Source organism: Physella acuta, unplaced genomic scaffold, assembly GCF_028476545.2.
Source record: "Physella acuta isolate Inbredline_101_S28 unplaced genomic scaffold, ASM2847654v3 ptg000114l, whole genome shotgun sequence".
NCBI lineage: Eukaryota > Metazoa > Mollusca > Gastropoda > Physidae > Physella > Physella acuta.
Window position 1 is genome coordinate 872,030 of NW_026731634.1, and position 50,471 is coordinate 922,500.

General features: G+C 34.8%; 2 pseudogenes; both read right to left on the reverse strand.

Moving 5' to 3' along the window:
• Positions 1-21,245: 21,245 nt before the first annotated feature.
• Positions 21,246-22,783, reverse strand: LOC131934617 (spliceosome RNA helicase Ddx39b-like; annotated as a pseudogene).
• A 15,128-nt stretch (positions 22,784-37,911) lies between these two features.
• Positions 37,912-39,183, reverse strand: LOC131934624 (spliceosome RNA helicase DDX39B-like; annotated as a pseudogene).
• Positions 39,184-50,471: the final 11,288 nt, after the last annotated feature.

Sequence of the window (50,471 nt, forward strand, 5' to 3'; positions counted from 1 at the left end):
CTGCAGTGCAATCAAATGATTAATTTTTTTTTTCAAAAACTCAACACTGTGGTCACCTATAAATGACGTCACACTGTTAGGTGTGTGACAAGGTTGGGGTGGGGATAAGAACGTCACACTGCTAGGTGTGTGACAAGTTGGGGGAGGGGATCAGAACGTCACACTGTTAGGCGTGTGACAAGTTGGGGGAGGGGATCAGAACGTCACACTGTTAGGCGTGTGAAAAGTTGGGGGAGTGATCAGAACGTCACACTGCTAGGTGTGTGACAAGTTGGGGGAGGGGATCAAAACGTCACACTGTTAGGCGTGTGACAAGTTGGGGGAGGGGACCAGAACGTCACACTGCTAGGTGTGTGACAAGTTGGGGGAGGGGATCAGAACGTCACACTGCTAGGTGTGTGACAAGTTGGGGGAGGGGATCAGAACGTCACACTGCTAGATGTGTGACAAGTTGGGGGAGGGGATCAGAACGTCACACTGTTAGGCGTGTGACAAGTTGGGGGAGGGGATCAGAACGTCACACTGCTAGGTGTGTGACAAGTTGGGGGTGAGGGAGGGGATCAGAACGTCACGCTGCTAGGTGTGTGACAAGTTGGGGGAGGGGATCAGAACGTCACACTGCTAGGTGTGTGACAAGTTGGGGGTGGGGGAGGGGATCAGAACGTCACACTGCTAGGTGTGTGACAAGTTGGGGGTGGGGGAGGGGATCAGAACGTCACACTGCTAGGTGTGTGACAAGTTGGGGGTGGGGGAGGGGATCAGAACGTCACACTGCTAGGTGTGTGACAAGTTGGGGGAGGGGATCAGAACGTCACACTGCTAGGTGTGTGACAAGTTGGGGGAGGGGATCAGAACGTCACACTGCTAGGTGTGTGACAAGTTGTGGGAGGGGATCAGAACGTCACGCTGCTAGGTGTGTGACAAGTTGGGGGAGGGGATCAGAACGTCACACTGCTAGGTGTGTGACAAGTTGGGGGAGGGGATCAGAACGTCACACTGCTAGGTGTGTGTCACAAGTTGGGGGTGGGGGAGGGGATAAGAACGTCACACTGCTAGGTGTGTGACAAGTTGGGGGTGGTGGAGGGGATAAGAGGTCACACTGCTAGGTGTGTGACAAGTTGTGGGTGTGGATCAGAGGTCACACTGCTAATTTGGAAAATGTTCACAAAGAAAACAAAGACGAAAATTTTCATTTTAATTATCAGTCAACATTAGGATTTTATACTTTCTGACCTTTGAGGATAGTTTGAAAATGAACTCTTAACTCTTTTGTTTTTTATTCTTATCAAGTACCAACATATAAGAATGATTAGCATTACAAGATCTGGTCGGAGAAGACGAAACTGAAAGAAATTTTTGCATTGAAGAGGGATGTAAACAATGTTGGCTTGATCTACCTACAATTTTGGCTTGATCTACCTACAATTTTGGTTTGATCCACCTACAATTTTGGCTTGATCTACCTACAATTTTGGTTTGATCTACCTACAATTTTGGCTTGATCTACCTACAATTTTCGCTTGATCTACCTACAATTTTGGCTTGATCTACCTACAATTTTTGCTACCTATAATTTTGGCTACCTATGATTTTGGCTACCTATAATTTTGGCTTCATACAATTTTGGCTACATACAATTTTGGCTACCTACAAATTTGGCTACCTATAATTTTGGCTACCCATAATTTTGGCTTCATACGATTTTGGCTACATTCGATTTTGGCTACCTACCATTTTGGCTACATACAATTATGGCTACCTACAGTATCGGCTACCTTCATTTTACCTACGTACAGTTGAGGTCATGTACAATTACTATTTTCGCTACCTACGTTGTGGCTACCTGTAGTTGTTATCTTCTGTTTTGGCTACCAACAGTTTCGGCTACCTACAATTTTCGCTACCTACAGTTTGGCTATCTACAGTTGGCTACCTACAGTTGTGGCTACATAAGTAGATACCATCTAAACATGATGATGAGTTATACTAGATCTATATCCTTATTAAAATTATATTTTAAAGCATTTTAAAAAAAATCTCTTCCTAGATCTATACGCCATGAACATAGATCTAGATCAAGGTTTGAGTCAGAGCATTGATAGCGAGGCAACAGATCAGGCTTAGATATCTTACTCTTAATGTTAAAAAAAATACATTCCACAATTATATCATTGATACTTAAAATTACTGCTGTTAAATATTTAATATGTACCTCAGCCATCACGATACGCTGGTAGTTTTGTTGTGAATTAAATTAAACTAAATCGAGATCTTCATTCTAGGGTAATCTATCGTTTTAGTACTTTTAGGTACGTTAAATCGCCCGCGACTAGTAATGTGAAAAACAGGTGACTCCTTAAATTTTAATAACTATTTCACATTTTGAGGAGGATTTATGTTTTGAAAAATACAAAAATGTTTTCTTGTTTCATTTATGTACCTGTTTTTAAACAACTGAATTAAAACTTGTCAGTAATAAATGAAGACTAGCGATGTTTAAAACAGATGCAACCATGCTCATTTACTATTGCAGCCATCTTGTTTATTGTTTTTTTAAACTTACAGCGCATGATTCAGGGGAAGCCACTCTAACTTACTGATGGCCGATTTTTATATAGCAAATCCTGCTCGCAAACACTGCTGTTTAAAGTAAATTACTTGCCTATATTGATATATTTAGCCATTAATTTAGGTTTATTATTCATTTATCTATAATATTTGGCATAAATATATCACAATATACTTCTATTAAAGCCTTGACCATGAGGTAACTTTTTCGTACATTACTAACCGCGGGCGAATTTACATTACCATTAAACTAAATCGAGATCTTGATTCTAGATCTACTAGATCTAAGTAATAAGCAATACATAGATATCTTAACTAATGTTAAGTGGATTACCGTTAAGTGTACAAACCCTATCCTTTCAGTAGCATGTAGATAGCTGTCTCGATAAATGATAACTGCTTCTGTGGTATGAGTAGATCTGCTTATTGATCAACACTTTTTAAACGTCAATATTTAATTCTCAACACACACCCCGTCTGATGCAATTCTAAGGATTGTTGCATGTTTCTACATCAGCACAGCACTGATCTTGGTGACAATGGCCGGTCATAAGACTTCTAGGGTAGTATGTTATTGTTAACGTAGGTGGATTTGTAATTCTACAAGATTTCTTTCCTACAAGATTTCTTTCCTACAAGATTTCTTTCCTACAAGATTTCTTTCCTACAAGATTTCTTTCCTACAAGATTTCTTTCCTACAAGATTTCTTTCCTACAAGATTTCTTTCCTACAAGATTCCTCCCGTGTTTGAAAACCTCGAGCTCTTTATGGCTGAACAGTTATGCATTACATTTCTTACCTATTCTGTTATATTTGTTCGCAGAGTTTCTTCCACGCATCTCTGCGGAAGGGGGGGGGGGTAAGCTTAACGCCTTGCAACACACCTAGCAGTGTGACGTTCTGATCCCCTCCCCCACCCCCACCTTTTCACACGCCTAGCAGTGTGACGTTCTGATCCCCTCCCCCAACCTTGTTTCACACCCAGAAGTCTGACATTCTCTAACACGTCTATCTCTAATAGGTGTCACGACACCTTAAGATTGTGTTAAGTCGATGTGTCACGACACCTTAAGGTTGAGTTAAGTCGATGTGTCACTTTAAGGTTGTGTGAAGTTGATGTGTCAAGAAACCTTAAGGTTGTGTTAAGTCGATGTGTCACGGCACCTTAAGGTTGTGTTAAGTCGATGTGTCACGACACCTTAAGGTTGAGTTAAGTCGATGTGTCACTTTAAGGTTGTGTGAAGTTGATGTGTCACGGCACCTTAAGGTTGTGTTAAGTCGATGTGTCACGACACCTTAAGGTTGAGTTAAGTCGATGTGTCACTTTAAGGTTGTGTGAAGTTGATGTGTCACGGCACCTTAAGGTTGTGTTAAGTCGATGTGTCACGACACATTAAGGTTGTGTTAAGTCGATGTGTCACGACACCTTATGGTTGTGTTAAGTCGATGTGTCACGACACATTAAGGTTGTGTTTTTATTTGATGTGTCACGACACCTTAAGGTTGTGTTAAGTCGATGTGTCACGACACCTTAAGGTTGTGTTAAGTCGATGTGTCACGACACCTTATGGTTGTGTTAAGTCGATGTGTCACGACACATTAAGGTTGTGTTTTTATTTGATGTGTCACGACACCTTAAGGTTGTGTTAAGTCGATGTGTCACGACACCTTAAGGTTGTGTTTTTATTTGATGTGTCACGACACCTTAAGGTTGTGTTTTTTATTTGATGTGTAACGACACTTAAAGGTTGTGTTAAGTTAATTGTCACGACACATTAAGGTTGTGTTAAGTCGATTTGTCAAGACACCTTAAGGTTGTGTTAAGTTGATGGGTCTCGAGACCTTAAGGTTGTTAAGTTGATGCGTCAAGACACTTTAAGGTTGTGTTATGTTGATGGGTCTCGAGACCTTAAGGTTGTTAAGTTGATGCGTCAAGACACTTTATGGTTGTGTTTTTATTTGATGTGTCACGACACCTTAAGGTTGACGTTACAAATGACCTTAAAAATGATGACCTTAAAATGACCAGCTATAAATGGACAGTATCACAATTTTAAAATGACCTGTTAGAGATAGACGTTACACGACCTTAAAAAGGGGTACTTAAGACACATCTTAAAACGACCTGACCTACCACCTCTGACCTTCACCTAAGACACGCCCCTGAGTTCACATCATCACACGTCACAATCACAACACCAGGGTGAACTTGATCACTGAGCAGGAAGTAAACATTGCAGTTTTATCATCACAGTCCCAGCGTGAACTAGATCAATAACATCATAGATTGATCTGCTATCACCAAATCACAAGGACAGCCTCATCAATGATATGCGACGCTCAATTTGCATTGGTCAGTGACTTAAGTTTATTTTAATCAGTGACTTAGTTTTAACTTTTGTAGACATTTGGGTAATAATTCTGCTCTGTCATTGTCAAGTTTCTTTTTAATAATAAAATTATATCAACACTTAAGAAGACATTATATAAAAACTCCACTCCAATATTATTAGTTAAAACATATACTTATATAAATTCAGGTTAGCAATAACACAAACGTGTTGATGCAGTAGTAAAGTGACCCAAAACAATTTTTAGTAGCACCCATATAATACTCTTGTGACACAGCGGTAGAGCACTAGAAGCTAACCCAAAAGTCTCAAGTTCGAATCCGGGTTCAAAGTCAGCAGGGCGTCCCTGAGTCCACCCAGGTCTGATGGGTACCTAACTTATGATGTTAGGGAAAGTAAAGGCGTAGTGCGGACCACACTGTCACCTCATATGTCATGGTCACAGAAACAGGTGAACTCTACTTCACTTGCTTCATGGACCGTCAGGTTTGAAAACAAAGGAAACTTTATTTTGTAACACTCTGTAAAAACTGCTAGTGACTCGACCGTGAGGCGACCTCAACATGACATTCACAGAAGCCATGTCATTTAAATGTCAATCATCAGACATGTTGACAGACGACAGATGAGTGAAAGGTTCGGTATTAGAGTGGCCAAGGTGTATAGTATTTAGATGTCGCATTAACCCACCACTAATGAAATTAGTAATAAAAAAATAAAAAAAATATAGGACTGTCTCAATCCACTTTAGAAGCTGTTAACTTTTTTTCCCTTCTTTTACGGATATCATCGGCTCAGGGGTGTCTGCCATTAGCCAGGCAGGACTCAACAAACGCCGACTAACTGGCTTGAATATCGGTTTGATTACCGTGTATCGGTCGCTTTTGTCCTTTGGTTCTCACCAGGCTTATCTTTCACCCCACAGAGCCCAGGGTAAGCTCATACCCCACCGTCCAGTACCCGGCTCAACTCTTGGAAGCTAATACATTTAAATCTACGTCAGCCACGTCAAAGCAGAGGCGTAGCGAGGGGAGGGCGGGGGGGGGGGGCTTTAGGGGGGCGCCAAAATGGGTTGGAAAAACAAATTGAAAGTTTGAAAGTATTGTAATCGTGCAAAAATAAAAAATCGAGATTTTCACAAATCTCGACGTTTTACACTTCACTGATACGGAAAAACATAATTTTGCAATCTTGTCCGTATGTCTGTGTGTCTGTCTGTGTGTGTGTGTCTGTCTGTGTGTAAACACGATAACTTGAGTACCGTTACAGCTAGGTTGATGAAATTTCATATATAAGTATTTTATCAAAATCGTAGATCCTGATCAACTTATAAGCGATTTCCGATAACCGGAAGTGGCACTTTTTCTACTTTGAAATTTTAAAAGGCCTATAACTTAAGTACTATTTCAGATAGATAAATGAAATTTCACATGTAAGTAAAAGATCTAATTCTCTACCATCTGTCAAATTTTGAGTAATTGCCGTTGACCGGAAGTACTAATTTACGCTATTTCTGATTTCTCAAAAAAACGCATGTAAATTTAAAAAGTACTAATAATATTGCGCACTATTATGCACATTTTGTTTTGGCGTTCGCATGGTGCGCAATTCTTTTTTCTACGAGATTCTATTCTATTTTTAAAGGATCACTCCCGGTCAGGGGTCGGCAACCTGCGGCTCGCGAGCCGCATGCGGCTCTTTTGATATCAAGATGCGGCTCTCCAGCTCCTTGAACAAATACTAATAATCTAAATAAAAAAAATAAAATATTTGAAATAAAAAAATATGTTAGTGGCTCTTTAAACCCAGGGAAATTTTGAAAATTGTAACTTTTGGCTCTTCCGCTTCAAAAGGTAGCCGACCCCTGCTCCCGGTTTATTTCTGTCCCTTTTTACAAGGGATCCAAAATTTTGTATTTTTTCGTTCGACTGATCCGATTTTGTAAACTATTGGATTAAAAATGAACAAACTATTATTTACGTAATGCTAATGTGTTCGATTTTAAACTATTTTAATATTTTAATCTAATGTTTATTAAAACATAGTATTTGATTACAAATATTAATAAAGTAAATAAAAATACGTATAATCTAAATATACAGATCTTAAGTTGCGTTTTCAAAAATTGGTATAATTTTTTTTTAATTGAAACAATTGGTTGACCATTGTCTCCCCTGTTCTATTTTAAAATGCCGAAATGGGAGATAATCCTTTTCAATGCATGTGTGTACAAGTCCCTAATATTTTCTGCTTTTAACAGTTCATTTATTTTAGACATCAGCAGATGGGATTATCGTTTGTTTATTTACATTGTGATTCATGCAATTGTTAAAACGATTTAACACTGTGGTCTTGGGTTTCTGAAATAAAATTTATTCATCGTAAGATACATGCATCTGAGAGTCCTCGGTTATTCATATGGGAAAGTCTTCATCATCACACCCGCACAATCGCGCGCACGCATGCTCACACGCAAACACACACTCGCTCATGCACGAACATCGTATAGAATGACTGAAACGGCCCGAAAAAGTGAAGCCGGAAGTGAAGAGAATAAATTGTTCACTCCCCCCCCCCTCTCCGAATAATTCTCAATATTAAACTTACACTATTAATTCAACGCCCTAAAAATAGTTGAGTTGCAGACGAATTAGAAAATATCCATTTTGACTTGGATGATTTTCTGCTTATAGAAAATAGTAAAAGATATAAAATCTTAACGATACAAAGTAGCAGAAACGCTACGGGTAGTGAAGTACCCGCTTTTACTTGTATTTAGTTTGCTGTGCTGTTGATGAATGTAATAATACTGGAGGTTTGATCTGGGGTAAACGACAGGAGAGATACTGCCAAGTTAGACATTACTTTAGGAGTAAATTTGTTGGGGAGACACTTAACGAAAGCAATGGGGAACAGATGTAATGTTGAACAGAACCGACTTCTTTTACATTTATTTACATTTATTTATTGTCCCTTTTCAGGGATCCAAAATTTTAAACCGTTTATAATAAGCTGACTGACAGTGTTAAAAGTAATTTGATCTAAATGACCAGATTTTTCATTAAGTAAAGCTAATGCGTTTAAGTTTAAAATACTTCAATATTTTGAGCTTCTTATTTTAAAATAAACCGTGAGTGATCTCCCTAAATTTTTCTCGAATATTCTTATATAAAACAACAGGGAATGGGAACTCGGGATATAGTTATGATTTTTAATCCATTTTAAATACTTAAACTTTTTAAAATAGAATAGAATCTCATAGAAAAAAGAATTCCGCACCAAGCGACCGCCAAAAACAAAATGTGCATATAGTGCGAAATATTATTAGGACAACGGAAATTAATCAAAATTGGATAGAAGTTAGAGGATTAGATTTTTTACTTAAGCGAGAAATTTCATTTATCTATCTGAAATAGTACTCAAGTTATAGGCTCTTCAAAAATTCAAAGTGAAAAAAGTACCCCTTCCGGTTATAGGAAATCGCTCAAAAGTTGAAACTGATCTACGATTTTGATAAAATACTTATATATGAAATTTCATCAACCTAACTGTAACGGTACTCAAGTTATCGTGTTTACACACACACACAGACACATAGACACACAGACAGACACACAGACATACGGACATGATTGCAAAATTATGCTTTTCCGTATGAGTGAGGTGTAAAACGTCGAGATTTGTAAAAATCTCGATTTTTTTTTTGCACGATTACAATACTTTCTCCATACTTCGTATATACGAGAAAGTAAAAATAGTATTATCATGTTTTTTTTAAAATTGTAACGCTTTAGTCTAAAATTGTCTCCCTTGTTCTATTTTTAAATAGCGATTTGGAGGTAACTCATTGCCCTATCGAACGCGAGATTTAATCATCTGCATTAGTACCAAAATTTACATTTTGAAATCACTAACAAGTCATTCGTGTACATCGTTTCTGCTTTTAACAGTTCATTTATTTTCCACATCAGCAGATGGGATTATCGTTTGATTATTTACATTATCCTACATGCTATCGTTAAAGACGATTCAACATTTTGTTCTCCTTTTAAATGGTGTTATGTCTGTATCCATGTTTGGATGTGGCTTTAAAGCTTAGGAGTTGTCAGTTTCTGAAGAGTTGGGATTTGCCTTTCTTGCTTCTGACAAATTGTTTGTATTTGCTTTGACTACATGTGTTGCTGACTCAATGTTTATTTCGTTTTCTAATAGTTGCATGTTGTTGTTTATCGGGGTTGTTACTGTTGTCGTTTCTGAATTGATGATCCGTTTGCTGGTGCAGGATTCTGTTGGTGGCGTACTGCTGCTGTAACTTGTTGTAGAGGGTACTGTGACTTCGTGTGATAGTGTTGTCGGTAATTCCTGTTGTGGTGTGTCTAGCTGGCAATGGTTCGTCCAGTGTTGAGGGGAAGAACAGAGCTGATACGCAGGTTTTCTCTAGGCCAGGGGTCGGCAACCTTTTGAGACGAAAGAGCCAAAAGTTACAATTTACAACATTACCCGGTTTTTAAAGAGCCACTAACATTTTTATGTCAATAGTATATTTGTTTAGTATATATATATATATATATATATAATCCTAAACAAATATTATACTATATATATATATATATATATATATATATATATATATATATATATATATATATATAATGAGCCGGACGTTTTCCCGAAAAACACTTGCCCGAATGCTGTTTCCCCGAAGGCCGATTTCCCGAATGGACACTTGCCCGAATGCGACAAATGCCCGAATGCCATTTGTCCGAAGGCCGTTCGCCGGAAAAATGTTAATATTAGATAATAAATAATATTTCCAAATAGACATTCTTTAATCAATTTAAGTTTGATATTTTTATTAAAAACACAATTCTAAGCATAAAACAAAGTTATTTATATTTTTAAATTTAGCTTTTTTTTTTTTCAAAACTGAGAAAGTGCTGTAAGAAAAACTTTATTCTTTAATAAATGTAAGGTGATGTTGGTGGAGGTGTTCTAACATTCTTTTGATGAATGTTTTGAACACCTTGTTTAGCCGACTTGTTGCGGTGGTTATATAGCGCTTATAACATGGTGTAGGCGGCGCGGCGTCTCACAACATTGAACAGAGGCGCGTTGGTTTGATGAATGAAAATTGCATTTTTGTCTAATTTCATATATGGAAGATAAAGTATGTTTCTACACTTTTTAAATATCAGATCCAAACTAATTTAAAATGTCTGCGTGGTAATAGAGATCTATATTATTTTTTTCACTTTCTTTTTTCGTAGGTGTGTTTTGTTTACCAACATTTTAAATCAAAATTGATTACGAATGATTATTTAGTAATATATAATGTTAACATTTTTCGGGCAAACGGCCTTCGGGCAAGTGGCATTCGGGCATTTGTCGCATTCGGGCAAGTGTTCATTCCGGCATTTGTTGCATTCGGGCAAGTGTTCATTCGGGCATTTGTTGCATTCGGGCAAGTGTCCATGTGGGCGTTTGTCGCATTCGGGCAAGTGTCCATTTGGGCGTTTGTCGCATTCGGGCAAGTGTCCATTCGGGAAATCGGCCTTCGGGCAAACGGCATTCGAGCAAGTGTCTTTCGGAAATTTGTCGTAGACGCATATATATATATATATATATATATATATATATATATATATATATATATATATATATATATATATATATATATATAATTTAAAATAAATAGCTTTGAATATATGAGATACTCTCATTTGAATTTGTGTTGAGAGGATCTACTATGTAAGTCAGAGTACTTGCATTTGTTTTAAATTTCTCAAATCTCTCAGTGAAAACATCCTTCATTTGTTTATATTAATGCTGAAGTGGTTGTATAGTAGCATTGGTTTCATAACGATATTATTTTCATATTTTTCGTAATTAAGTAATTTACCGCTTGTTACGTATTCAACAAAAAAATATTTTTTTCTCGAAACAAACCATTTTTTCAATCGAGACATAGGCTAGATTTTTGTTTTAGTTTTACACTTAGCTGGTTTAGTTTCTTTGTGAAGTTGAATATTTCAATTCGGAATGGACAATGTAATAGGAAGTAAACTGAGATAGGGAGTAACTAAATATTCTAATATAATAGTGAATGTTTTTTGTTTATATCTATTGTTATACCGTTTACTACCGAGTGTTGCAGACTAATATTTTTATGAGTTTTGGACAGTGGCGGAACTAGAAAAAAAGGGCCACCCCGCAAAAGAAAATTCTACCCCCCCTATATATATATATATATATATATATATATATATATATATATATATATATATATATATATATAAAAATATATATATAAATAATTAAATAAATAAATAAATAAATATATATATATATATATATATATATATATATATATATATATATATATATATATATATATATATATATATATATATATGTATAAACACATAATACAAACATTGGATACTCATTTCTAGCCTGATCGAGTTTTGAAATTTTATTTTTCAATTTGAACTAATTACAACATGTCATGTGTGTGAGTGCATTAGTCTGTATGGAATTATTTTTTTTAAGATTTAGAATTAGTCTATTCAAAATGTTTGCTGTAATACTGCCTACACTGCCCTATACCAGGGGTCGGCAACCTGCGGCTCGCGAGCCGCATGCGGCTCTTTTGATGTCAAGTTGCGGCTCTTCAACTTTATTCTCAAATATTTACAATTATTTTATTTTATTTTTAAAACTCATAAAAATATTGTTCTGCAACACTCGGTAATGAACGATAAAATAATAAACATAAATAATAAACACTCGCTATTCTAATAGAATATTTAGTTACGCCATATTTCAATGTACTTCCTATTAACTTGTCTATCCCAAATTGCAACATTCAACTTCATGGAGATCATAAAGAAACTAAACGAGCTAAATGTAAAACTAAAAGGAAAACCCAGCCTATGCCTTGCTTGAAGAAGTGGTTTGTTTCGAAAAAAAATATTTTTTTTTTGTTAAAGACATGGAGAGCGGTAAATTACTTAATTACAAAAAAATCTGAAGAAAAAAAATATTGTGATGAAACCAATGCTACTATTAACATGAATCACTTCAGTATTACTATAAACTAACACAGAAACAAATGAGATTATTTCATACATTTAAAGCTATTTATTTAAAATTATATATATATATATATATATATATATATATATATATATATATATATACTAGGCATACTGCCTAGCTTCGCTTAGGTTTTTAAAAGGCATTTGAGAATTTGAATACTTAATTATTTAGCGATGGATTGGGTGTGGAGTGCTTTAATAAGTTTAATTTAAACAGTAATGCTAACTTTAGAAAAAATGTTTTTGTTAGTCAATTACATGCAGATGCGTAGCGAAGTTTTGGAAAGTACGCAATGTATAACTAAAATGGAATTAGAACTACACAGGTTTCATGAACAGTATATCTCATAGTTTATATTACATTGCCTTTTGAAATTAATTAATTAATTTAATTAACATACTTAACTAAATTAACAACTTAATTTTGTACTAAAACAAATGCTATACTTCGTCATTTTCTTTTTCTGTTTAAAATAGTATACAATTATTTGAAAAATAATAATTTTAAAAACGTTACCTCCCTTGAAAACTGAACGTATGACGTATGTCATTGTTTACTTATATTGTTTGCTTATATAAGAAACTAGCCGTCCCGGCCAGGCCCTGCTCTGGCTTCTGTGAAAAACCTTTCCGTTAAAGACCATTACCTGTGTGTTTAGTAATCATCATAAACCCGGCATTGCCCACCCAAACCACAACCAACCAAAACAACAAAACGCAAACATAACGCTAACACAATTAGAAATACAAACGAAAACAAAAACCTAACAACAAACCCAACCACAACCACAAACACCAATACAAACACAAAGAAAAAACAAACGAAAACAAAAACCTAACAACAAACCCAACCACAAACACCAATACCAAAAAAAAAACAACGAAAAAGCAAACGAAAACAAACCAAATCCAAACGCAAAACCAACCAAAAACACAAATACAAACCCAAACAAAAAAAAAACACAAACAAAAACGAAAAAAGAAAGAACAAAAACGAACCAAATCAAAACGCAACCACTAACGCAAACCCACCTAAACACAAAGAAAACACTAACGCGAACATAAACGCCCGGGGCAGAATCGCCTGTTTTAGCTTAATAAACGACTATAGTACCCCAACTTATTCATAGTTTTTGCACTCACTTAAACGAACGCGCCTGTTTCAATTTAATGAACAATTATAATACTCCAAGCTTATCCGTAAAATACCTAAATCATTTGCACTTGATCAATCCCCGCTAATTATGTAATTATTTTTTTCCCAACACCAAAACAAAGTAATTAAAAAGTAAATGCCTATCAACTAATGCGATGGTTTCATAAAGGGAAGTAATTGTGTTTTGCCTAATTTATCAAAGGGAAGTAAGCGCTATAGGACTAAATAAAAACATAATTAGAATTTTTGTAAAAGATGATATTTTTTTAAAACTTGTGTTTAATGAACATGCCGACAATTATTACTATAATTTGAAAAATGAAAATGATTTCCCAACACTTTTAATAGTAATTTTTTAACTCATAAATTTAGACAAACGCGCACGATAATTGATCTAACACTTAAATCCGTAAAAATGCCAACGACAAACATATGCGTTACAGAATTGAGCTTTATATATTAGATTACGTTATATGAACTTATTTAACGACTATAATGGCTGTTTCCGACGGGAATAATGTTTTTTTGTTACCCTCCATGGTCGGTCTACGACGTCACATAATATTAAGGGGATCGTTCGTCAATTTATTTATATATATATACTAGGCATACTGCCTAGCTTCGCTTAGGTTTTTAAAAAACATTTGAGAATTTGAATACTTAATTATTTAGCGTTGGATTGGGTGAGGAGTGCTTTAATTTAAACAGTAATGCTAACTTTAGAAAAAATGTTTTTGTTTGATATTTAAATTCCGTTCTCAGAGAAATAAGGAAAGTACGCAATGTATAACTAAAATGGAATTAGAACTACACAGGTTCCATGAACAGTATATCTAATAGTTTATATTACATTGTCTTTTGAAATTTATTTGATAATTTAATTAAGATACGTAACTGAATTATCAACTTAATTTTGTACTACAACAAATGCTATACTTCGTCATTTTCTGTTTCTGTTTAAAATAGTATACAATTATTTGAAAAATAATAATTTAAAAAACGTTACCTCCCTTGAAAACTGAACGTATGACGTATGTCTTTGTTTACATTTTTTTTACAAAGAGTTGCTATGCTTATATAAGAAATTATGGTATATGAACATATTTAACGACTATAATGGCTGTTTCCGACGGGAAAACATTTTTTGTTATCCTCCAGGGTTGGTCTACGACGTCATATAATATTAAGGGGATCGTTCGTCAATTTATTTATATATATATATCTCATATAAGGAGAACTTCACTCACGATCATCTTTTAGCCCTAGTCGAGGGCTTTGAGTCTGACCAACAGTTTTTCCATACGGCATAGTCATCTATAGTAGTGTATGCAGAAACTTAGCATGATGTACAGACGTTAAGTAACCTAAAAATTGTGTTAAGATTTCCCTGTTTTTGCCATAAAATACAAAGATTATATAGGGAAATACGACTGGTCAGTTTTGACCCGTTTCCCGATTTTTCCAGGACATGGCGAGTTTTTTGTGACACCCCAAAGCCTTCTTCTACCGCCTCACAAAATTTCAAGGGGGGTCGTCGGAGGGAATTTTTTTTCGTAATAGAGCTCATATAAAGAGAATTTCACTCGCGGTCACTTTTTAGCCCTCGTCGAGGGCTTTGAGTGTAACCGACAGTTTTCCCTAAAGGTCAAGCCATTGACCTAGGAGCATGCAAAAAATTAGCCAGATATACTGAGCTTAAGTACCCTAAAGTCTGCGTTGAAATGACCCTCTGTTTTTACCATAAAATACAAAGATTATATAGGGAAATACAACTGGTCAGTTTTGACCGCTTTAAGAAGTTTTCCCAGATATGCCGAGTTTTTTGTGACACCCCTAGGTGTTCTCCTACCACCTCACAAAATTTCAAGGGGGCTCGTCGGAGGAATTTTTTTTCGTAATAGAGCTCATATAAAGAGAATTTCACTCGCGGTCACTTTTTAGCCCTCGTCGAGGGCTTTGAGTGTAGCCCACAGTTTTCCCTAAAGGTCAAGCCATTTACCTATAAGCATGCCAAAACTGAGCCAGATGTAAAGAGGGTAGGTGCCATAAAATCCGTTTTGAAATGACCCTCTGTTTTCCCCATAAAATACAAAGATTATATAGGGAAATACGACTGGTCAGTTTTGACCCATTTCCCGATTTTTCCCGGACATGGCGAGTTTTTTGTGACACCCCAAGGCGTTCTCCTACCACCTCACAAAATATCAAGGGGGGTCGTCGGAGGAATTTTTTTTTCGTAATAGAGCTCATATAAAGAGAATTTCACTCGCGGTCACTTTTTAGCCCTCGTCGAGGGCTTTGAGTGTAACCGACAGTTTTCCCTAAAGGTCAAGCCATTTACCTATAAGCATGCCAAAACTGAGCCAGATGTAAAAAGGGTAGGTGCCATAAAATCCGTTTTGAAATGACCCTCTGTTTTCCCCATAAAATACAAAGATTATATAGGGAAATACGACTGGTCAGTTTTGACCCATTTCCCGATTTTTCCCGGACATGGCGAGTTTTTTGTGACACCCCAAGGCGTCCTCCTACCACCTCACAAAATATCAAGGGGGGTCGTCGGAGGAATTTTTTTTTCGTAATAGAGCTCATATAAAGAGAATTTCACTCGCGGTCAATTTTTAGCCCTCGTCAAGGGCTTTGAGTGTAACCGACAGTTTTCCCTAAAGGTCAAGCCATTGACCTAGGATCATGCAAAAAATTAGCCAGATATACTGAGCTTAAGTATCCTAAAGTCTGCGTTGAAATGACCCTCTGTTTTTCCCATAAAATACAAAGATTATATAGGGAAATACAACTGGTCAGTTTTGACCCCTTTACGAAGTTTTCCCAGATATGCCGAGTTTTTTGTGACACCCCAAGGTGTTCTTCTACCACCTCACAAAATATCAAGGGGGGTCGTCGGAGAAAATTTTTTTTCGTAATATAGCCCATATAAGGCGCCGGTCAGTCGAGGTCAGTTTTGACCCCTTCTCCGTAGACTTTTTGCCGAACCGTCACAGGCCCTCGTGTTCTATCGCCCCAAGGCACCATCGTGCCAAATTTGACGCGCCTGCGGCGCCGGGAAGTGCCCTATCGGGCACCCGACCACTTTGCTTTATATATATAGATATATCTCATATAAGGAGAATTTCACTAAAGATCATCTTTTAGCCCTCGTCGAGGGCTTTGAGTCTGACCAACAGTTTTTCCATACGGCCTAGTCATCTATAGTAGTGTATGCAAAAACTTAGCATGATGTACAGACATTAAGTAACCTAAAAATTGTGTTAAAATTTCCCTGTTTTTCCCATAAAATACAAAGATTATATAGGGAAATACAACTGGTCAGTTTTGACCGCTTTACGAAGTTTTCCCAGAATTGCCGAGTTTTTTATGAAACCCCTAGGTGTTCTTCTACCACCTCACAAAATATCAAGGGGGGTCGTCGGAGGAAATTTTTTTTCGTAATAGAGCTCATAATAAAGAGAATTTCACTCGCGGTCACTTTTTAGCCCTCGTCGAGGGCTTTGAGTCAAACCGACAGTTTTCCCTAAAGGTCAAGCCATTCAGCTAAGAGTATGCAAAAAATTAGTCAGATATACTGAGTTTAAGTACCCTTGAGTCTGCGTTGAAATGACCCTCTGTTTTTCCCATAAAATACAAAGATTATATAGGGAAATACAACTGGTCAGTTTTGACCGCTTTCCGAAGTTTTCCCAGATATGCCGAGTTTTTTGTGACACTCCTAGGTGTTCTTCTACCACCTCACAAAATATCAAGGGGGGTCGTCGGAGGAAATTTTTTTTCGTAATAGAGCTCATATAAAGAGAATTTCACTCGCGGTCACTTTTTAGCCCTCTTCGAGGGCTTTGAGTGTAACCGACAGTTTTCCCTAAAGGTCAAGCCATTGACCTAGGAGCATGCAAAAAATTAGCCAGATATACTGAGCTTAAGTACCCTAAAGTCTGCGTTGAAATGACCCTCTGTTTTTCCCATAAAATACAAAGATTATATAGGGAAATACGACTGGTCAGTTTTGACCCCTTTACGAAGTTTTCCCAGATATGCCGAGTTTTTTGTGACACCCCAAGGCGTTCTCCTACCACCTCACAAAATATCAAGGGGGGTCGTCGGAGGAAATTTTTTTTCGTAATAGAGCTCATATAAAGAGAATTTCACTCGCGGTCACTTTTTAGCCCTCGTCGAGGGCTTTGAGTAAGACCGACAGGTCTGCCCTACGGTCAAGCCATTTACCTATAAACATGCCAAAAATTAGCCAGATGTAAACAGGGTAAGTGCCCTAAAATCCGTTTTGAAATGACCCTCTGTTTTTCCCATAAAATACAAAGATTATATAGGGAAATACGACTGGTCAGTTTTGACCCATTTCCCGATTTTTCCCGGACATGGCGAGTTTTTTGTGACACCCCAAGGCGTTCTCCTACCACCTCACAAAATATCAAGGGGGGTCGTCGGAGGAAAATTTTTTTCGTAATAGAGCTCATATAAAGAGAATTTCACTCGCGGTCACTTTTTAGCCCTCGTCGAGGGCTTTGAGTAAGACCGACAGGTCTGCCCTACGGTCAAGCCATTTACCTATAAACATGCCAAAAATTAGCCAGATGTAAACAGGGTAAGTGCCCTAAAATCCGTTTTGAAATAACCCTCTGTTTTTCCCATAAAATACAAAGATTATATAGGGAAATACGACTGGTCAGTTTTGACCCATTTCCCGATTTTTCCCGGACATGGCGAGTTTTTTGTGACACCCCAAGGCGTTCTCCTACCACCTCACAAAATATCAAGGGGGGTCGTCGGAGGAAATTTTTTTTCGTAATAGAGCTCATATAAAGAGAATTTCACTCGCGGTCACTTTTTAGCCCTCGTCGAGGGCTTTGAGTAAGACCGACAGGTCTGCCCTACGGTCAAGCCATTTACCTATAAACATGCCAAAAATTAGCCAGATGTAAACAGGGTAAGTGCCCTAAAATCCGTTTTGAAATGACCCTCTGTTTTTCCCATTAAATACAAAGATTATATAGGGAAATACGACTGGTCAGTTTTGACCCATTTCCCGATTTTTCCCGGACATGGCGAGTTTTTTGTGACACCCCAAGGCGTTCTCCTACCACCTCACAAAATTTCAAGGGGGGTCGTCGGAGGAAATTTTTTTTCGTAATAGAGCTCATATAAAGAGAATTTCACTCGCGGTCACTTTTCAGCCCTCGTCGAGGGCTTTGAGTGAAACCGACAGTTTTCCCTAAAGGTCAAGCCATTAACGTAAGAGTATGCAAAAATTTAGCCAGATATACTGAGTTTAAGTACCCTAAAGCCTGCGTTGAAAAGACCCTCTGTTTTTCCAATAAAATACAAAGATTATATAGGGAAATACAACTGGTCAGTTTTGACCCACTTCCCGATTTTTCCGAGATATGCCGAGTTTTTTTTGACACCCCCAGGCGTTCTCCTACCACCTCACAAAATTTCAAGGGGGGTCGTCGGAGGAAATTTTTTTTCGTAATAGAGCTCATATAAAGAGAATTTCACTCGCGGTCACTTTTTAGCCCTCGTCGAGGGCTTTGAGTGAAACGGACATGTCTGCCCTACGGCCAAGCCATTTACCTATAAGCATGTCAAAACTTAGCCAGATGGAAAGAAGGTAAGTGCCCTAAAATCCGTTTTGAAATGACCCTCTGTTTTCCCCATAAAATACAAAGATTATATAGGGAAATACGACTGGTCAGTTTTGACCCCTTTACGAAGTTTTCCCAGATATGCCGAGTTTTTTGTGACACCCCAAGGGGTTCTCCTACCACCTCACAAAATTTCAAGGGGGGTCGTCGGAGGAATTTTTTTTTCTTAATATAGCCCATATAAGGCGCCGGTCAGTCGAGGTCAGTTTTGACCCCCTCTCCGTAGACTTTTCGGCCAACCGTCACCGGCCCTCGTGTTCTATCGCCCCAAGGCACCATCGTGCCAAATTTGACGCGCCTGCGGCGCCGGGAAGTGCCCTATCGGGCACCCGACCACTTTGCTTTATATATATAGATATATATATATATATATATATATATATATATATATATATATATATATATATATATAATCTTTAACAAAGATAATTCTATTGATATAACAATGATTGTGGCTCTTTAAAAACTGGGTGATTTTGAAAATTGTAACTTTTGGCTCTTCCGTCTCAAAAGGTTGCCGACCCCTGCCCTATACGCTAGTTTTTAGCCGGTCAAAAGAATATAAAGCGTGAAAGCTTTGTAAGTGTAATGGTTTCTCGTGTTATGTTTATTTTTATGTTTTTTTGTATTTATATTACTTGTTTCAAATATATTTCCTTTTTATGCTATGTCATTCTTTAGTATGCATTTCTTAAAAAATAATAATTAAGAGAAGTAGTTGCTTTTTAATTCGTTTAGTACAAATACATTAAAAGGAGCTTAGGATCGCCCCTATTTAACTATTTAAAAAAGGGAAATAAGTCATGGAAGTGTTTTGAACGCTTGCCTATCTTTCAAACTACAGCTCAGGCATATATATATTTTTTTTACGCAACAGCATGTGTTAGCTACTGTATTACATCACAACTGTAGCAGATCTGTTTGTTATTTACAAAAAGCTTTTACCGTCAAGTCAAAAATGCAGGAAAATTATTTTTTAACTATACTATAAAAAAATTATTATGGTCGGCTATGGGCCCCTAAATGGCGTGGCCCCCCCCCCCCCCCCCCCCCCGCATTGCGGGTTCTGGCGGCACTGTAGTTCCGCCCCTGGTTTTGGAAATAAAATAATTATTAATATTTGTGCATGGAGCTGAAGAGCCGCAACTTGACATCAAAAGAGCCGCATGCTGCTCGCGAGCCACAGGTTGCCGACCCTGCTCTAAGCGATTGCGATTAGGATGTACAGGTTCTTTAGTTATTATTTTTTCTGTCCCTTTTAAAAGGGATCCAAAATTACAATTTGTTTGGTCTATAGTCTATTGCGAGTTTAAAAATAAAATTGGATTGAAATGAGCAAATTATTATTTGCGTAAAGCTAATGTGTTTGACTTTAATCTACTTCAGTATTTCATGCTAATATTTATTAAAATACAGTATTTGATTACAAATACTAATAAAGTAAACAAAAATACGTAAAATCTAAATATGTAGATCTTAAGTTGCGTTTTGAAAAATTGCGATTGTTTTTTTTTTAATTGTAAATATTTGGTAAAAATTGTTCCCCTTGTTTAATTTTAAAATACGAAATGGGAGGTAACGTATTGCCCTGATAAACGGGAGATCAAATCATCTGCATTTGTACCCAATTTACCTTTCAAGGCATGTATGTACATGTCCCTCATATTTTCTGCTTTTAACAGTTCATTTATTTTCCACATCAACACATGGGATTATCGTTGGTTTATTTACATTAAACTACATGCTGGTTTTAGCAACATTAACTATGGAGTCGCGACCCAAATCATCAACAGAAATTGTTAAATGATCTTGAATACATTTAACAGCTTCTTTGCATGCCAGTCTGTAGCAACTTACAATGGAGGTAGGGTTAATTTTACTATTTTAAACAATTCAGCAGCAATAATCACCACACGAGTAGTTCCATCACAAACTTCTAGATTTTGCTGATCTGCAAGATCAACAAGAACCTTAGCAGCAGGGTTCTCATCTTCAAGTAGTTTTAGAATAGTGGCACCATCATTGGTAATAGTAACATCACCTACATCATCAACCAACATTTTATCTAGTCGTTTTAGAATAGTGGCACCATCATTGGTAATAGTACCATCACCTACATCATCAACCAACATTTTATCTAGTCGTTTTAGAATAGTGGCACCATCATTGGTAATAGTACCATCACCTACATCATCAACCAACATTTTATCTAGTCCAACTGGACCCAAGCTTCTTTTAATAATATTCGAAATAGACATGGCAGCCAAAACATTTTGAGTTCGGACTGATTGTCTTGAGTTCTGTTTCCCCCAAATTTAACGCTGTTTTTATGTTCGCCATGCTAGTTACAGAAATCACGATATCATAAAAACGAACGTTTTTAAAAAAAAAATTAAAATAATTTATTTACATTAAAATATTAAAACTAATGACCCAGAATTGATCCCATCAGAATCCTTTTCATTAACGACCTTCAATGTATGAGGAAATGTCTATTTCATCTGGCAGCTCTGTGATATTGACCTCAAATCGTTCTTGTACTTTATTTAATATCTTAGCATCATTTTCATCAGAAACAAATGTAATATCTAGCCCCGTATTCAAAAGCGACCAGCCTTGGCTACCCTGTGAAGATAAGTATCAGAGTTTTCAGGCAAATCATAGTTGAAAACAATGTTGACTCTTTCAATATCCATGCCTCTTCCAAACAAATCAGTTGCAAATAAGATCCTTTTTCTGGAAATCTTTAAATGACTTGTAGCGTGACAATCTTTCTTCCTGTGTCATAGGGTCGATGTATAGCTATTGCTGGAAAATTCTGTTCTTGCAGAAGTTAGGCTAAGGCCATGCAGCATTGGATGCTCTTGACACAAATTATGACCTGATTAAACTCCAACACATCAAGACGTTCAAAAAGTTTTCTGTTTTTCTCATTGTCTTTTAACTTGGCATAGTGTTGTTGCAAACCATGTGGTGTTAGCTTTGTGTCATCATCAACATATACTTCCATGGGATCTTGCATGAACTTCTTGCAAACTGGGCGGATATCCTTGCTTACAGTGGCACTGAACATCATCACTTGCTTCTCATGGGGTGTCATGCGGAATATTTCTTGAACGTCTCTGCGCACATAAATTTCTGTCAGCATCTTGTCACACTCATCAATAATGAAGTGCTTGATATGTTTTAAAGCCAAGACTTTAGACCAGGGGTCTCCAAACTACGGCCCGCAAAGTCCTCTCATTCGGCCCGCGGAGATCTTTTTGTCCAAGGAAAAAATCGTATGTCGGTGATTGCTGTGGAACTTTGCCCAGAAAAATCAAAGACATGCCTGGAAAAAACTGGCCCCCGAAGTGAAATTTGATAGTTAATGCGGCCCTCGGACTGAAAAGTTTGGAGACCCCTGCTTTAGACCGAGTTAGGGCAAGAATACGACCAGGTGTTCCAACTACAATTCTTTTTTAAATCTCTTCATCTTTCTTAATATTCATACCACCAAAGAATACTGCAATCTTTACATTATTGTTGTACTTGCTGAACCTCCCATATTCTTTACTGATCTGAAAAGCAAGCTCTCTCGTGTGTGCCAGCTCTAAAACTGAAACCTGTCTATCAACAGGCTCTAGCTGCTGCAGTGTTGCAAGTACAAACACAGCAGTTTTACCCATGCCAGATTTGGACTGACACAAGACATTCATAGATAAGATCGCTTGTGGTATGCACTCATGTTGCAGTTCGGAAGGATGCTCAAATCCACAATCAACTATGGCTCTCAGTAATTCAGGTTTCAAAAGAAAATCCCTAAATCCTGAGCTGTGAATTGAAACATAAGTTCATTTAACATGTTTCTTAACGGGAACATCGACACCTGCTGCATCTACAGTTGGTTCATTTTTTTCATCATCATAATCAAGGATTAAACTATAATCCGCCATTTTAAATTTAAATGATCCACCTCGGGGATGAAAGCGTCTTCTTAGGTCAAAAAAAAAAAAAAAAAAAAAAAAAAAAAAAAAAAAAAAAAAAAAAATTTAGATGTAATTTTATTGGAGGTTTGATCAGGAGTTAAACGACAGAAGGGTTACTGCCGAGTTAGACATAACTTTAGGAGTAACATTGTTGTGCACTAGAACAGGGGTCGGCAACCTGCGGCTCGCGAGCCGCATGCGGCTCTTTTGATGTCAAGATGCGGCTCTTCAGCTCAATGCACAAATATAAATAATTAATTTATTTTATTTTTAAAACTCATAAAAGTATTAGTCTGCAACATTCAGTAATGAACGATATAATAATAAATATAAACAGTAAACACTCGCTATTCTATTAGAATATTTAGTGACTCGATATTTCAATGTAGACCTACTTCCTTGTTTTCTAAAACTTAGTTATTTAAATATAAAGAATGCCTGTGTTTGGATCATATTTATCGGGGCACTAGCGTCCACCACCATGGCGTGCTATATAAAAGCCTTGAGTGTAAGTTAATCACTCACCGTAATAGCACCGTTAATCACTCACCGACGGTAAGTGGCGTTCTCGTGAATCCAATAACACTACCGCCGGGGCGTCGCGTAGCCCCTAGCTCGGTTTAATTATCGAATGTCGTATTGTAGGGTGTTCCTTAAAACTAAGGTAGGCGCTTAGTACTCACGGGATAGCCCTGGCCGCCAAATCGCACCCTGCAGTGACGCCGGAGGACGCGCCTAATTCAATAGTGTACAGCCTTTAAAAAAAAAACAATGTAGGTGCCATAGTGCTCGCAGGGTCGCCCAATGGAGGAGGCGCCGGCGGTTGCGTCTGTTGCAGTTTTGCCGCTGAATATAGTAGTACCCCTTACCCGCTAAGCAGAACGTCCGATTAACTGATGCCAAGTACTTACATAGCCGCTCTGGAAGTCTGGGCGCCATAACGTGTATTGACAAAAAATGCAACACCCGGGCGCCGCCCATAAGAAATTTAACAATTTTTTTCGCAGCAATCTTTTCGGGAGTATTTTTATCTACTCTCCAAAGTTTCATGGCACTCGGATAAACTGTGTCGAACCGCATACAACTTTTTATTTTTACCGTATATAGAGAAAAATCGCACCTCTACCCCCCTGGGGCGCCGCCCTTGCGAAATTTAAAAAAAAATGTGCGCAAACCTCCCTAGGATGAAAGGTGTAGTAATGCATAAAACAAAAACAGACACACACACACAAACACACATACATTGTTTAATGTATATGTATATATATATATATATATATATATATATATATATATATATATATATATATATATATATATATATACCAAATCCTAATTAAAGATCATAATATTAATAATAATAATAGTATAGAAATGTTGGCGGCTCTTTAAATACTTGGAAATTTTGTAAATTGTAACTTTTGGCTCTTCTGTCTCAAAAGGTTGCCGACCCCTGCACTAGAATATGGAACAGTGTAATTTTGTACAGATTCGACATTTTTTGCATTTATTTGTTGTCCCTTTTAAAAGGGATCCAAAATTATTTGTAAATTCGAGAACAAAATGTGGCGAAAGAATGTAATTTGATCTTAATAAGCAGACTATTCTTTACTAAACGCTAGTGTGTTTAACTTTAAACTACTCCAGTAATATAATCTACTTATTATAAAAAAAAAGTATTTGGTTACAACATATAATAAAATAAACATTATGATGTTTAGTCTTAAAATAAAAATTTTACGTAGCATTATATAATTGCGTTCATGTTTTCTTTTTAAATTGTAGCGCTTTAGTCGTAAATTGCCTCCCTTGTTTTATTTATAAATAGCGAATTTGGAGGTAACTCATTGCCCTATCGAACGCGAGATTAAATCATCTGCATTTGTACCCAAATTTACATTTCCGAAATCACAAGGCATGTGCGTACAAGTCCCTCATATTTACTGCTTTTAACAGTTCATTTATTTTCTACACTAGCAAATGGGATTATCGTTTGTTTATGTACATTTTACTACATGCTACTGTTAAAAACGGTTCAACATTTTGGTCTCCTTTTAAATGATGTTACGTCTGTATCCATGTTTGCCTGTGGTTTTATAGCTTGGGATTTGTCAGTTTCTGAAGAGTTGGGAGGTGTTGCTGAGTCAGTGTTTATTTTACTGCTGGCTTTTTCAGGTAGTGGCATGTTGTTGTTTATCGGGGTTGTTACTGTTGTCATTTCTGAATTGATGATCCGTTTGCTGGTTTGGCATTCTGTTGGTAGCTTACTGCTGCTGTAACTTGTTGTAGAGGGTACTGCGACTTCGTGTGATAGTGTTGTCGGTAATTCCTGCTGTGGTGTGTCTAGTTGGCAATGGTTCGTCCAGTGTTGAGGGGAAGGACAGAGCTGACACGCAGGTTTTCTCACGGCGATTACGATTACGATATTTAGTGTTTTGTTTTTGTAGTTTATGTTTAGGTTATGTGGGATGGTCTAGGGTTTGTCCATTTTTGTTGTTGTTAAGGCTGTTTGATTAGTGGTTTTTAATATTTTCGCACGTGTTTGCGTTGCTTTCTGTACTAATTTACACTCTAAATAAATTTGATTCTCAGTTTTCTGTATGTTTTGTTTACATGCTTGACATGTCATTTTAACATTTTGATTTGACTTTGTACTTCGTGAAACTGGAGTTGTATTAAAGACCAGTCTGTATGCTACTACCCATTCTTTTGGTGTAATGCGTTTATTATGCAGGTTTCTAAATTTATCTTCAATGTCATTATATGTGGATAAACATCGTGTAAGCATGGGTAAACACTGTGTAAGCATTTGGTAAACATTGTGTACGTATTTGATGAACATTGTGTAAGCATGGGTAAAAACTGTTTAAGCATTTGGTAAACATTGTGTCAGTATTGGTAAACATTGTGTAAACATGGGTGAACATTATGTAAACATTAGTAATCATTGCGACCATAACATTGTAACGCACCCTGTACCTCACAATAATGTTCTAAATATAGCACTGATGCCTTTGATAATTAAGCTCTAGCTGATTGGACAATACATCAGAAAGGGAACTGTGGGAAACCATTCCTGTTAATTATAAGATTGTTTATAAATGAATATTTTAAAGACATTAAATCTAAACAAGGGATATAACCAGGAACATGAATCCCATATGTTATTTTGGATAGCTTCCCTTGGTAATCTTTGGAAAATTCTTTTCATGCAACCTACAGAATGAAACCTTGATTTGTATTACAACAAGATTTTAATTGGTTAAAAGCAGTTTTTTGATGTGCCAACAAAGTCATTCGAGGTGTGAAGGAGTATAGTGTAGGACTTTATATGGGTGTATGTATTTGTGGGCTTGTGTCTGTAATCGGTGTGTGTGTGTGTATGTGTGTGTATGTGTGTGCATTGACTTTCGTGTATCGGTGTAAGTGTGGATCGGTTAGCGTGTGTTTTTGTGTGTATGCTTGTGTGTGTATGCTCGTGTGTGTGTGTGTGTGTGTGTGTGGTAATTAGAGATCATTGGTAAATTATTGGTGGATTTATAATGAAGAAATAATGAGAAGACAAAGTTTTTAAAAGTATACAGAATATTGCAATCCGGAAAATTTACACCTTATCTTTGTAAAAGAGACCTAATAGGTAAATAAAGTGACCCATTGAATTTGTGGTCCACTAGCTTCGTAAAACTGACCCTTTAAGTTTTTAAAAGTGACCTAATAGTTTTTTACAAGTGACCCACTGGCTTTTTGACCCACTAACCTTATAAAAGTGACTCACAAACTGTAAAAATGTCCCATCACATCCCCAGAATTCGTCCGACCAACAAAATCTAACTCTGGGTTTCTGTAAGTTTCCACCTCATTGCGGGATGATTTGATAGCCCGTGGACATTTCATGCAGTGCTCACCCGCTGAGTTCGTGCACTCACGCGTGGAATGACGAGACTTTAATGTAAAATAAACGCGATTTGAAAACGACGCAGCCTTCTTTTATAACCATATAGAGACGTGACTCTATGACCGAATATTGTGACTCTATGACCGAATAGTGTGACTCTATGACCGAATAGTGTGACTCTATGACCGAATAGTGTGCTTCTATGACGGAATAGTGTGACACTACCATCGAATAGTGTGACTCTTTGGCGAAAAGTGTGACTCTATGACCGAATAGTGTGACTCTATGACAAAATAGTGTGACTCTATGACCGAATAGTGTGACTCTATGACGAATAGTGTGACTCTATGACCGAATAGTGTGACTCTTTGACTGAATAGTGTGACTCTACCATCCATTAGTGTGACTCTTTGACCGAATAGTGTGACTCTACCATCGAATAGTGTGACTCTATGACCGAATAGTGTGACTCTGCCATCGAATAGTGTGACTCTATGACCGAATAGTGTGACTCTACCATCGAATAATGTGACTCTACCATCGAATAGTGTTACTCTATGACCGAATAGTGTGACTCTACCATCGAATAATGTGACTCTACCATCGAATAGTGTGACTCTATGACCGAATAGTGTGACTCTATGACGGAATAGTGTGACTCTACCATCGAATAGTGTGACTCTATGACCGAATAGTGTGACTCTATGACGGAATAGTGTGACTCTACCATCGAATAGTGTGACTCTATGACCGAATAGTGTGACTCTACCATCGAATAATGTGACTCTAACATCGAATAGTGTTACTCTATGACCGAATAGTGTGACTCTACAATCGAATAATGTGACTCTACCATCGTATAGTGTGACTCTATGACCGAATAGTGTGACCCTGCACTAGAATATGGAACAGTGTAATTTTGTACAGATTCGACATTTTTTGCATTTATTTGTTGTCCCTTTTTAAAAGGGATCCAAAATTTTCAACGATTTTGAAATTACAATGCGGCGATTGAATGTAATTTGATCTAAATAAGCAGACTATTCTTTACTTAACGCTAATGTGTTTAACTTTAAACTACTCCAGTATTATAAGCTACTTATTATAAAAAATAGTATTTGGTTACAACGTGTAATAAAATAAACATTATGATGTTTAATCTTAAAATAAAAATTTTACGTAGCATTATATAATTGCGTTCATGTTTTCTTTTTAAATTGTAGCGTTTTAGTTTAAAATTGCCTCCCTTGTTTTATTTATAAATAGCGAATTTGGAGGTAACTCATTGCCCTATCGAACGCGAGATTTAATCATCTGCATTTGTACCCAAATTTACATTTTTAAATCACAAGGCATGTGTGTACAAGTCCCTCATATTTACTGCTTTTAACAGTACATTTATTTTCTACACTAGCAAATGGGATTATCGTTTGTTTATGTACATTTTACTACATGCTACTGTAAAAAACGGTTCAACATTTTGGTCTCCTTTTAAATGATGTTACGTCTGTATCCATGTTTGCCTGTGGTTTTATAGCTTGGGATTTGTAAGTTTCTGAAGAGTTTGGAGTTGTTGGTGAGTCAGTGTTTATTTTACTGCTTGAGTTTTTGTGTAGTTGCATGCTGTTGTTTATCGGGGTTGTTACTGTTGTCATTTTTGAATTGATCGATTCGTTTGCTGGTGTAGCTTTCTAATGATAGCTAACTACTGCTGTGACTTCGTGTGATAGTGTTGTCGGGAATTCCTGCTGTGGTGTGTCTAGTTGGCAATGGTTCATCCAGTGTTGAGGGGAAGAACAGAACTGACACGCTTGTCTTCTCCTGGCGATTACGATTACGATAATTAGTGTTTTGTATTTGTAGTTTATGTTTAGGTTGTGTGGGATGGTCTAGGAATTGTCCATTTTTTTGTTGTTGTGGCTGATTGATTGGTGGTTTTTAATATTTTCGCAAGTGCTTGCGTTGCTTTATGCACTAACTTACACTCTAAATAAATGTGTTTCTCAGTTTCCAGTATGTTTTGTTTACATGTTTGACATGTTATTTTGATATTTTGATTTGACTTTTTATTTCGTGAAACTGGTGTTGTGTTAAAGATCAGTCTGCATGCTATATCCCATTGTTGTGTTGTAATGCGTTTATTGTACAGGTTTCTAAATTTATCTTTAATGTCTATTATATTGTGTGGATAAATATTATGTAAGTATGGGTAAACATTGTGTAAGCATGGGTTAACATTGTGTAAGTATTGGTAAACATTGTGTAAGTATTTGGTAAACATTGTGTTAGCATGGGTAAACAATGTATAAGTATTGGTAAACATTGTTCAAGTATTGGTAAACATTGTGTAAGCATGGGTAAACATTGTGTAAGCATGGGTGAACATTGTGTAAGCATTGGTAAACATTGTTTAAATATGGGTAAACATTGTGTAAGCATGGGTGAACATTATGTAAACATTAGTAATCATTGCGACCATAACATTGTAACGCACCCTGTACCTCACAATACTGTTCTAAATATAGCACTGATGCCTTTGATAATTAAGTTCTACCTGATTGGACAATACATCAGAAAGGGAACTGTGGGAAAACATTCCTGTTAATTATAAGATTGTTTATAAATGAATATTTTAAATACATTAAATCTAAACAAGGGATATAACCATGATCGTTCATCCCATATATTTGTTTGGATAGCTTCCCTTGGTAATCTTTGGAAGATAATTTTCATGCAACCTTTAAAATGAATCATTCTCTTAACAATTGTATTGATAATCTAACAAATATCTATTTACCTAAAGAAAAACATTATAACAAGATTTTACTTGTTTTAAAGCAGTTTTTTGTTGTGTCAACACCACCATACGAAATGTGCGGGTTAATTTGTATAGGAATTTATATGGGTGTATGTGCTTGTGGGCTCGTGTCTGTAATCGGTGTGTGTGTGTGTGTGTGTGCATGTATGTGTGTGTACTTGTTTGTGAGTGTGCATTGGATTTCGTGTATCGGTGTAAGTGTGGATCGGTGTGTGTGTCTGTGTGTGTGTGTATGCATGCATATGTGTGTGCTTGTATGTGTGTGTGAATTGGATTTCGTGTATCGGTGTAAGTGTGGATCGGTTAGTGTGTGTGTGTGTTTGTGTGTATGCTTGTGTGTGTGTGTGTTTGATTATTTGTGTGGTAAATTAGAGATAATTAGTAAATTATTGGTGAATTTATAATAAAGAAATAATAAGATAACCTAGTTTTTAATAGTTAACAGAGTTTTGCAATCAAGTGGAGTTTACCAGTACTAGCTTTGTGAAATGTACACACTATCTTTGTAAATGTGACCAACTAGGTGTGTAGAAGTGACACACTGGCTTTCTAAAAGTTTACCCAGTATCTTTGTAGAAGCGACTCCTTTAAGTTTTTAAAAGGGAGGTAATACGGACAGTTTTGGGGAACCAATTGTTTTGTAAACGTGACTCACAAATTCTGTAAAAGTGACCCTTTAAGTTTTTAAAAGTAATTTACTATCTTTTCTTTTGTGACCCACTGGCATTATAGAAGTGACCCACCAGTTCTGTAAAAGTGACCCGTCATATCCCCAGAATTGGTCCGACCAACGAACGCTAACTCTGGGTTTCTATAAGTTTCCACCTCATTGCGGGATCATTTGATAGCTCGTTGCTCGTGCACATTTCATGCAGTGCTCACCCGCTCAGTTCGTGCACTCACGCGTTGGATGACGTGACTTTAATGTAAAAAAAAACGCGATTTGAAAACGACGTAGCCTTCTTCTTCTACAACCAAACAGAGACGTGAATAGTGTGACTCTATCATTGAACAGATCGTGAATCTACCATCGAATAGAGGCTGACTCTACGTCGTAATCGAGACGTAATTCTACGACCGGAGAGAGTATGGTGACTTTTCGACCTCCCCCTCCCCTCCGTCACACATCGTCACAAAAAGCTAGAATCCCCTAAAATGACGTCAGACTTCAGTCTACAACCCCCCCCCCCCCACCCCCCCTGCACCCTCAAAATTGTGATTCCATTTATTTAAACATTTTTTTTTTCTAAAATATTGACTCTGCTTGGTTAACTCACAATATTTTCATCCATTTTTTTTACACTTTAATAAAAAGAGTTTTGTACAACTAGAAGTGACGTCTACAATTCAATTTCTAACATAACTTTTTTTAACATGCTAAAGTGCGAATTCACTATATCCGACCACCTCCCTCTCATCACACATCGTCACAAAAAATTACGAGTTTTTGCAGGTGAGGGATTGATTTTGTAGCATAATGTTGCTGTATCTTGTTGTAGTGTGTACTGTGACTTCGTGTGATAGTGTTGTCGGTAATTCCTGTTGTGGTGTGTCTAGCTGGCAATGGTTCGTCCAGTGTTGAGGGGAGGAACAGGGCTGATATGCTTTTTTTCTCCTGGCGATTGCAATTAGGTGTTTAGTTTTAGTTTTAAAAAGGATAGGCACCACGGATAAAATTTTTTTTTTTATTTAACACATTTCTGGTTGTTTAATAAGTTCATATAATTATAGTTGTTAAACTATAGACAAAAATAATATATAGCCGTCAATAGCAGTACTGGTTGCCATGGAAACCGCGAAAAGGTGTGAAAACTAACACCTTTTCAAATCGCTAAGGCTTTGTTCCCATAAGAGATTTTAAAAAGCGGATGAAAGATTTAGATTTCTCACACCAAACTATACATTTCTACGTTTACTCATTGCGATGGCTTGTACTCAATTTTTAATAGAAATTTTTACGTAAATTTATGTGCAAAAATTAGGGGGTGGTGTTACATAAATATCAATATTTCCTAAAGTATTGTAGTAAACTTAATGTACAAACGTAGTTTTGTAGATGGTATAATGCTGAATGCACGTGGAATATTTTATTCTTGTATGACAAAGGGTTCCAAAGCCTTAGCGATTTGAATGTTGAATTTTGAGTAAAAATGCAAAGTTGAGAAAACGTGAAAAGAAGAGCGGGAAAAGGCACGGTGCGTTTTCTCTTATAGAAAACAGAAAAAAACGTCTTGTTATATGTGGAAGAACCATTTGTCTAATAAAATACGCTTTGATTTATGTTGTAAGTTTTAGACAGATTTTTTCTATGTAAGCAGAAAATATGTATACAACAGGTAATGAATGTATGACTATTAAGTATTACACATCCTATCAATCGAGCGGTATTCTCAGAACAGCTATCATCCAACCAGATCAAGTGTTGTTTGTTAGCCGGTCTTCTCACTTCAATACAATGTCTTTCTCCACTCAAATTGTAGCTTACACAAGTTTATTGCCTTATGATAATAGCCTACAACACTACACTGGGTACAACGCTTGAGGCTAGACACGCCCCTCCACCCCACCCCTCCGCTGGATAGTGCGTGAGGAACCGATGAGCCATAGATTACCAATGTTCATTCAACCGTGAATAACACATCTGTGTAGATTGGGTCAAGTACAGGCCCTAAGTGAATGCTTCTCTGCTATCCTATCTAGTATTTACATTCGTTGCTAGCAAACCCTATACGGTGAGATGGGCATACACATTAACACATGTGTCGTATACAGTCCGGTGTAAAGCCTGATGAACGCGTTCAAGCCTATCACAGCATGCCGTAACAAGATTATAAACCGGCCGTTGGTTGAATTGTGAGAAGGGAATGAGGGGGGTAAAGGGGATGGACAGCACATTCTTCATCAAACTGATAGTCATGTCCATGACGAATTGTTTCAGCTTAGTATAAAGCGTTCGAAACAGTGTTTGATATTCTTTCAGTGATAATCAACAGTACATTTCTAGGCAAAGTTTCAATTATTAAACTTAATGTTGTTGTATACCTTTAAAACAACAAAAAGAAGAGTATATGCAAATAAAGTAAACAAACTAAGACAGGCGATTGTTTTGTTTATCTAGAAACAAGATGGCTGCCTAGCACACGTGGCTAGTTGCAACCAATCGTGAATTATTTTTATTTTAAGTACTATAATATGATTGGTCAAGCGTATCAATGAATCTCTTCCCATTCATAATTTTTACGCGCATGCCCTTATATGGAGTTTGATATAAAATTTTACTTTGTAGAAAACAACTTCTATCCCACTTATTTTTAGAACAAAAGAAAAGGTCACTACATCAGCGGGTACACGAGTGCTTGGCCCTTAGATTGCTGTAAAGTTTATGGTGCCTCGCGGGCAATAAATGATGTAATACCCGCTCGAAGATAGCCGCTGTCCGCGTAGTAGTGTGAAAACTTACCGGGGGGTACCATGTTTCACATCGCAATAAACGGATAACCGTAAGCTGTAGAAGTCCGAAATGTTCGGGTTAGGTAGATAAAAGGTATTAGTACCGAATTAAGAAATAAAAATTTTGGGGAGCAAAATTATAATTTTATCAAAAACATGGGTATCTTGTTGATTGTAGGAAAAAATGTCACAGGAAAAAAAAACACAGGAAAAAAAAACACAGAAAAAAGTCACAGGAAAAAAAGTCACAGGAAAAAAAGTCACAGGAAAAAAAGTCACAAATATATATTTGCATGATATTTGTCAATACTTTTATGTATTAAATATTTAGAGAGTGTAAATTAACTTAGGATTAATTAAATGTTATGTAATGTGTGTAGGCTGTATACGCATAGGAATTTTTATAATTCATCTAAAAATATTTATTATGAAGTATGTAGATTGTAATTATTTTAAACTTAAGATTAGTAGCATTTAATAGAATGCTCCAAAGTCCACGTTTTTCATCGTGTTTTTTTTTTTTAAATACCAATATTAAATTACCGTGAAATGGTAAGTTCGTCTGACTTGCTGCCCTCAACTCATGGCAACAATAGTTATGTTTAGTTCAACCACCTTTACTGCCCACATTTATCACGCTCATTACATAACAAAACTTAGGATCAAAACAGAAAGCCGACAAGGTTCAAAGGCTGTCATTGACGCATAACGTCAACAACACAAAATATGTTCGGACAATGCCTACTGAGGAGAGGCCGACCAGAGAATAGCCTACGGCAAAATGTGACTAAATTTCTTTTATAATTAACTTTTCTACCGCGTATCTAACTAAATACGTAACAAAAGTTGAGATTGTTGTGTTAATTATCTTAGAGTATTTTTACTTACAATTGTTATAAATCATAATGCTTTTAACGTCTATAAATAATTTACGCTATAAAAAAATACAACCCACAACAATAAACATACAAAATTTTACAATTCTTAACAAATTAATAAAAAAATTTCTAAAAAGATTTTTGTGACTTTTTTTCTGTGACTTTTTTTCCGATAAAATTTTACCACTGTGACTTTTTTTCTGTGACTTTTTTTCCTAGCAAAAACTGTGACTTTTTTTCTGTGTTTTTTTTTTCCTGTGACTTTTTTTCCGTTTACCATCTTGTTCCCTTGGTTAAGTTTTTCTGTCCCTTTTTAAAAGGGATCCAAAATTTTAAAATGTGTACATTTCGAGGGGTGTTGTTTTTAGATCTAATTGGATTAAAATGATCAAACTATTCTTTAGGTAAAGCTATTGTGTTTGATTTTAAACTACTTCAGCATTTAAAGCTAATTTTTATCAAAATACAGTAATTGATTTAAAAATGCTAAAGGAAATTAGAAATAAAGTAAAGAACAATACGTATAGTTTAAATATATAAATGTTAAGTCGTGTTAAAAAAAATGTGTTAATGTTTCTTTAATTATATTTATTTAATTAAAAATTTTCTCCCTTGTTTCATTTTAAAATACCGAATGGGGGGTAACTTATTGCCCTAATAATGGCGAGGTTAAAATAATCATCACATTCAAACCCAATTTACCTTTGCGAAATCACTTTGAAGGAATGTGTTCACAAGTCCCTCATATTTTCTGCTTTTAACATTCATTTATTTTCCACATCAGCAGAAGGGATTATCGTTTGTCACTTTCTCGTATATACAAAGTATAGAGAAAGTCTTGTAATCGTGCACCTCACTGATACGGAAAAACAAAATTTTGCAATCTTTTCCGTATGTCTGTGTGTATGTGTGTGTGTGTGTGTCAGTGTGTGTCTGTGTGTCTGTAAACACGATAACTTGAGTACCGTTACAGCTAGGTTGATGAAATTTCATATAAAAGTATTTTATCAAAAATCGTAGATCCGTATCAACTTTTAACCGATTCACAATAACCGGAAGTGGTACTTTTTTTGCTTTGAATTTTTCAAAAGCCTATAACTTGAGTACTATTTCAGATAGATAAATGGAATTTCACATGTATGTAAGAGATCTAATTTTCTACCTTCTTTTAAATATTGAGTAATTTCCGTTCACCGGAAGTACTAATTTACGCTATTTTCGATTTCTCACAAAACAAATGTAAATTTATAAAGTACTAATAATATCCTGCACTATTATGCACATTTTATTTGGCGTTCACTGGTGTGCAATTATTTGTTCTACGAGATTTTATTCTATTTCAAAAAGTTTAAGTATTTAAAATGGATTAAAATTGATGTCTATATCCCGAGTTCCCCTGTTTTTTTATATAAGAATATTCGAGAAAGTTTAGGGGAGATCGCTCCCGGTTTATACATTTACATTATACTACATGCTATTGTTCAAGACGATTGCCTTAACAAACATTATACTACATGCTATTGTTAAAGACGATTTAACATAGTGGTCTCCTTTTAAATGGTGTTACGTCTGTATCCATGTTAGCCTGTGGTTTGATAGCTTGGGATTTGTAGGTTTCTGAAGAGTTGGGAGTTGCCTTTCTTGCTTCCGACAAATTGCTTGTATTTGCTTTGACTACAGGTGTTGCTGAGTTAATGTTAATTTCGTTTTCTGATAGTCGCATGTTGTTGTTTATCGGGGTTGTTACTGTTATTATTTCTGAATTGATGATCCTTTTGCTGGTGTGGCATTCTGTTGGTGGCGTACTGCTGCTGTATCTTGTTGTAGAGTGTACTGTGACTTCGTGTGATGATGTTGTCGGTAATTCCTGCTGTGGTGTGTCTAATTGGCAATGGTTCGTCCAGTGTTGAGGGGAAGAACAGAGCTGATACGCAGGTTTTCTCTAGGCCAGGGGTCGGCAACCTCTTGAGGCGAAAGAGCCAAAAGTTACAATTTACAATTTAAAGAGCCACTAACATTTTCATGTCAATAGTATATTTGTTTAGTATATATATATATATATAATCCTAAATAAATATTATGCTATATATATATATATATATATATATATATATATATATATATATATATATATATATATATAAATAAATATATATATATATATATATATATATATATATATATATATATATATATATATATATATATATATATATATATATATATATATAAAATTTAAAATAAATAGCTTTGAATATTTGAGATACTCTCATTTGAATTTGTGTTGAGAGGATCTACTATGTAAGTCAGCGTACTTGCATTTGTTTTGTACAGCTCAAATCTCTCAGTGCAAAACTACTTTCATTTTGTTTATGTTAATGCTGAAGTGATTGAATAGAAGCATTGGTTTCATAACGATATTTTTTCATATTTTTAGTAATTAAGTAATTACCGCTTGTTACGTATTCAACAAAAAAATATTTTTTTCTCGAAACAAACTATCTTTTCAATCAAGACACAGGCTAGATTTTCGTTTTAGTTTTACACTTAGCTGGTTTAGTTTCTTTGTGAACTTGAATATTTCAATTCGGAATGGACAATGTAATAGGAAGTACACTGAGATAGGGAGTAACTAAATATTCTAATATAATAGTGAATGTTTTTTGTTTAAATCTATTGTTATACCTTTTATTACCGAGTGTTGCAGACTAATATTTTTATGAGTTTTGGAAATAAAATAAAAAAATTATTAATATTTGTGCATGGAGCTGAAGAGCCGCAACTGGACATCAAAAGGGCCGCATGCGGCTCGCGAGCCGAAGGATGCCGACCCCTGCTCTAAGCGATTGCGATTAGGATGTTTGGTTTTTTAGTTGTCATTTTTTCTGTCCCTTTTAAAAAGGGATCCAAAATTACTAACTTGTTTAATTTTTTGTTGAATGTGAATTTAAAAGTGAAATTGGATAAAAATGAGCAAATTATTATTTGCGTAAAGCTAATGTGTTAGACTTTGATCTACTTCAGTATTTCATGCTAATATTTAACAAAATACAGTATTTGATTACAAATACTAATAAAGTAAACAAAAGTACGTAAAATCTAAATATGTAGATCTTAAGTTGCCTTTTGAAAAATTGCGATTGTTTTTTTTTTAATTGTAAATATTTGGTAAAAATTGTCCCCCCTTTTCAATTTTAAAATACAAAATGGGAGGTAACGTATTGCCCTGATAAACGGGAGATCAAATCATCTGCATTTATACCCAATTTACCTTTGCGAAGTCACTTTCAAGGAATGTATCCACAAGTCCCTCATATTTATTGCTTTTACAGTTAATTTATTGTCCACATCAGCAGATGGGACTATCGTTTGTTTATTTACATTATACTACATGCTATTGTTTGTTTATTTACATTATACTACATGCTGGTTTTAACAACATTACCCAAATCATCAACAGAAATGGTTAAATAATCTTGAATATATTTAACAGCTTCTTTGCATGCTAGTCTGTAGCAACTTACAATGGAGGTAGGGTTAATTTTACTATTTTTAACAATTCAGCAGCAATAATCACTACACGAGTAGTTCCATCACAAACTTCTTGATCTTGCAGATCTGCAAGTTCAACAAGAACCTTAGCAGCAGGGTTCTCAACTTCAAGTAGTTTTAGAATAGTGGCACCATCATTGGTAATAGTACCATCACCTACATCATCAACCAACATTTTATCTAGTAGTTTTAGAATAGTGGCACCATCATTGGTAATAGTAACATCAGCTACATCATCAACCAACATTTTATCTAGTCCAACTGGACCCAAGCTTCTTTTAATAATATTCGAAATAGACATGGCAGCCAAAACATTTTGAGTTCGGACTGATTGTCTTGAGTTCTGTTTCCCCCAAATTTAACGCTGTTTTTATGTTCGCCATGTTAGTTACAGAAATCACGATATCACAAAAAACGACCGTTTTTAAAAAAAATAATAATTTATTTACATTAAAATATTAAAACAAATTACCCAGATTTGATCCCATCAGAATCCTCTACATTAACGACCTTCAATGTATGAGGACATGTCTATTTCATCTGGCGGCTCTGTGATATTGACCTCAAATCGTTCTTGTACTTTATTTAATATCTTAGCATCATTTTCATCAGAAACAAATGTAATAACTAGCCCCTTATTCCAAAGCGACCAGCCCTGGCTACCCTGTGAAGATAAGTATCAGAGTTTTCAGGCTTATCATAGTTGAAAACAATGTTGACTCTTTCAATATCCATGCCTCTTCCAAACAAATAAGTTGCAGCTAAGATCCTTTTCTGGAAATCTTCAAATGATTTGTAGCGGGAAATCTTTTTTACTGTGTCAAGGCTCGATGTATAGCTATTGCTGGAAAATTCTGTTCTTGCAGAAGTTGGGCTAAGGCCATGCAGCGTTCGATGCTCTTGACAAAAAATTATGACCTGATTAAACTCCAACACATCAAGACGTTCAAAAAGTTTTCTGTTTTTCTCATTGTCTTTTAACTTGGCATAGTGTTGTTGCAAACCATGTAGTGTTAGCTTTCAGTCATCATCAACATATACTTCCATGGGATCTTGCATGAACTTCTTGCAAACTGGGCGGATATCCTTGCTTAATGTGGCACTGAACATCACTTGCTTCTCATGGGGTGTCATGCGGAATATTTCTTGAACGTCTCTGCGAATACCAATGTCTGCAAGCATCTTGTCACACTCATCAAGAATGAAGTTCTTGATATTTTTTAGAACCAAGACTTTAGAGCGAGTTAGGGCAAGAATACGACCAGGTGTTATATCTACATTGTGAGGGCAATTCTTTTTTAGAACCTCTTCATCTTTCTTAATATTCATACAACCAAAGAATACTACAATCTTTACATTAGTGTTGTACATGCTGAACCTTGCCTATTCTTTACTGATCTGAAAAGCAAGCTCTCTCGTGTGTGCCAGCACTAAAACTGAAACCTGTCTATCAACAGGCTCTAGCTGCTGCAGTGTTGCAAGTACAAACACAGCAGTTTTACCAATGCCAGATTTGGCCTGACACAAGACATCCATAGATAAGATCGCCTGTGGTATGCACTCATGTTGCAGTCCGGAAGGATGCTCAAATCCATAATCAACTCTGGCTCTCAGTAATTCAGGTTTCAAAAGAAAATCCCTAAATCCTGAGCTGTGAATTGAAACATAAGTTCATTTAACATATTTCTTAAAGGGGACCATCGCCACCTGCTGCATCTACAGTTGGTTCATTTTTTTCATCATCATAATCAAGGATTAAACTATAATCCGCCATTTTAAATTTAAATGATCCACCTCGGGGATGAAAGCGTCTTCTTAAGTCAAAAAAAAAAAAAAAAAAAAAAAAAAAAAAATTAAGCTGTAATTTTGTTGGAAGTTTGATCAGGAGTTAAACGACAGAAGGGTTACTTCCGAGTTAGACATTACTTTAGCAGTAACACTGTTGTGCACTAGAACAGGGGTCGGCAACCTGCGGCTCTTTTGATGTCAAGATGCGGCTCTTTAGCTCCATGCACAAATATTAATAATTATTTTAACTTATTTTTAAAACTCATAAAAATATTAGTCTGCAATAAAAGATTTAGATCTAATAACAATGTAAAGTTTCTAATTTCGAGCAGAGCTTGCTTTAATATGTTTTGTGCGAAACATGTGTATATTTTTATATGAATAAATATTATTTCATATTTTAAGCTATTTATTTTAAATGTATATATATATATATATATATATATATATATATATATATATATATATATATATATATATATATATATATAATATCATAATATTGAAATAAAAATGTTTGTGGCTGTTTAAAGACTGTGAAATGTGGTAATTTGTAACTTTTGGCTCTTCCGTCCCAAAAGGTTGCCGACCCCTGCACTAGAATATGGAACATTGTAATTTTGAACAGATTCGACATTTTTTTTGCATTTATTTGTTGTCCCTTTTTTAAAAGGGATCCAAAATATTTATGTTGATTAACTTACAATAGCAATACAGTTGAATGTAATTTGATCATATTTACCAGACTATTGTTTACTTATCGCTAATGTGTTTTTACTTTAAACTACTCCAGTATTATAAGCTACTTATTATAAAAAATAGTATTTGGTTACAACATGTATTAAAATGAAGGTTATGATGTTTAGTCTGAAATAAAAATTTTACGTAGCATTATATAATTGCGTTCATGTTTTTTTTTTTTAAATTGTAGCGCTTTAGTCTAAAATTGTCTCCCTTGTTTTATTTATAAATAGCGAATTTGGAGGTAACTCATTGCCCTATTGAACGCGAGATTAAATCAACTGCATTTGTACCCAAATTTACATTTCCGAAATCACAAGGCATGTGTGTACAAGTCCCTCATATTTACTGCTTTTAACAGTTCATTTATTTGATACACTAGCAAATGGGATTATCGTTTGTTTATGTACATTTTACTACATGCTATTGTTAAAGACAATTGAACATTGTGGTCACCTTTTAAATGGTGTTATATCTGTATCCATGTTTGCCTGTGGTTTTTGAGCTTGGGATTTGTAAGTTTCTGAAGAGTTGGGATTGCTGATTCAGTGTTTATTTTACTGCTGGCGTTTTCTACTAGTTGCATGTTGTTGTTTATCGGGGTTGTTACTGTTGTTGTTTCTGAATTGATGATCCGTTTGCTGGTGTGGGATTCTGTTGGTGGCGTACTGCTGCTGTAACTTGTTGTAGAGGGTACTGTGACTTCGTGTGATAGTGTTGTCGGTAATTCCTGCTGTGGTGTGTCTAGTTGGCAATGGTTCGTCCAGTGTTGAGGGGAAGAACAGAGCTGACACGCTTGTCTTCTCCTGGCGATTACGATTACGATATTTAGTGTTTTGTATGTGTAGTTTATTTTAATGTTGTGTGGGACGGTTAAGAGTTTGTCGATTTTTGTTGTTGTTGTGGCTGTTTGTTCGGTGGTTTTTAATATTTTCGCAAGTGTTTGCGTTGCTTTATGTACTAACTCACACTCTAAATAAATGTTTCTCTGTTTCCAGTATGTTTTGTTTACATGCTTGACATGTTATTTTGACATTTTGATTTGACTTTGTATTTCGCGAAACTGGTGTTGTGTTAAAGACCAGTCTGTATGCTATTACCCATTCTATTAATGTAATGCATTTATTGTGCAGGTTTCTAAATTTATCTTTAATTTCTATTATATTGTGTGGATAAACATTATGTAAGTATGGGTTAACATTGTGTAGCATTTGGTAAACATTTTGTTAGCATTTGGTAAACATTGTTTAAGTATGGGTAAACATTGTGTAAACATTTATTAAACATTGTGTTAGTATTTGGTAAACATTGTGTTAGCATTTGGTCAACTGTAAACATTGTGTCTATGATTGCGTTAGGCCTAATTATTTTTTAATTGTAGCTTAACTTATTGCCCTGGCAAACGCGAGATTATATCATCCACATTTTGTAAAATCACTTTCAAGGCGCATGTGTATAAGTCCCTTATATTTTCTGCTTTTAACAGTTCATTTATTTTCCACATTAGCAGATGGGATTATTGTGCGTTTATTTACATTGCGTTACATACAATTGTTAAGACGATTTAACATTGTGGTCTTGGGTTTCAGAAATAAAAGTTATTCAACGTGTAATAGATGGATTAGAGAGACCTCGGTTATCTATACGGGAAAATCTTCATCAACACACCCGCACAATCGCGCGAAATCATATGCACGAGCGCACGCACGCATGCACGCACCCACACACTCACGCACACACGCACATCATATAGAATGTCTGAAATGGCTCGTCTAAGTAAAAACGGAAGCGAGAAGAATAAACTTTCCAACCCCTCCCACCCAGAATAATTCTCAATATTAAACTTTCACTATTAGTTCAATGTCCTAAAAATAGTTGAGGTGCAGACAAATTAGAAAATATCAATTTAGCTTTGGATTATAGGTAGCTCACAGAAAATAGTTACTGGTATAAAATCTTAACGAAACAAAGTAGCAGAAACACTATGGGTAGTGAAGTGCCCCCTTTTTTCTTGTTTTGTTTGCTGTGATGTTGATGAATGTAATTATACTGGAGGTTTGATCTGGGGGTAAACGACAGAAGGGTTACTGCCAAGTTAGACATTACTTTGTGAGTAAAATTGTTGGGGAGGCACAAGAATATGGAACAGTGTAATGTGGTACAGAACCTACTTTTTTGCATCTGTTTATTGTCCCTTTTTATCAGGGATCCAAAATTTGACTTGATAGAAAAAGTTGCGGGCAGTGCATAAAAGTAATTTGATCAAAATGACCAGACTATTCTTTACGTAAAGCTAAAGTGTTTGACTTTAAACCACATTAATATTTTAAGCTACTTATTTTTAAAATTAGTATATGGTTAGATTAGGTAATAAAGTAAACAACATTATGTTTAGTTTGAAAATAAATATATTAATTTGCGTTATTTAATTGCGTTCATTGCGGTTTTTTTTAAATTTGTAGTTTTTTAATCTAAAATTGTCTCCCTTGTTCTATTTATGAATTGCGAATTTGGAGGTAACTCATTGCCCTATCAATCGCGAGATTAAATCATCTGCATTTGTACCCAAATTTACATTTCCGGAACCACAAGGCATGTGTGTACAAGTCCCTCATATTTACTGCTTTTAACAGTACATTTATTTTCTACACTAGCAAATGGGATTATCGTTTGTTTATGTACATTTTACTACATGCTACTGTTAAAAACGGTTCAACATTTTGGTCTCCTTTTAAATGGTGTTACGTCTATATCAGGGGTCGGCAACCTGCGGCTCGCGAGCCGCATGCGGCACTTTTGATATCAAGATGCGGCTCTCCAGCTCCTTGAACAAATACTAATAATCTTAATAAAAAAAATATATTTGAAATAAAAAAAAATGTTGGTGGCTCTTTAAAACCAGGGAAATTTTGAAAATTGTAACTTTTGGCTCTTCCGCTTCAAAAGGTTGCCGAACCCTGGTCTATATCCATGTTTGCCTGTGGTTTTAGAGCTTGGGATTTGTCAGTTTCTGAAGAGTTGGGAGGTGTTTCTGAGTCAGTGTTTATTTTACTGCTGCCGTTTTCTACTAGTTGCATGTGGTAGTTTTACCTCAGTATTTTCAGCTATTGTTAATCAAAATTTAGTATCTGATTAAAATATTAATAAAACAAATATTAGTACGTATTGTGTAAATACATAGATCTTAAGTTGCGTTTAAAAAAATTTCGCTAATGTTTTATTATATTGTAGCTATTTGTTTAAACATTGTCTCCCCAGTTTTATTTTAAAATAACCAATGGGAGGTAACTTATTACCTTAACAAACGCGAGATTAAATCATCTGCATTACTATCCAAATTTACATTTTGAAATCACTAACAAGTTATGTGTGTACAAGTCCCTCATATTTTCTGCTTTTAAAAGTTCATTTATTTTCCACAACAGCATTTGAGATTATATTAGTTTAATTACATTATACTACATGCTATTGTTAAAGACGATTTAACACACAGGTCTCCTTTTAAATGGTGTTATGTCTGTATCCATGTTTGCCTGTGGTTTTAAAGCTTGGGATTTGTAAGTTTCTGAAGAGTTGGTAGTTGCCTTTCTTGCTTCTGACAAATTGTTTGTTTTTGCTTTGACTACATGTGTTGCTGACTCAATGTTTATTTCGTTTTCTACTAGTTGCGTGTTGTTGTTTATCGGGGTTTTTACTGTTGTCGTTTCTGAATTGATGATCCGTTTGCTGGTGCGTGATTCTGTTGGTAGCGTACTGCTGCTGTAACTTGTTGTAGAGGGTACTGTGACTTCGTGTGATGATGTTGTCGGTAATTCCTGCTGTGGTGTGTCTAGTTGGCAATGGTTCGTCCAGTGTTGAGGGGAAGAACAGAGCTGATACGCTTGTTTTCTGCTGGCGATTACGATTACGATATTTAGTGTTTTGTATTTGTAGTTTATTTTTATATTGTGTGGAACGGTTGAGGGTTTGTCCATTTTTTTTGTTGTTGTTTCTTTTTGATTGGTGGTTTTTAAATTTCTCGCAAGTGTTTGCGTTGCGTTATGTACTAACTCACACTCTAAATAAATGTGTTTCTCAGTTTCCAGTATGTTTTGTTTACATGTTTGACATGTTAATTTGACATTTTGATTTGACTTTGTATTTCGTGAAACTGGTGTTGTGTTAAAGACCAGTCTGTATGCTATTACCCATTCTATTGGTGTAATGCATTTATTGTGCAGGTTTCTAAATTAATCTTTATTGTCTATTATATTGTGTGGATACATATTTTGTAAGTGTGGGTAAACATTGTGTAAACATTTATTAAACATTGTGTTAGTATTTGGTAAACATTGTGTTAGCATTTGGTAAACATTGTGTCTATGATTGCGTTAGGCCGAATGTGTTTTTAAATTGTAGCTTAACTTATTGCCCTGGCAAACGCGAGATTATATCATCCACATTTTGCAAAATCACTTTCAAAGCATATGTGTATAAGTCCCTTATATTTTCTGCTTTTAACAGTTCATTTATTTACATTGCGTTACATGCAATTGTTAAGACGATTTAACATTGTGGTCTTGGGTTTCAGAAATAAAAGTTATTCAACGTGTAATAGATGGATTAGAGAGACCTCGGTTATCTATACGGGAAAATCTTCATCAACACACCCGCACAATCGCGCGAAATCAGATACACGAGCGCACGCATGCACGGACACACACACTCACGCACACACGCACGTCGAATAGAATGTCTGAAATCGCTCGTCAAAGTGAAACCGGTAGCGAGAAGAATAAACTTTCCTTCCCTCCCAGAATAATTCTCAATATTAAACTTTCACTATTAGTTCAATGCCCTAAAAATAGATGAGGTGCAGACAAATTAGAAAATATCAATTTAGCCTTGGGTTATTGGTAGCTCACAGAAAATAGTAACTGGTATAACATCTTAACGAAACAAAGTAGCAGAAACACTATGGGTGGTGAAGTGCCCCCTTTTTTCTTGTTTTGTTTGCTGTGATGTTGATGAATGTAATTATACTGGAGGTTTGATCTGGGGGTAAACGACAGAACGGTTGCTGCCAAGTTAGACATTACTTTGGGAGTAACATTTGTTGGGGAGGCACAAGAATATGGAACAGTGTAATGTGGTACAGAACCTACTTTTTTGCATCTGTTTATTGTCCCTTTTTATCAGGGATCCAAAATTTGACTTATCGAGTGTGGTAGCCACACATGCTTTATAAGTAATTTGATCATAATGACCAGACTATTCTTTACGTAAAGCTAAAGTGTTTAACTTTAAACGACTTCAATTTTTTAAGGTACTTATTTTTAAAAATTAGTATATGGTTAGAGTAGGTAATAAAGTAAACAACATTATGTTTAGTTTGAAAATAAATATATTAAGTTGCGTTATTTAATTGCGTTCATGTTGTTTTTTTAAATTTGTAGCATTTTAATCTAAAATTGTCTCCCTTGTTCTATTTGTAAATAGCGAATTGGAGGTAACTCATTGCCCTATTAAACGCGAGATTTAATCATCTGTATTTGTACCCAAATTTACATTTCCGAAATCACTTACAAGGCATTTCTGTACAAGCAGTGGCGTCGATAGGTCGGGTATGACCCGGTGCGGGAACGAATGGTGTAAACCCCTCCCGAAAAAATCTATATATAGGACTATATATCTATATATATCTATATATATTTATCTATCTATCTATCTATCTATCTATCTATCTATCTATCTATCTATCTATCTATCTATCTATCTATCTATCTATCTATCTATCTATCTATCTATCTATCTATCTATCTATCTATCTATCTATCTATCTATCTATCTATCTATCTATCTATCTATCTATCTATCTATCTATCTATCTATCTATCTATCTATCTATCTATCTATCTATCTATCTATCTATCTATCTATCTATCTATCTATCTATCTATCTATCTATCTATCTATCTATCTATCTATCTATCTATCTATCTATCTATCTATCTATCTATCTATCTATCTATCTATCTATCTATCTATCTATCTATCTATCTATCTATCTATCTATCTATCTATCTATCTATCTATCTATCTATCTATCTATCTATCTATCTATCTATCTATCTATCTATCTATCTATCTATCTATCTATCTATCTATCTATCTATCTATCTATCTATCTATCTATCTATCTATCTATCTATCTATCTATCTATCTATCTATCTATCTATCTATCTATCTATCTATCTATCTATCTATCTATCTATCTATCTATCTATCTATCTATCTATCTATCTATCTATCTATCTATCTATCTATCTATCTATCTATCTATCTATCTATCTATCTATCTATCTATCTATCTATCTATCTATCTATCTATCTATCTATCTATCTATCTATCTATCTATCTATCTATCTATCTATCTATCTATCTATCTATCTATCTATCTATCTATCTATCTATCTATCTATCTATCTATCTATCTATCTATCTATCTATCTATCTATCTATCTATCTATCTATCTATCTATCTATCTATCTATCTATCTATCTATCTATCTATCTATCTATCTATCTATCTATCTATCTATCTATCTATCTATCTATCTATCTATCTATCTATCTATCTATCTATCTATCTATCTATCTATCTATCTATCTATCTATCTATCTATCTATCTATCTATCTATCTATCTATCTATCTATCTATCTATCTATCTATCTATCTATCTATCTATCTATCTATCTATCTATCTATCTATCTATCTATCTATCTATCTATCTATCTATCTATCTATCTATCTATCTATCTATCTATCTATCTATCTATCTATCTATCTATCTATCTATCTATCTATCTATCTATCTATCTATCTATCTATCTATCTATCTATCTATCTATCTATCTATCTATCTATCTATCTATCTATCTATCTATCTATCTATCTATCTATCTATCTATCTATCTATCTATCTATCTATCTATCTATCTATCTATCTATCTATCTATCTATCTATCTATCTATCTATCTATCTATCTATCTATCTATCTATCTATCTATCTATCTATCTATCTATCTATCTATCTATCTATCTATCTATCTATCTATCTATCTATCTATCTATCTATCTATCTATCTATCTATCTATCTATCTATCTATCTATCTATCTATCTATCTATCTATCTATCTATCTATCTATCTATCTATCTATCTATCTATCTATCTATCTATCTATCTATCTATCTATCTATCTATCTATCTATCTATCTATCTATCTATCTATCTATCTATCTATCTATCTATCTATCTATCTATCTATCTATCTATCTATCTATCTATCTATCTATCTATCTATCTATCTATCTATCTATCTATCTATCTATCTATCTATCTATCTATCTATCTATCTATCTATCTATCTATCTATCTATCTATCTATCTATCTATCTATCTATCTATCTATCTATCTATCTATCTATCTATCTATCTATCTATCTATCTATCTATCTATCTATCTATCTATCTATCTATCTATCTATCTATCTATCTATCTATCTATCTATCTATCTATCTATCTATCTATCTATCTATCTATCTATCTATCTATCTATCTATCTATCTATCTATCTATCTATCTATCTATCTATCTATCTATCTATCTATCTATCTATCTATCTATCTATCTATCTATCTATCTATCTATCTATCTATCTATCTATCTATCTATCTATCTATCTATCTATCTATCTCTATCTATCTATCTATCTATCTATCTATCTATCTATCTATCTATCTATCTATCTATCTATCTATCTATCTATCTATCTATCTATCTATCTATCTATCTATCTATCTATCTATCTATCTATCTATCTATCTATCTATCTATCTATCTATCTATCTATCTATCTATCTATCTATCTATCTCTATCTATCTATCTATCTATCTATCTATCTATCTATCTATCTATCTATCTATCTATCTATCTATCTATCTATCTATCTATCTATCTATCTATCTATCTATCTATCTATCTATCTATCTATCTATCTATCTATCTATCTATCTATCTATCTATCTATCTATCTATCTATCTATCTATCTATCTATCTATCTATCTATCTATCTATCTATCTATCTATCTATCTATCTATCTATCTATCTATCTATCTATCTATCTATCTATCTATCTATCTATCTATCTATCTATCTATCTATCTATCTATCTATCTATCTATCTATCTATCTATCTATCTATCTATCTATCTATCTATCTATCTATCTATCTATCTATCTATCTATCTATCTATCTATCTATCTATCTATCTATCTATCTATCTATCTATCTATCTATCTATCTATCTATCTATCTATTCTTATCTATCTATCTATCTATCTATCTATCTATCTATCTATCTATCTATCTATCATCTATCTATCTATCTATCTATCTATCTATCTATCTATCTATCTATCTATCTATCTATCTATCTATCTATCTATCTATCTATCTATCTATCTATCTATCTATCTATCTATCTATCTATCTATCTATCTATCTATCTATCTATCTATCTATCTATCTATCTATCTATCTATCTATCTATCTATCTATCTATCTATCTATCTATCTATCTATCTATCTATCTATCTATCCTATCTATCTATCTATCTCTATCTATCTATCTATCTATCTATCTATCTATCTATCTATCTATCTATCTATCTATCTATCTATCTATCTATCTATCTATTATCTATCTATCTATCTATCTATCTATCTATCTATCTATCTATCTATCTATCTATCTATCTATCTATCTATCTATCTATCTATCTATCTATCTATCTATCTATCTATCTATCTATCTATCTATCTATCTATCTATCTATCTATCTATCTATCTATCTATCTATCTATCTATCTATCTATCTATCTATCTATCTATCTATCTATCTATCTATCTATCTATCTATCTATCTATCTATCTATCTATCTATCTATCTATCTATCTATCTATCTATCTATCTATCTATCTATCTATCTATCTATCTATCTATCTATCTATCTATCTATCTATCTATCTATCTATCTATCTATCTATCTATCTATCTATCTATCTATCTATCTATCTATCTATCTATCTATCTATCTATCTATCTATCTATCTATCTATCTATCTATCTATCTATCTATCTATCTATCTATCTATCTATCTATCTATCTATCTATCTATCTATCTATCTATCTATCTATCTATCTATCTATCTATCTATCTATCTATCTATCTATCTATCTATCTATCTATCTATCTATCTATCTATCTATCTATCTATCTATCTATCTATCTATCTATCTATCTATTCTATCTATCTATCTATCTATCTATCTATCTATCTATCTATCTATCTATCTATCTATCTATCTATCTATCTATCTATCTATCTATCTATCTATCTATCTATCTATCTATCTATCTATCTATCTATCTATCTATCTATCTATCTATCTATCTATCTATCTATCTATCTATCTATCTATCTATCTATCTATCTATCTATCTATCTATCTATCTATCTATCTATCTATCTATCTATCTATCTATCTATCTATCTATCTATCTATCTATCTATCTATCTATCTATCTATCTATCTATCTATCTATCTATCTATCTATCTATCTACTATCTATCTATCTATCTATCTATCTATCTATCTATCTATCTATCTATCTATCTATCTATCTATCTATCTATCTATCTATCTATCTATCTATCTATCTATCTATCTATCTATCTATCTATCTATCTATCTATCTATCTATCTATCTATCTATCTATCTATCTATCTATCTATCTATCTATCTATCTATCTATCTATCTATCTATCTATCTATCTATCTATCTATCTATCTATCTATCTATCTATCTATCTATCTATCTATCTATCTATCTATCTATCTATCTATCTATCTATCTATCTATCTATCTATCTATCTATCTATCTATCTATCTATCTATCTATCTATCTATCTATCTATCTATCTATCTATCTATCTATCTATCTAATCTATCTATCTATCTATCTATCTATCTATCTCTATCTATCTATCTATCTATCTATCTATCTATCTATCTATCTATCTATCTATCTATCTATCTATCTATCTATCTATCTATCAATCTATCTATCTATCTATCTATCTATCTATCTATCTATCTATCTATCTATCTATCTATCTATCTATCTATCTATCTATCTATCTATCTATCTATCTATCTATCTATCTATCTATCTATCTATCTATCTATCTATCTATCTATCTATCTATCTATCTATCTATCTATCTATCTATCTATCTATCTATCTATCTATCTATCTATCTATCTATCTATCTATCTATCTATCTATCTATCTATCTATCTATCTATCTATCTATCTATCTATCTATCTATCTATCTATCTATCTATCTATCTATCTATCTATCTATCTATCTATCTATCTATCTATCTATCTATCTATCTATCTATCTAT